We start from the raw sequence: 72,089 nt of genomic DNA on the forward strand, positions 1-72,089 counted from the left end.
GACTGCCCCTAGCTTTGCACTATAGCTCTTAGTGATCAGCTTGGTTGCTGAGATGATTATCCTTGCAGCAAGGGCAGAAGGGTTGTAAAACTACAAGCAACTAATTAGAAAAAGATGATTATCAATTAATTGTAACATAAACACCAACCTAAATGAATATAGGTAAGGGAGCTGCCGAAAGTTCATCATTCGTAAAAATTAACAGAAAAATCAACACCATATAAAATGCACCCTGAAATGTGTACTACTTTGTATTTTATCGGCCTGCTAGTCTCATCACATTCCCAACATATAGTATTTACTCGGTTCTGGTTGATATAGTATTTAGTTACTTTACTTTACAGTCATGTCCTTATCTATGTATATAAAGGTGAAAACCCTCACTGACTGACTCACTTACAGACTCGCCACTAATTCTCTAACTTCCCGCTGTCGTACAAACATGAAATTTGGCAGGAGCATTCTTTAGGTCCTAAATAGGAAAAGTAAAGGGGTCAGAACTCGAGAATTCAATGTTAAGTGCAAAAGTATTGGCACTAGAGATGAGCGAACGCAATCGAGCATCGCTTTTTTTCGAGTAACTGACTACTCAAGCGAAAAGATTTGGGGGGCTCCGGGGGGCGGTGTGGTGGAGCGGGGGGTAGCAGTGGGGAACAGGGGGGAGCTCTCTCTCTCCCCCCCCCCACTCCCCTCTGCAACCCCCAGCTCACCCCCCGGCGCCCCCCCGAATCTTTTCGCTCGAGTAGTCAGTTACTCGAAAAAAGCGATGCTCAATTGCGAAATTGCCCTAAACGAGTACGTTCGCTCATCTCTAATTGGCACCCCTGTTTAATGTACCAAATCTAATTTTCTAACTTTCCGATGTCGTACAAACATGAAATTTAGCAGGAGCATTCTTTAGGTCCTAAATAGGAAAAGTGAAGGGGTCACAATTCAATTATTCAATGCTAAGTGCAAAAGTATTGGCACCCCTATGTAATGTAACTTCCTGGTGTCGTACAAACATGAAATTTGGCACGACCATTGTTTAGGTCTTAAATAGGAAAAGTAAAGGGCTCACAACTTGATAATTCAATTGTAAGTGCAAAAGTATTGGCACCCCTAGGTAATGCACCTAATCTAATTCTCTTACTTCCCGGTTTCATACAAACATGAAATTTGGCATGACCATTCTTTTGGTCCTAAATAGGAAAATCAAAGGAGTCGCAACTCGATTATTCAATTCTAATAGCAAAAGTAAGTGCACCCCTATGTAATGTAACTTCTCTGTGTCATCCAAGGTGGAAATTTGGCACAAGCTTTCTTTAGGTCCTAAATGAGGAGAGTGGGAGGGGTGGCATATTCTGCAGTGGGACATCGGTACATGCAGCCTGAGGAGAATCTAAGGCTTCTCTATGTGTATACATATTGTATTCCTTGGTTACTCTAAAGTAACCTTGACTTCATAAAATTTTCTGCGCAAACAACACATAAACACCTGTATCAAATTAAATCGGGCAAAGCCGAGTATATCAGCTATTAATTTATAAGAATTAACTTCAATGTCCATTTTTGGTTGTAGATCCTCTTACAATATATTTAATTAGTCTTTTCTATTGTTGATACACTACAGAAAACTTTGAAGTTTAAGGTTGTTTATTATTGTAGCAGTAAATAGATATGGACATGACTTATGATTATGATTCCACTTTTATCTTTTCCCTTATAGTAAACATTTCTACGCACAGTGAAAAAAGTGCAAGTTATTGGTCATAAGACAACATATAACAACATAGTAGGTTAGCCTGAAAAAAGACAAGTGTTCATCCAGTTCAGCCTGTTTCCACCTCCCCTTGTTGATCCAGAGGAATACAAAAAAAAACAAACAAAATAATGAGGCAGAAGCCAATTTACCCCTTATTTTGGGGGGTTAAAATTCCTTCCCAACTCCATAATGGCAGTCAGAATGATCCCTGGATCAACATTTGAAAAGTTCCTACTTCACCCCAAGACAGTCAGTTAGAAGATACCCACGTCATCAACCCTTCTAGTTATGATATGTTTACAGGAAGTGTGCTTGTTGGATGTGCCATTTCAGCCTAAAATGAGGAAATACAGTAACAAGAGGTGTATCACAGAAAGGAAAATATAAAATCAAACAATCACTGTGAATGGCTAGATACTTACTGATACAAGAGGGCAGATAGCTGCATCCCCTCAACATGCAGGCAGCTAAACTGCCAAATGAGGTAGCCAATTACATCTGTGCTGGACACTGATGAAACAGCCACTTACACAGCCTCTTAATACAGAGGGGGGTTGCTGCTTGGTGTATACTCCTGCACAGAGTAGATACATGTAGTCCACCAGGCAGACCAGCAACCTATTAATGACGCCATAATAGTTTGGCAGGATGCTCTGCACCTCAAAAAGTGGACCACATTGGTACTGCCACCTTGGGCTCCCCTGGCATTTAAAAGCTGCACTGCATGTGAATAATTGATAATAAATGCAAGGTATTAGTTGGATTTTGGTCAAAAACCTTAGCTCACAAGCCGATCGTGTCTTGTGAGAAAGTCTGGCACTTTGTATCTTCTCTGTGCAGGAGTATACACCCAGCAGCCACCCCCCTCTACATCAAGAGGCTGTGTGAGTGGCTGTTTCATCGGTGTCCAGCACAGGTGTAATTGGCTCCCTCATTTGGCGATTTAGCCGCCTGCATGTTGATGCAGCTATCTGCCATCTTGTATCAGTAAGTATCTGGCCGTTCTCAGTGGTTGTTTGATTTTATGTTTTCCTTTCTGTGATACATTTATATTAGTGTAGGGACTCACAAGACGCGAGGAGCCTTGATGATCGGCTTGTGAGCTAAAGTTTTTGGCCAAAATCCAACTAATACCTCGCATTTATTATACATTATTCACATGCAGTGCGGCTTTCAAACTCCAGGGGGAGCCCAGAGTGGCTGTACCAATGTGGTCCACTTTTTACGATGCAGAGCAGCCCGCCGAACTATTATGGTGTCATTAATAGGTTGCTAGTCTGCATGGTGGACTACATGTGTCAGAAGGTCTGGTACTTTGTATCCACTCTCTGTGGGAGTATACACCAAGCAGCCACCCCCTCTATATAGGAGGTTGTGTGAGTGGCTGTCTCATCGGTGTCCAGCACAGGTGTATTCGGCTCCCTCATTTCGCAGTTTAGCCGCCTGCATGTTGAGGGGATGCAGCTATCTGCCCCCTTATATCAGAAAGTATCTGACCGTTGTCAGTGACAGTAACAAGAGGAGTTCAAAAAATTACCTGATGAGGCAACTAACACACCTATCAGAAAAGCTGAAGGTGTCACGGGAGTGAAGAAAACAAGTGACAACCTGCATTTTCCATGGATATATTACTTGGAGTGCACAAGGTGCTATATGACAGTTTGAAACTTGACAGGCTTACTCATTTGTTTTAATATTTGTAATCTTTTTTGCTCACTTTCTACCTTAGTGGGCTTATGGCATTTTTGAATCATTTGATGAACTTTTATGGACATTGGCCTATTAGGCTGCGTCAATATGAGCGCTTTTCATTTTCTGAAGTGTCAGATCTGGCACATGATGGGCACAAAGGGTGCCTTGTGGACCTCAATACTTATAAGTGAACATAGGATTAGTTGTTCAGCAGTATTTCTTTGTGTGGTCTATTACAGTCTTGGATCGTGAGATCTTGCAACTTATCACTAGATCTCACATTTTGAATAGGGGCTTATTCACACGAGCATATATCAGCCTCGTTTTCACGGCCAGGTGATATACGCGATCATCTGATGCATAGGAGCCAATGCATCAATTCGGATGGCTGATTTTCAGTTGCGAAAAACAGTCGGACGTTTTTACGACGGCCGGAAAAGATAGGTATGGAACTATCTTACAGCTTGGATACAGCAGCCAGTGAAATAGACTTCTGTGGGAGCCTATGGGAGGTGCCGAAAAAGGGGGTTGGAGGGAGTTTAGCAGAGGCTCTCCTAACTCCCCCCCCCCCCCCCCCGTCCGCCCCTTGCCGGCTGTTGGCAAAGTGAGGTGGTGGGATTGGGCAGGAGATTACCACGCTAGCTCCCGACCCATCCTGCCCCCTCCCTTTGCTCACAAGGGGCAGAGAGGGAGCAGGAAGGGGGAAGAGAGTCTAGCAGAGCTAAACTCTTTCTCTCTGCCCGATGGTATTCCGAGCTCACTGTATACTCGCCACACCTGGGCCATCTGAATGGGCATATAAACGGGAAATGCAGCCATGATTTGGTCATGGCGGCATCTCGCTTGTACGATTTTCTGCCACATTGTGGCCGCGCTGTGGTTAGATATCGCAGCACCTATGTGAAGGAGCCCCAAAACTGCATCATTTACTACAATAATAAAACAGTAATAAATCAATAAGCCTTAATTAATGCTTATGGAGTAATTACTTCTTCATTAAAAAAAAAAAATAGCACTTTTAATGAAATTGTGAGATGTCATGATAACTTCTGAGAGCTCACGATCCGAGATTCAAGATGAGGGGGAAAGTGCCTAATTGGACACGGGGCATACCGAGAGTCAAAAACTGGAAGTGCCAAGCCAACTTGACCAGGAAAGTCGGTGAAATTACAGGGCAGTATGTGTCCTTTTTCAAGGGGTCCCAATTAGTTTAAAGGTTATTCAGGGCAGAGCAGGTAAGTTTTAATATAAAACTATAGGTGGCTTTAGCTGAAAAGTCTTCTTTAATTTAGAATGTAATTAAAGCTAGATTTGTCCATGTACATGTTCTGTGGACCAAAATCCCACCATTCCGCCATTGGTTACATCCATGGCTGCAATTTATTTTTCTGTTTAGTGCAGTATGCAAAGTAATTCCAGACACTAGAGACCACACACAGCTGTTCTGCCAAGAACCTATACAAGCATGTAATCATTAGCTGCATACTCCTCACTAATTACATACGTGCAATAACTCAGAATGAAGACACAACGGTTGTAAAACACTTTATTCAGAGACCAAAGTAAGCAGAGACTGAAATGTACATGGGTCTTGGAACAACACAGTGCAGTTCAATAACCCCCATAGCAAGTGTCACAGCCAACAGCATAATGGTCAAGAGATATCACGTCCTTCATTTCCCTGAATATAGCACCAATATGAAGGAAATATTTTAACCCTTCATGTTCAGGGTGATTGTATCAGACTCGGAATTACATTTAAGACTGCACTGAGAACAAATGGGTTTCTGTAATTCCTTGTTAGGTAGAAATAAGACAATATGGCCCCTCTGACACTTGTTTTGCTCTGCTTACTTTTGCAAAAGTAAAATGAAGGAAACATTAAAATAATATCCGGGTTTATAGCAACAAAATTAAACTCATATTCCACTTTTTTTAAATCCCATCAATATATGAGTCTTATATGACTTTTGAGTTTCTTCTAACCCACAAATACCAATGGGATGAGTGTAGGAGTGTAACTATAGGGGGGGGAGTTGTATTTGCTGCCATACCAGGACAATGGTGCCTAAGATGGTCCACTGGCACCTCGGCCACTTAAAATGGCATCTGTACTATAAATGGGACATGATGGTTGGAGGTCCTATTAGAAATTCAGCATCAGGGCCAAAAATGTTAAGTTCGGTCTCTCGATGAGTGGGATTTTGAACAATGAAAGAGTTTCTGAACAGACTGCCAGATTGTGAAGAAGACAATTACACTCAGGAGTAAAGATTAAAGGGATGCAGTACATGAAATTAAATCTACACAATCTTCTTTGGTTTTATACAGAACTTAGTAAATAAAATATAATTTTTTTTGGGGGGGGGGCGGTTTGTAATTAATTGTCATTCTTTCTATTTTTTTTTATGTCAACTAACGTGCTTCCACTTTCACAAACTTTTATCTAGTGTTATTACAGTTCTTCATCTTCCATCTAACCATCTTACAAGCTAAATAGTCATTCTTTTAAAATTAATTATGGACATCTATACGCAGAGATGATCTTAGGAATTAAGCATTTAGGATCAGTATGGATTAGTCACATATGATCCCACAGACTGATTGGCTTACCAAACGGCCATATGCATAGGCGACAGATGCATTTTACAACAGTGTCACTTTCCTTTTAAGGCACTCTTTGTGACAAATCTTACAAATGACAGATTATAGTGGTCCTATCTATTTAAAGTAGTATTTGAATTTACAGTGTTTCCAATATCTTAAAGTGATTTTCTGGTTTTGGGACAAAATTCCGTGCTGGGACAGGAGGAGATGAGGGGTTTATTACCTGCAGTTGTTCTTCTCTGCTGCCCCTCCAAGTTGCTGGTTTGAGGCTCCCTTTTGGGCTGTCCAAGATGGCTGCAACAGTTTTTTAACTTAATGTGCACTGCTTTCTGATTGGCCAGTGCTGAGCATGTGTGTAATTCTGGCCAATCAGACAGCAGATACAGCACATTAGTAGTCTAACACTAGTAATGCATTGTGGGGATTAGGTATGCTGAAGATTGCATTGACCACTTTGAATGGCTGAGAATGGGACTTGATGCTAATGGATCAGAGGGATGGCAGAGAAGAATAACTGCAGGCGATATACACCCCACGCCCTCCAATACCGGGTTAGAACTTTGTCCCGAAATCGGAGGGTCACTTTAATTGGAATCTGTAATTTTTTTTCTGCAAGAATTTCAAGAAAAACTTGACTACATTGAAATACTAAAGAATTTAATCATATGGTGATTTTTTTAGGATTGGCATCAAATTCTGTATAGCCTAATCAGACGCTCATAATATAGCTGCATTTTAGCTTCCCTACAATGCAGCTGCAAAACCTAGAACATCTGTAGTTGTACTGAGCCATAGTTAGCTCACCATAGAACTCTACAGTCATGGAAATGTGTTCTGTAAAACCACGGGGATTCAAGTGTTGGAGCTGTAATATGGACGCTAAAATGCGGCCATATTGTGGTTGTGTGAACATATGAATTTACGGCTCATGAAGAGTGCAGACAAATTGCACACATAACCCTTGTTGCACAACTCTCATACCTTTTAAAAGATTGAAACATCAAAAACACCAATACTTTATTAGCATAATACCCTGTAAGCACCCAAGATTGCATTTCACTGGAGTGTTAAAATATATGGGTGCTTCATTCTCCATATCTACAGTGCAAGATGAATCTAAAATATTAAGCTCAAATTGAAAGTGGCATGACGTTTTTTTATTAAACTTTTCTATAAAAGGTATGAGAGCCTGTGATAGGATAGAATGTAAAGTTGTACCCATTCATTATTATCTTAGATCACAGTGCATATGGCCGAGTGGCAATTCAGGCCCATTGTGTCAGGAAGAGTTGGGCTGTAAATTTACTGGGGTTTCAGAGATACCCTGCGGCTCACGGTCTTGTAGAAGACACCTTTAAGTAGAGAGGAGTAATCAGGGATTCTGAACAGGCTTTTGTCACTGAAGACAACTTTAGAATCTGCAGGAGCACCAGTTAGAAGTATACGTAGATTATCCTCCTGGGGGCGACTTCCTATTGACAAAACAGAGATCTCAATTCCTGCAGCCCGGGCATCTTGTACAGCCTTTAGAAGAGAGTCCTCTGCTTGGGTATTGCCATCTGAGAACAACAGTAGCTTCTTGCTTGCTCCAGGTGCTGCATCTTCACGGAAAAGGTCTGTCACTGCACGCAACGCTGCTCCTACATCTGTGCCGCCATTGATGAACTTCATCTTATCTATCGCACTCACAACCTCTGTGTAGTTGGACAGGAACTGTACCTCAACCTGTTGTTCATTTTGGCCACTGTATTGCACCACTGAAAGACGCACAGAGTCGAATCCTGGACTCTGGGCTTGTAGGAAACGTTGTGCCACACGCCGTACAAAGCCTTTGCTCATCTCAAAATTTCGGCTTCCAACACTGGTAGAACTATCCACAAGCAAAGTGATGTCAGCAGGAACCTCAAATTTGACTAGAGAAAAAAGGAAGGAAATGAGTTATCAGGACTTGATCATGATACGGTCAAATGGCTAGAGTGATACGTATCATCTCTGGGAGCATAGTTTGATATTGCTTTCAACAGTAAAAAAGAGTAGACTGGATGAACGTAAAAATATGTCCGATTTTAACCAAAAAGTTTTAAATGAAATGATAAGATACTTACTGGCACAAGTGTAATCTGGACACTTCTTTTCTGTAAGAGGAATAAAGAAAATTGTAGCAAGTGGGTACATCTTCTATAAGCAATTTCTATTAAATGCTATGCAGTTTTAGATGTGTTTGTCTTACCTCTACATATATGAGCAGTTACATTCTGTAGGAAACCATCTTCCAACAGTTCTGTATAGCTTGTCCTTTGTAAAGACAGCCCCTTTGAATATGTTGCTCCACCACAAGCAATATCACCCAGTTGGTCAGGATTGGGAGGGGACTGGAAGATGTCTCCTACTCCAAGAGAAACCACCTGTTGAGTAAAGAAGATATAAGCCAAGTGCCAAGATACGGCATGGAAACTATAAAGAGCACAGATGCTTCCTTACCGGGGTAACCTCACACAGAGTATTGAGTGGTGTTTTGTCTCTCAGGATATCAGAGTGCCCATCCGTTAAAACTAGGGCCACTCTCTTATCAGATTCAAACCGTTTCAGTAGGTTATCTTTTGTAAAAGCAAGTGCCTCTCCTGTCCATGTGCCTCCTGCTATCCATCCCAAGTTCTTAATTGCCCTGGAGAGAAGAAAATGTCGCAAATATGAGATGTTTTTTGTAAAGCAAGAAGTCTTGCGTGTTTTTTGTTGCCATTGCAAGTAAAAAAAAACCCTGACATTTACTGTAATCAAGGTTATGATTAAATTTGTAATTAAATATGTATCCAAGTTAGAGATGAGCGAGCACGCTCGGATAAAGCAGTTACTCGGGCGAGCATCGCTCTTTGAGTAACTGCTTACTGGTCCGAGCAGGCTCCGGGGGGCGGCGGGTGGTAGCGGGGGAGAGAGATCTCTCTCACTCTCCCCCTACCCCCCGCTGCTCCCGCTCACCCCCGCCCCCCGTACCTGCTTGGACCAGTAAGCAGTTACTCGAGAAGAGCGATGCTCGCTTGAGTAACTGCTTTATCCGAGCGTGCTCGCTCATCTCTAATCCTAGTTTCATGGCTTTATACTGACTGTCTAGATTTTTTTATGCTAAGTGTCACTCACTCCTTCAACTGGCCGATGGTGTTGATATTGGGATCTCCCATGGCCACGGATTCCTGAGTATTCCCATGACTGTACTGTACCACTCCAACTCGAGATTTCCCAGTGTTAAACTGAAATCCGAAAAAAAAAAGAGAATATTGACACTGTCGGCTATGTAAACACTACACAATGAGCATATGAAATGTACAAAAAGTCTGTACATTAGGTAATAGTGAAAATATGGGAATTTTAATAGTCTAGTATATCTTAGTCAGAGCACGGAAAGACTAATTCTGTTAACTACACTGGTAGAAAAATAAGTAGACATGGAACATAAACTCTTTAACAGGGAGTTTTCCATAGTGATTCTAATTTTACTTTCCACAGGGATTCCAATTTGAAGGACCTCGAAAAAGCCACAAATGGAGTTTGAGGCAAATTTTATAAAGATGTCGTTGTGTTAAGTTGGATAGCTATGAAAAAAAAAGCAAAGCATCACCATTAACTTCCTGTATAGTCAATGTATATTGTAGTAAGTGTTTAACAAATAAGGCTTCCCTGAAGGCAAAGTTCTGTGTTTTCTAACCTGGACATGTTCATCTCTGCTCAGTCGATCGATGACCTTTATGATAAATTCTTTGGCTATCTGGAAGTTAGAGCTTCCAATACTCTCAGAACTGTCGACAACGAAGAGAACATCAATGGGACCACAGGTGCATTCTGCAGGAGACATTTGGACAACATTAACATTATCAAAACTGTAAAGTGTGATAAGTCAATGAATGATGGAAAGCTATCGACAGCTACAGGCACTTCCTATACTAGATGATGGGCATCAAGTGTAAAGTTGCTTAGGAGAAAGGATTGTCTCTCAACCAGAAATATCAAACACTGATAATGAAAAGTACAATGCCAATGCATAAGAGAAGAGCAGGGTAACATATCTAGCCAGAAGGATAGATCATGCATATGGAAAGTAATTTGAACTTTTAGATGTTAGTACTAGTTGCCCACATCTGGGAATATAGAAAGACAGATATGGTTGAGCTTAGAGGAAAAAATTAGATATAGATGCACAAACACAAATGTTAATGCATACTTACCACAGCAAGCTGAAAATGAAAAAAAGTTAGAAGGCAATGAGAATCAGCTTGTCAAAAACAACTTCAACATCAAAGATCCAGATGATAATAAACAGGCCCGCTATCACAGAGACATGAAGTAAGCACAGCTACATAAGGAGCTTGACTCTTTGCACTTTTGAAAGACAGTTTTTACTGAGAACACACAACATCAGAGGGAAAGAATAAACATCTGAGGAACATTATGTAAAGTCAAAGAACCCTAAACATGTCTTTTTCAACTCAATATGTCAAGTGTAATTTCGATGAGGACTTCTCTATTTTTCTGAAACATGCCATTAGTTTTTAGAGATTAGCAATATGCTTTCTGGATGCCTCTAGATAATGATAGGTTGCGTCTTTTATTTGGCATACTGACCTGTTGTCTACTTAAACCTTAGAGTGATCACTGGTTTTAGCAAACTCCTGATCAGTCACTCAACCCTATGGCCTGGAGATCTCAGAGTTAAAGGTCCAAGATGGGAATACTCTCCTATATGCTACAGCCAGGGTGGCCAGCACTTAAAGAAACAGCCAAGTCGGCTATCTTATGTGGTTTCCATAACTTCCATAGAAGTAAATGTGAGTTCCAGGAACAGCATAAAGCAGTAGACTATGCTGTTTTGATATTTTGAGAGTTACGGAAACAATGTAGCTCACTGTGCTATGTTGTTTCCAGAACTTCAATTTACTTCTATGGGAATTACAAAAAGGCATAAGACAACCCTGTGGGCTGTTTCTGCAACTCCCAACTATCCCCAGCCGCTGAATAAAGTCAGTCCACAAGTGGTTGGGCTTCATTTTTGAAATAGGTGAGCATTCCGAAGACGGGACCCACATCTCTTAACTTGTATGGCGTATCCTAAGCATATGCCATAAGACTCTATAGATAGGAATACCCTTTTAAAAGCCAAAGAAGCACAGTACTTGAGTGTATGTTGAGGACTTTTATTTTTGCAATTGGTTTGGCTGTCAACTCACTAATCTGCATCAAATGTCTGAAAACCAGAAGGTTACTATTGCTTGCTGTGCAGAATATTTTAGGGCATGACCAGTAAGCCATAAGTAAATAAGTGCACAAAGCAATACAAATACAGACCAAAAAACTATTAAATAAATAGCATATGCTATTTTATAACAAACTTAAGTCCTTCAAGACTAGTTTGTAAAGCCAATAGTAACTTTTTAAGATCTAGCAATTTAAAAAAGACTTTTCTATTTTTTTGGTTTATGGAAGTGTTTGGTGCTCAGATGGTTTCTATACCACAAATTAGGCATACAGCAACCCTAGCCAGAGATGTGTACTTGGTGGAGTTGGCATTTGCAGCTTTTATAGCCAACCATGGGCTAAGTAAGCAGCTGAAATAATCATGTCATTGATTAAATAGCCACACATGTCAAGTAGAGCCAGGACTCTTTTCAAGCTGCCAGGTCTAGTGTGCATGGGAAGCAACTGGTTTATATCAAAAAACGTGTGCATTAGATTTTTTTTTCTTTTATAGGAGATGTATAAAGTCCTCACAAAAAGACCTTCAGTATTAGTGTTGAGTGAGCCAAACCAGGAGAACCCTGTTTCAAGTTGAACTTTGCTAAAAGTTCAGTTTGGCCCTACTCCAAACCAAGCTTTTAGCAAAGTTCTACCCAAAACAGGGGTCTACTGGTTCAGTTTGCTCAATGCTAGTCCTCAACACTGGTGTATAAGAGCCATAAGAGCCCGATATAACAATCTGTGTTAGGCAGTGTTATACACCAGTTTTAGGTGTTTCGGTGAACTTCAGGTTTGGTTTGAACTAATTTGGACTGAATCCGCGAATCGGCTAAACCAAACTTTTCAAAAGTTTACTCATCACTGCTAAGCTAAATAACTTTTATTAACGAGTGCAGTACTTTTTCTACTGCTTTTAGAACACTATGCTTTATTCCATTTGAAGCAACATGACAGCTCCACTCATATATTCAATTTCTGAATAGCAGACGGCCTACAATAAGCACACACTATAGATTTGGGAGACATAACTCCCATGCTTGTTGAATTACAATTTTATGGCTTCATCAGAGCCATAGTTTTGTAAAAATAGTAATTAATACATTTTTAACTCTGAATTTCACATTAGAGCGTGTAGTTGAAAAACAATTAATACTTACAACACATTTTCATGATAATATCCAGAATTTCACACTCCTGTGGACAGAACAATAAAATGTACTTTCAACTGTAAGTACAGTAAATGGATAAAGCAGGCATCCAATAAAAATCTCTAACTATGGATACCTTCCAGTCTCCAAATTTAGATGCTGTATGAGTCACTTGGAATATATGTTTCATATGTCTTACCATTTTTATGGAATCTCCTAATGCCAGCAACGGGCAAACTACAGTATTTATGCCAAGCCAGAGTTTTTGATGCAAGTTACTGGAAGTTTGGTTACCACAGCCAGTAGTCACAGAATCTGTCTTTACTGGTTAGATCACTGACTAGAAAATGTAGATAAAAGATATAGTGGCAAGGCTGAAAAGTAGGTCATGACTTACATCTGGGCCTGGTGGTCCTGAAGGTCCAGGAGGTCCCTACAAGTGAAGAAAGTTGAAAATATGGAAAACTGAAGAAAAAGCAAACTTATAAAAAGATTTAATATTGTCAATGGGAGCTCAACAACATTAAAAAACTGTGATAAAAAATATTTACGCTAATCTATGTAACTTACCTGTGATCCTTCTGGGCCTCTGTAGCCTTTTGCTCCTTTGGGCCCCAACACCCCAGGTACATTATTCTGAAATTAGAAAATAAATACCATTTTCATAGTGTTCCTCCTAATTACTTTTCCTTAATTATACAATTTAGCAGTTACTGTAAAGGAATTCATCAGATTGAGCCCAGAAAACTGTTCCTTTCCCGCTAAATGGGATGTTTACTATGGATAGAATGGGGAGGGAACACCGGGAAGTAAAAGAAAAGAAGTGGGACAAACATGGTGCAGAAAAGGGAATGGAAAACTTCCAGAACAAAATCAGGATGCCAGTACCAGGTGGTGGCAGTGACCACTAGACTTTTATCTTCACAGCTAGGAGACTTGCTGTTACAGTTTATAGTCAGAATAGTCATTACTACAGTAATTAACTTCTCTACATAAGGAATAAAGGAAATATGTTCTTTTACTGCATACATTTAAGTTCAAGATAACATTCCTTCTAGCAAAATTCTAAGCAGACACCATTTCAGTTATACATTCTTATGTTGTTGTACTCACATCCACACCAGGCTCGCCAGGATCTCCCTCATCTCCTTTAGGTCCAGGATACCCTTTTGTTCCCTACAGAAAATTTAATTACAAATTTGGGTATTAAAAGTTTAAATTTGTGGTATAATCGATAAGGATAAAATAATAAAATCTCAGAGTGACCACTATACCCATTAGCTTACATTTCCGCCACGATCTCCTCGAGCTCCGGGATATCCCTGGAAAAGATAACCTATTATTAACAAAACGATCTATTTCTTATCATTTCATACATTTATAATTCCTTTATGAAAATAAATGTCTTCTTAAAGTTCTTATTTGAAAATTGATTCATAAAGTGTCCAAAGTTTTGCCTAAAGATGAACATAAACTTTAAAAGCGACTCTCCGGTTTCAGGACAAAATTCTGGTGCAGGAGCAGAGGTGAAGGGGGGTATATTACCCGCAGTGGTTTTTTTCCACCATCCTTGTTTTGGGTCATGTTTTTGACCAGCAAAGATTGACAATGCAATCTAATCCCCCTCAGTGCACTGGTAGTGTTAGATTACCTATGCACTTTACTGCTCTCTGACTGGCCAGAGTTGCTCATATGTTCAACACTAGCCAATCAGAGAGTAGTACACAGTGTGTATTAGGTAGTTAGAAAATTGTTGCAACCATCTTCGATGGCTGAAAACAAAGCCCAGAATTGGTGGAACGGAAGGGTGGTAGAGAAGAACTACAGACAATATATCTCTCATCACCTTCTGTCCTAAGACAGAATTTTGTCCCAAAACTGGAGGGTCACTTTAATAGCTGTTTGGCTCACAGGTATTCATCCTTATCTCCCCAAACACATGTATACTTGATTTGGCTGAGGGGAGTAAGCAGCTATCAGACACCTCTGGTAGTGACTCATCTACCTTGAGAGCAAAAGGATCAATCAAGTGGTTTTGATTTTTCTTCTGATATTGGCCAAACAAACCTCAGCCAAACATTCCTGTATACATCATGTGGTTGGCTGGTCCTGTCAAAGTCAGCAGGTTTGGCTAACCCTAGTTTAATGTGTATGGCCACCTTAAGACTAATTAATTTCTAAGTACTCTTGTTGGTGACCTAGCTAGAGAATTCAATCAGTCATCCAAAGATATTGAAGCTCACTGCGAAAACTTACTTGAAAACCAGGAAACCCATCTGTTCCATTTCCTGGGAGGCCATCTTCACCCTATGGACAAAATCTATTAGTGTATGATATATAAATGAATACAATTTAAACCTAAGATGTAGACAATGGATATGACTTTTCCCCTAGCGTTATTTACCTGATATGGTTCGACTCTGGTATGAGGTTCTAGCAATGCTATGATAACACTTGTACCCCAAATGTACAATAATATCTGCATTAACCAGGTGGGTGTCCTTTCTTGGGAAGTAATGCCTTTAGATTTCCAAATTCTCCAGTTCAGTGAACATGGCTATGTGCTTATACACTGAAGGAACGCTGCATTTGGAACAAATAGCGCATGAGATCTTGTGGTTGGTAACGCAGTACCACGTGATGGTTGTGTGAGGATGTGTTCTCAGATAATGTGCTGACCTCTCCCCAGCACGGCAGAAGGCAACATTTGGCAACCATGGGTAAATATGGTGATCTGAGTGGCTTTGACCTCAGACTGATTGTTGGTGCCCAGAGATGTGGTGCCAGTATTTCTGAAACAGTCGCATTTGTTCACGGTTTGCAAACTACGGTATCAAGAGCATACCAAAGCTGGTTGAACCATGGATAGACATCTGACAGATGATCACACAGAGCGTTGGGTGGTATGTCTGGTATTTCAGGAACCATGTGCCCCGATGGACCAACTGACTCAGCAGTACAACAGTGGGGAAGTCAGACATATTTTCACAATGGCCATGCAACGTACCTTGCATCAACTGGGGTTCAAGAGCTGCAGGCTGACAAACGTGCTAATAATGACTTCACATCATCGCCAGCAATACCTTACATAAGCCCAGGAAAGACATCAATGGACCTTCGACACATGGCAGAAGGTTGTCTGGAGTGACGAGTCCCATTGCGTGCTGAACCATAGGGATGACCGAGTCTACATCTGGCATAAAAAGTCTGAAGCTATATCTCATGTGTGCACTACTGGGGTTCATCTGGTCATCAGACCACAATCCTTGAATGGTGAACACTACAGGTTCCTGTAAGCTGATAATCTGCACACAAATCTTCAAAAAGTCTTTAGCAACCACAATCCCATTTCAACAGGATGATGCACCAGATCATCAAGTTCGAATCACTAGGGAGTGGTTGGAGGAATACAACAATGAATTCTCCACACTCTCTTGACCTCCAAAGTTACTGGACTGTAAACCCATTGAACATGTTTGGGATATGCTGGAAAGGGCTGTTAAATCTGCACTCACGTAACCACAAAATATGCACCAACTGACAGAAATACTGCAGCGGGCATGGGATGAGTTGCGTATGGAGGATGTTTGCCACCTTGCAGAATCTGTTCCCCAATGTTTGAAAGCCATGATCACCCCAAAAATGGACCATCCTGTTATTGAGTAGGTGTTCCTAATGCAGTGATCGTTCAGTGTATATGTGATAATTATACTGTACATAGCTAATTACAGAACATAAAGCCTTTATTTTCAAATTTACTTTTTCAATTTCACTTTTCTAAAGGTTACGATTCTCATTCCCTTTTCCGTTTGTTCCGCTGGCCTCAGCCGGCCATGGAGACATTCTTGGAATCTCGCATGCCAAGACTAATGTGCAATCCATAGGCTGCTCAGCCTTGTACTGACAGATGGAAACCATCCGCAACATTCTAGCTTCAATTCCTGGCTGAATGCATTGATCGTTATTTATACATAGATCCCTCTGCTCTTAGATATATACTGCCTTCATGTTTCATGACCGAATAGGAATTAACACAATACGTAAATCGAAACAATCAAGTGATGGTAGACGCACCATCTCTATTATGCAAAGCTGGGGAACCCAACAATGTAAAACCCTCTACAAACATGGACATACTTACACGAAAACTAATACAATTATGATGTATCAAACAAGTCTCTACATTATCTACTTTGTTGCTTAATAGCAACTTAATTACACTCATATACTGCAGAACGAACTCTTTCTTCTTTACAATGACACGCTTACCCTCTCGCCTGCCACTCCTTGCTCTCCGGGTAATCCTTTAGCCCCTCTTGGTCCTTTAGGCCCCTGAAGCAATAAATTCATAAAGCCAAAAATAAGAAGAAATGAAAGGAAAAAGCAGGATTTATTGTTAATGGGAAACAGAGGAGACACAGGAAACAGCTGCAAATGATTGCCGTTTAATACATATGCTGGATAGTCCAGCGGGAATCAAAAGCAGCTCATCAAGTCTCATTCTGGACATTTGTCCCTAAAATCTTGGCTCTGATCGGAAATCACCACTCAGCACAATATGGGAAGACAAAACACGAGCTGCAGAGCTACATATGGCATCAAGAGTTCTTTTTTTTACACCACGGAATCTAGTTGCCTCTTTTACTCAGCAAAATGCAATATAGAAACCATGGGTTTCCAATACTTCCTTTATAGGGTAGACCGTGCCACATGGCAGACACTTGGCGGATGGAGAAAGTGTTCAAAGCAATGCAGACTGTGAAGTCACTAGACACCGGTCACAGCATAACTTTGCTTTGTAGGACTTGCCCTATCTTTCTTGCGCATAGTATTTCTACATGCGAGAAAGATAAGGCAGGACCTATCTAATACGCTCCATAGCAGCGAGCATTTTAGCGCATGCGCCCATTTGCTTAAGCCCTTAAAGGGATTTTCTGAGAATAGACATTGATGGCATATTACAAGACTACTAGGTGGAGATTGCTGAACCTTGGGGCTTCATACACGTGGCTGTATTATGGCTCCACTTTGTACGGGGCAATAATAGTAACTTAGAAGTTCTAATAGGAACTGCTAAGGTGGCACTTGAAGTAAAAGGCAGATGTGAAGAAAATGTCCTTTACACTGAATGCACACCAACTCTACAGCCAGATGTTATTTTAAAATTTATAGTCAAATATAAAATGTATTACAGAAAAGCGTTTTGGCTTGTGGCATTTATGGTGCTTTTTTTTCAAAACGTAGCATGCTCTGGGTATGGTGTTTTTTCTGGACTTTTTCCCATTCACCGCTTTATAGAATGTCAATAGCAGTGCTTTAAAAAAAAAAAAAGTGTCATAAAAAAAGTTTTGTAAGCATTTAAAAATACTGCAAAAATAATGTGTATGAAGGAGAGCTTACAATTCCATGTACTTGAATTAGTAGCCCAATTTATTTAGTACATCATTCATATTATTAAGGGAAAATTAGAGTGACTCTTATCATTTACATAGTAAAACCTAGTAACATAGTTCGTAAGGCTGAATGAAGACAATGTCCATCTAGTCCAGCCTGTTTATCCTCCTATGTTGTTGATCCAGAGGAAGGCAAAAACCCCAAAAGGCAGGAGCCAATTAGCCCTTTTGAGGGAAAATTCCTTCCCGACTCCCTAATGGCAATCAGACTAATCCCTGGATCAACCCCTAATAGTTCCTACCTGCCTGTATACCCGGATTAACAATTAACCTAATATTTATATCCTGTAATATCCTTCCACTCTAGAAAGACATGGATTTTGCCATCAGCACAACTTCAGGCAGAGAGTTACAGTCTCACTGCTCTTACAGTAAAGAACCCTATTCTGTGTTGGCAATGAAACCTGCTTTCTTCTAGACGTAGAGGATGTCCTCTTGTTACAGCTGCAGTCCTGGGTATAAACAGATCATGGGAGAGATCCTTGTATCGTCCCCTCATGTATTTATACATAGTTATGGAGCATATTTTTGTAGTTTTGCTTTTTCGTATATATATTTAACATTTATCTAGTATATATATTCAAAGGATAAAGGTCAGCTGGTGGGGGTCTCACTGCTGAGACTTCCATTGATCCTGAGAATAGGGGTTCCTAGACCCTCTCATCCCATCACTATGGGCACGCTGCACCCATCTGCAGTGAAGTTAGACTGAACGGAGCAGATGTCGCACACTGCACACTGCGGTGCCACTCCATTTATTTCAATGGGGTTGACGGAAATACAGTATCTGTCCCATTGAAAATGAATGGTGTGGTGCATGAGCAACCGCCGCTCCAGTCAATCACCTCCTTACTGCGGGGGAGTGCAGTGAACGCACAGTGAAGAGGAGAGGATGACACAGGCCCACCGATCAGTGGCAAGACCCCCACCGATCAGACTTTTATAACCTATCCTACGGATGGCTGATTAAAGTTAATTCTATCACCACCCCTTTAAATCTGGAGATGTTGCGACTACCCAACTATGCTACACAAATGTAATGTCTATGTTAGACTCATGTTTCCACCATCACACTATAAATTTAATCAATTTTATTGTTACAAATGATGCTATTGTCTGATATAACATTGAATAGTATACACACCTCGGGTCCGCTTGGTCCTTCATCCCCTCTGTATCCTTTTGCTCCTTCTGGACCTGATTCACCCTACAAAGAAATAATGAATTATTAGATAAGACAGTATCATAAAACATAAACCTACAACTTAATAAGAAAGCCTGCAAGTACAAAAATGACTCTGAGAGAATGGAAACCACAAGTCAGGCTGATAAGGATAGGAACATTCTTCTGATTCTCTCAGCTTATCTAACATTTGACAGCACACTCTGAGTGCAGCACATATAGCCAAGAGGAGGAAAGAGCATGATTATACGGGCAAAGTTAGAGAAAGTGTCAAGTAAAAAAATATAACAGAGTCATTTAGAAAATGAACACCCTTGAAAGTCATGAAAGCCGATACAAATCTACATCTCTGGCCCAGATGTTACCTCTCTCCTATCCAGAATCCCAGAATGTCTAACAGCCATATCCTCTCCTTCTCCGAAAACTTCACATGGAAAAAACTGTACTCCTCATTTTTTTCCCACCTCAATCTACACTCCCACTAGACCTATGCATCACTATCAATGGCTTCATACTCTCACCAACTCCACAAGTCCACTGTCTTCCTGTTACATGTGACATTGCCCTCTCCTTTAAACCACACATGCAAGTCCTCGCCACCTCAATCTCAAAAACATCTCTCAAATACAATCTTTCCTCAACCCTGAGTCATCAAAAATGCTAGTGCATGCCCTGATCATCTCCTCTATAGACTACTGCAATATTCTCTTCTCGGGCCTCTCATAGGAACAATGACAGCTCAGCAGTATGTTCAAAACATCCTGCAGCCACCATGTGTTCCTCTCATGACAGGGCTTACAGGCATGGGCATATGTATAGGGGGTGCAGAGGGTGCGGTCACACCTGGGCCCAGCAGCCATAGGGGGCCCATAAAGTCTCTCTTCCCCATATTGCAAACCAATACTATTAATGAAGCTTTATAGTTGGGGGTCCAGTTCCAGATTTTGCACTGGTGACCAGCAGCTTCAAGTTACGCCTCTGCTTCCAGGAGGCATTTTCTGGCAGGATAATACTTGGCTGCACACATAAGGAGGTCACTGAAATGTCTCTACAACATTGTCACACTTCTACATTTATCATCAATAGAACATGTATAGGACCATCTGGGATACCAGCTTTGAAAGCCTACGCGTTTGGATGAACTAGAGGCTCAGTTACAGCAAATGTGTACCATACGGAACCTGTATGCCTCCATGCCCTTCCGTATCACATCTTGTATCCAAGCTAGAGGCAGTACAACAGGGCACTAGAGCCTCCATGCCTGCCTTATCACATCTTGTATCCAAGCTAGAGGCGGTATAACAGGGTACTAGAGCCTCCATGCCCACCCGTATCACATCTTCTATCCAAGCTAGAGGCAGTACAACAGGGTACTAGAGCCTCCATGCCCGCAACTATCACATCTTGTATCCAAGCTAGGAGCGGCCCAACAGGGTACTAGAGCCTCAATGTCCGCAAGTATCACATCTTGTATCCAAGCTAGAGGCGGCCCAACAGCGTACTTGAGCCTTCATGTCCCCCCCCCCCCCCCCGTATCATCACATCTTGTATCCAAGCTAGAGGCAGTACAACAGGGTACTAGAGCCTCCATGCCCGCCCGTATCACATCTTGTATCCAAGCTAGAGGCAGTACAAAAGGGTACTAGAGCCTCCATGCTCACCCGTATCACATCTTGTATCCAAGCTAGAGGTGGTACAACAGGATACTAGAGCCTCCATGCCTGCCCATATCATCTCTTGTATCCAAGCTAGAGGCGGTACAACAGGGTACTAGAGCCTCCATGCCGGGCCATATCACATCTTGTATCCAAGCTAGGGGCAGTACAACAGAGTACTAGAGCCTCACAATAAAGTGTTCAGTTTTCCACAATAAATTCTCCCTTTGCTCTGATATCGTAATCACTGACTTATATCAACATTACAATTGCACACAGAAAGTTTCATTCGATTCCAACAACTTCTTCAAGGGGCCTACAATGATCGTAACTTTGAAGAAAGGCAGAAAAACATCCTGACCTATTAGATCATCAGAGAGCTCTCTGTATTAACATTCAATATATTTATTCACAGTGATTAGGTCCCCTCAAGCTTCCTTTGTCCCATGCAAAAAGCACTGACTTTGATAATCTTTCTGGGAACTGCAGTCCATCCACTTGGACTTAACTATGGGGTTTCCCAAGGCTCAACCAATTCCAACTCTCCAATCTATTTTGTGTGCACTTGGGGCCAAAACTATACACAATTCTCCATAAGGGGTCTAATTTGTATAGAGGACAAACAACTTTCTCATCTGTGACCTTTGATGTGTACTATGATCTTATTTGCTTTAGCAGCAGATAGAAGGCACTGGTTGCTACAGTTAAGTTTACTATTCACTTATATTTCCTTTCCATGTTGGTTTTAACTACTGTATTCCCATTTAGTATGTAGTATAAACATTTGTTTTCTTATCCCATCTGCATAACCACTGTGTGGCATTCCAGAGTATATTTAGTACCTGTCATCAGTGCTTTAATCACCAATTTAATAAGTTTTTGCAGTAATTTTCGTGTCCGCACTTAATTCTCCACCTAGTTCATGATGTCCAGAGTAAAAAATAACTGCTTCACTCATTACTGATTCTAGAAAATGCCTTCCTCCTTGATCAGTGCTTTATAGTATCGCATATATACACTGCCCCTCCAAAAACATTTACAGAAATGTCTGTGAGTGATATAAGCCACACTTTTATACCCTGCCAAACTTGGCATGCAGTTATGCCTCAGGCGGATATGTAAATGACTACAGTTGTAGTCTGATTAGACACCGAGTCTTGCCACTAGAGGCTGTAAAACTGCTTCCCATGTTGCCCTATAAAAAAGCTTTCAGAGACTCCTTTTGTGTAGTGTACCTTTTGTTGAGAGGTCATTGACTGGTAGACATGTTTCTACGAGGCACTCCAAGACATTTTGCCCAGCTAACAGATTTTAAGAGGGGGCGCATCAATGGAATGAGGGCAGCTGGATGGTCATTGCAACGAATTGCTTGCCATCTTGGTTGTTCTGACCATACTTTTAGGAGGCATTGGGAGCAGTGCTTTCATGAGGGCACATACACAGAGAACAGGCTCTGGATGGCCCAGACAGATCACCAGTAGAGAGGATTGTTTAATCTACGATAAGCACTGGCAGATCCAACAGTTTCGTTGTCCACCATCCAGACACAGATGACACTCTGTCTCTGCCTGGAACATTTCCAGGTACTTAACAGAAAGAACTTTGGTGTCACTGCACCCATACATGTCCTCCTATTAACACCCCAAAACTATCGCCTTCATTTGGAATGGCATCATGAACGTGAACAAGAAACCTAGACTGCTATGGACTTCAACCATATCATCTTTAGCTGGGATTCCAGGTTCTGTTTGGGAGCCAATAATGGTTGTGTTGAAGTAAGGAATCCTTGTGGTGAGCGCTTCAATCCTGTCTTAGCTGTGGAGGGACACAGTGCCCCAACTACTGGTGTGATGATCTAGGGAGCCATAGCATAAAACAGTTACCCCTAGCATTGACCCCAATATACTAACAGCTCATTGATATATGATGGGATTCCTGCAGCCACACGTGTTGCCTCTCATGGCATGGCTTCAAACAGGCATTTTTTTCAGCAGGATAATGCTTGGCCACATACAGCAAGGGTTTCTCAGGAATGCCTCTACCAGGTTGCCACACTTCCTTGGCCTGCCTGGTTGGCAAATCTGGCGTCAATTGAGCATTTGTGGGACACGCTCGGATACCAGCATCAGCAGCCTACGAGTGTGCAGGATGTAGAGGCTCAGTTGCAACATCTGTGGGCAAATGTGCCGCAGGATAACATATGGAGTCTGCATACCTCTGTGCCCGACCATGTCTCATGTATCCAGGCTAGAGACGACCCAACTGTGTTGTTTTAGCGACTAAACTAGGTTTAAGTTCACACAGGACTGACTAGTTATCAGTCCCATTTTAATGCCCACATAAAAGTGTCAATAGTTGTCATAGTTTCCCATATAACAGTGCCAACCACTTCCCTCAACCATACAAAGTCTTCTTTGAAAATAGTACAGTTTCAATCCCGGTTGTTTAAAAAATGAAAACTTTGTTTCTGCTGCCCAAGGTTCCTCTCCACCACTTCTCATAATTTAGGTAACTTAATCTAAAAGCCCTGTTCCTCATGTCTCTGCTCATGGTTGGATCAAACACTTAATTCGCCTTATTCGTCCTAAACGCCTACAGTTTGTAAGTCCTTTCTCTAAGACCAGGACAAGAAAAAGGTTTGACATTGGCCAGAACCAGCAGACTAACTGGCCTTAAGCGGAATTACATTGAAATCGATACCAGTTTTTATTAAGACTAAGATCAGAATAATGCACAAACTGGAGAGTGGGAGTGCCATTTGGATAGAAACACATACCCGCTTTGTTATTAGAATGGAAACTCTCCAATTCTTTACTCAGAACACTCTGCAGCCACGTCTTACTTATTTTCTGCTTAATTTCTCCTCCATCTTTGCTACTACATTGTGTAACTGTGAGTGCAGAGATGTTTTGTGCCAATGTTTATGTAAAATGACCTTCACAGCAAAAAAAAAAAATCAAAAGAAGGAAATAATGTCATAGAAAAAGTATTCCTAAAGGCTTATCCACATTTTACAGTAGAGGCGCATAATACACAAGTAAAGAAGCGCCGGAATAGTAGCACGCAGGGCTATAGATGCAGGCAGCGCATGACAGGGTTAACGGGGAGGGTAAGGGTTAATAGAAGAGGAGGCTGCTGCGTAAGAAAAGGGGGAGTAAAGGGGGGGGGGGCTGAAGGAAAGTGTGGGAGTAGCAGGAGGAGGAGTCACTTCCAGTAACGGACGGTGAAGGAGCTGAAGGGAAGAAGACACAGGGCAGAGAGGAAATCCCACCCGCCCGCCTTTATTTATAGTAATCCGGGTTCACGGGTCTAGTTAGTGTGGGGGGCGGGGGGAGTTAGTGAGTTATATTGTCATAGCAGCGGTTTAAAGGGGGGGTCCTTGGAGTCAGCTGTAATGTGGGGTGAAGGCGGGAGCTGATAGCTACCTTCCCCCCCCCCCTTGTTCATAGAGTGTCTGGTGTAGTCTGTCACTTCTCGGCTCTGTCAGGCCGGAGTCCCTGCAGAGATGGTGGGTCTAGCCTCGGAACGGCAAGCGGGTCTCTGAGTCGGGAGGATGGCGACTAGGGGCAACCGGGTATTTTGCCTCCCGAGTCGGCGGTCTTGCGGCGGGGGGCGTTAGCGGGATAGAATTTTGGTCTCCCGAGTCGGATAGATGGAGTGCGGCGGGAGGCAGTACAAAAATTCTTCCCTGTTGGTGAGGCGACAGAGGTAGTTGAGGCTCCAGGGATTTCCCCCCCTTTTTCCTAACAGGGGTTGGTTGGACGGGTTGTTTATTTCATGATGTCTTCTTAAAAATTGTTAAAAATTTTTATAATAAATGGCTGCTGTGGCCAAATTATCCAAAGCTAGAAGTTGTAGCGTGTTTCATAGGTTGGGAAAAGGGGGATTGGGTCAGGTCACAGGGTCAGATCCGTTATACCCGCGTCATACTCTCTTAGAATATGCTAAAGGTTCAGTCTGCCTCACACCACTGGGAATGGAAGGAGCATAAAGGAGATTGAAAAACTGAGTTTCAGAAATGTTTAAATTTGTATTTTTGGAAAAGTAATATGCTACTTATTAAAGTCGAAGTTTAAAGAGACTCTGAGCATAGGGTAGTGCCTGTCACGCTGATTACAGTGATTGTCTGCTGTGTGGATCTGTGCAGTAGTTTTAGAGAACCTTGACTTTTATCAGTAGCAGCAAATGCATAGAAGACTACTAAAAGTAGTCTTGGATATTCATGAGCACCACCCACACTGCTCTCCAGCTACTGGTTGGTATCTGCTTATTACTGTGCATAGAGAAAGTGTTTCCAACCATTGGCTGAAGGACAGAGTGGTTGTGGCTAAGCCTTCAGCCCATGAATATCCACGACTAGTTCTGTGTCTGGCTGCTACTAGTTAAATACAAGTTCCTCCAAAACTACTGCACAGATCCACACAGCAGGCATATAACTGAAATGAGTGTGGCAGACACTAACGTATGTTGCTACCAGTGAGGGCTGCAAAAACATGGTGAGAAAGTCTCTTAAAAGTGAATCTCACACTGTGTCATTTCAGGTCCAACAGTCTGTGGTCATTTATTTCCCAATATGTCTTACACAGATTTGCAGCCGCCGCTTTCTGTCTCTTATCAAAGCTTTTCTTCTCTCTCTACTTTGCCCTGTTCCCTCATACCGACTTCTGTTAAATTGGACTCCAGGCACTTTAAATATGTCAAGTGGGCGGGATCCATCATTAATTGTCAATCAAATCTAATATCATCCATTGACAGTAAGAGGTGGAGACTTTCCACTTGACAGATTTAAAGTGTCGGGAGCCTAATGTAATGGGACCCAGTATGAGGGAACAAAGAGAAAAGAAAAGTTGTGATAGAGTAAATGGAGTTACAGCTGCAATGCTATGCAACCGGCTCTGTCAACCCAATACATGACAGACCCTCTTTCAGCTAAATGACTAAAAGGTGCATTTCATCTACGCAGCTAAATTAAACAAATCAAGACTGAACTACCTTCATAACAACCCGAAATAACTGATCCGACATTCACTCACAAATATTACAACAATGCACTTCTGCTGCATATTCTTTACTTTATGGGTCAACAATCAAGATATGCGCATCTTTACTAATTAGGAATAAACTGCCTCATGTTTAAGCTATTACTGAGAAATAAATATTTAGCATACTCTACAGTATGGACATGATATAAGGTAAAAGATATCCCAGAATACGTTTAATCAATCATATTATGATAAAATCATTGATTCTTACTGGATCACCAGATGGACCAACAGGTCCGTCTCGACCTTGGTCTCCCGCTTGGCCTGGATCTCCCTAGACACAGAATTGAAAAGAAATCACTAAGTGAATGAACACACATCAAAGAAAACAGCAATTTATTTAATGACTTTTCATTGTACTATTGACTTACTAAGGCTATGTTCACGCTAGTGTTTTTTATTTCTGTCTAGCTGTTGCGTTGTGGGTGCAGCTAAACAGAAATGAAAAATGGAAGCCAACAGCCTTCCATTTGCTTCTGTTTTTCATTGACAGCTATGTTAAAAAATCCGTTTTGGTTCAGTTTTTTAACTAGAAACAAAAACTCAGCAGTCTGCGCGTTTGCTTCAGTTTTAAAAACGGAATGGCAACGGAAAATTGACAAACGTATTGAAATTGAAGGTCCTCAGTTTCCATGCATGTCTATGGGCACACAAACTGACGCGTTTTCTTTCCATTTAGCTGCTCCCTTGATGGAACAGCTTGACGGGAACGTTTCTTATGTAGCCCCCCTAAAACCTCAAGTTTCCTCTTCCACCTCATGGCTGATTGAAACATCCAGCACTTCTTTAATAAACCTGCCATTTTTCGACTCCTCTTAGACACGCCCCTTCTTCGAGGCACAAAAATTGTCAGGGTAAGTATAAAGTATATAAAAGCCATAACACATTCGGCACATATCCATGTACTCCATAGTTTCGGCAAAGTTTGTGACAAGTTTCTGTTGTATATTGATCAAAAAGTCTTCCCTTATATATACCTTATCTCCTCTGGCTCCTCGTGCACCAGATACCCCAGGAGGACCACGCTCTCCTGGACCTCCCTAAAAATCAAGACAGCAAAAATAGTATGAATTATTATGCAACAATTATCATGCAAGAGAATCTTATAAAAGGCTCATAATAAAATATTAAAAGGGTTTTCCAGGATCATACTACTGATGGCCTATCCCCAGGATAGCTCATCAATAGCAGATTGGCACCATGGCCGATCAGCTGTTTTTCTGGGCTTCTGTGCTATTGCTAGGGGTTTTGTGCGCTGGAAGTAACACAACTCTGTACATTGTGCCATCGCCTAGAATGGAACTGCAAGCTCAGTCCCATTGACAGTGCTTGCAGTACCATTCCAGGCCACTGCTCAATGTACTGAGCTGTGCTAGTTATGGCACACATCAACTCCTACACTAACACAGCTGTTCTGGCAAACAGCCGATCAGCAGAGCTCTAGGTGCAAATTCATGGAATTTTAGGGTAAAGCCACGGCGTACCCCATATGTTACAGGTTTCTTCAGGATTTTTTCTGCAGATTTCATTCTTTATAATGCAAAGAATGAAAAACCTTTAAAAATATGCATCTTACACATGAACATAATCAAACAAATACTGTATGTGAGCTTTTCAATAATACCTTATAGATTTGTTTTACTTACCCGTTCACCTGCAGGCCCATCTGGTCCAGCATCACCCTTTAAAGATCAAATGAAAGTTAACTATCTATAGATCGAGTAAGAATTTATTTATTTTTTTAAATTTCGAAAATTATGATTGCAAGTCCTTTTGGTTACTTACCTCATCACCAGATTCGCCTTTCTCGCCAGGTGCGCCGTTTGTTCCAGGATCTCCCTGTAACATAAGTAATCAATATACTATAATCCAAAAGAGTAGGTAATGACCTTACTATAGATAGGTAATCAAGACAATACATTGTGGCTGTAAACCCAGGATGATAACATTTTCAGTATGTTTTAGGTTTATTTCATAATTTTAGTTTAGCTACATGAATATGTTTTCACTTTACAAATAGGATCACATATTTAAAATTAGTAAAGTTTTCACCCCAAATAGTTATGGCATAACAAAATTTAGCTTTAGGGTGCATTCAGACGACCGTATATCGGCTGGGTTTTCACGCCCAGACGATATACAGTGTCTCTCTCTGCAGGGGGAGGAGGCTGTTAGAGCCGGGTGCAGTGCTCTGAGCTCCCGCCCCCTCTCTGCCTCCTCTCCACCCCCTTTCCGCCACTCTGCACTATTTGCAAGGAGAGGAGGTGGGAGGGGGTGGGGCCAAGTTCCGGGAATTAGCTCTGCCCCCGTCCCGCCTCTCCTCATTAAAAATAGTGCGGGGGGGGGGGGTGGAGAGGAGGCAGAGAGGGGGCGGGAGCTCAGAGCACTGCTCCCGGCCCTTCCAGCCTCCTCCCCCTGCAGAGAGAGACGCCGTATATCGGCCGCGTGAAAACCCAGCCGATATACGGTCGTTTGAATGCAGCCTTATACTGTAGCAGTCAATAGTTTCAACCAGCATGGATTTGCCATAGGAAACCATAAATGTATCAGAATTGGACAATATGGATGTGTTCATCTAAGGAACTACCATAAGTGTCTATCATTAAAGGTTTCACATTGTCTAAATGGATACATTTTGCATTAAAAGTAGTCATTAAATCTTGATAAAATGCATGAATTTCTCATGGGCTTAATGCCAGGAATTTATTATTAGGCACATATAAAATATCTATTTGTCATGTGAGGTACAATGCTTTACTATATGGTGCGTTTAAGGGAATAACGAGACAAAATAATTGCAAATCAATTGCCTACAAAATACTCTTGAAAACATCACATGAATTACAGATGGCATCATATTTTTATTAATGGAAAACTTAGAAAATGCTTTAAAAACTTTCTAATATATAGGTCATGCCCCCTTTCTCAATAAGCCATGCCCCTTTTCTGTGATGCCACGTTCCCTCTTGCTGAGCAAGGTAAAGTGCTGTATCCTTTTTGTAGAATTTCCTTCATAAATTCTAAAATGTAATGTAATATTATGTGCCAGATTTTGGCACATTTATGATAAGGTATAGGGGCAATCCCATTGGTAAATAATTTTTTATCCAATGATTTTATGCACCATTATCACAATTCTGCAGGCGTCACTTCAGCTACTTCTGGTGTATACAGTATTACAAATCTTTTCTAAAGCATTTTTTTTTCAAAAATGGGCCCCATAAAAAAGATATTTTGTCATGCACAAGTCCCCGAGCCTTAGCTCATTGCATACTTCATATTTACCCTTTTTTCAATGTCCCAGCCCAACACTAAAAAGGGTCTTTCAAAATGTTACCTTATCTCCTATGTTACCAGCATTACCAGGTTTTCCCGCTGCACCAGCTCGTCCAGGTTCACCCTAGAAGGATAAATGAGATATTATGTGATTTGTGAATGCGACTTTTTATCCCTCCCTAGATCAAGTGGGACAGTCCCAGATAACAAGGGCTGTCTAGGGAGGTTGGTTATATCCCACTTTGTACATTGTACTGGCTCAGTGTAGAACTTGGTTTTCAGTGGGGACCAAGTGGCGCCGTGAAGAGAGGTGGGGCAGCTGCTAGCAGTCTACAGTAAGTGACTTTCGTCTCCTCCTCCCTCTCTTTCCTATGCTGGTTCTTTATTGGCTGGCAGTTTATTATGTCATGGGTTGTCAGCCAATGAAAGGCAGGAACATATGTAATATGGGATTGGTGGGTATTGCTTAAGGACAGGCACAGTGTGTGTGAGGCAATAAGGAGGCATTACCACTGTGAGTGGGGCACTAATAAGGCTCCATTACTCTGTGCAGACAGCATATTAATATGGGGCAGAAAGAAGGCACTATGAATGCATGTGGGGCGCAACAGAGACTGGATAGGATTGGGCATATATGGACAGGTACTGGGCAGGCTTAGGATTGTGGCTTACTGGGAAAAAAATGCTATGTGCTCTGCATCAGTTGTGCCCCTATCCAGTATTTGGAAATTGGGAAGTATGAACATGTCTTTCTTTCATGGAAGAAGAAACAGACTTACCTTTCCTCCTTTTGGTCCATAAGAGCCAGGATCTCCTTTGGGCCCAGGAGGTCCAAAGTCTCCCTATGATGACAATGCATATATATTATTTTAAAGGTAAATACGACCACATTGGATTTAATAGGCTGCAGTGACCTTTGCACCCACAGTAATTACTATTCATATATCTCCATTTATTAAATAAAAAATATGGTATCATGGAGTATTTGCAATCAAAAATCAACCAAATCCACCAAGTCAGGTGACTAGGAGGCTTATATTTATTAAAGGGGTTAGGTAAAAACCTTAGATGAACAGAAATGCTGTAATCTTTTTATTATTATTCTCAAACCACAAGGCACAAACTAAACTTATACATCAATTGTCTAAGAACATTTGTACTGAGTGCCAAATATAAACCTAAAAACTCCTTAAGATTTAAGGCGACTGCTATGAACTCAAAAATGATGTGTAACTCAGTGATTATAGGGGGTGCTTACCTATTATCTGTTTCTCTTATGTCTTGCTATTTGGCCACTTTTTAGCTCATCACCAGTAATCTGTGCCTACAGGGTGTCTGAGCTAGTCTGAGACACACCCCCTGACTCAGTATTGGTTCAGGTTACTGCTCTCTCTCCCGCCCCCTGCCTATTTTGATTGGCTACTGTCTATAAATGTAAGTCTTCTGGCTGACCATCGCATAAGAATTATATGTGAACCATCATTTGTGACTATTGATTGCTAAAATGTGATGTCAGATTGATTTTTTTTGGCTATGGACGACTAAAAATAAAGTACAAGCGTATAGCATGATTGCCTGAAATTGGCCAATTGTTTGCCACTTTGTACAAACCAACTCTTTTTTCTTTAGTGTGGCTTGTTGCTGCTGGGATCAGAGAATGATCCCATGAATGATGGATCAGCTGAATTCTGGACAATCAAAATCCTATGTGCAGCTTATCACAGATTCACCAGCAAATCAGTGAAGAGAGACCCGATTTCTATTACAGGAAGGGCAAAATGACTTTAAAGTGCAGATTTCTAAACCATAGTACAAGTAAGAACAAGAAGTCAATGAGGTAATAGCATTACAATAACTAAGGACAATGAGCCTCAGTAAGGGAAACCTGGAGGGTCGCTTTACGCCTAGAATGATGCAAAACAGATTCCATATTTTAGGACTTACCTCAAAACCAGGTGATCCTTTGCAACCAGGGAATCCATGCTCTCCATCATCTCCCTATTAGAAATAATGAAATAACAAATATATCACAAAAGCCTTTTTTTTGCCAAAAATTTCTGTAAAGGTCTTTTGGCTTTACTCAAAAAAAAACTAAGACCAAGAGATGATTTACTATGAAAAATAATGTGCTCCAATATATCCAGAATAATTTTGGCTGTAGGAGGCATTAGCTAGAAATAGTTGTTTTCCCAAGGTCACTATTACTAATCCATCTTGCTCTGTCTACTCAAGCACACTATCTGTGAACATGTTGCACCCATTGTAAAGTTATTGATGGAAGCAGTAATAAAACATTTCCTTGTGCAGTACAGATTTAGCAGTCATTAGGATGACTGACACATCGTGATAACTCGCTTTACAGCATTGCAGTAAAGCTATCATAATGCATTAAATGTCAAGTTAACATTTGCTGCATCTGTAGATCTCTTATTAATGATTTATGCAATTTGTAAGATTCATTACAGTAAAAAGGATTTGTCTTGGTAAGAAAACCCCTTTAATAGTTTTACCTGCTTTATCTGTTAAGTACTGTATTTTCAAGGTTAGGTATTCACATAAAGGACTCTGTATTGGTGCTTTGAATATAATGCTGATTTCTAAATATATGAAGTCATTGCTACTCACCTTTTGTCCATCAATTCCATCGGTTCCTCTTTTGCCTTTTTCACCCTGTAAAATAAAAGACATATTTATAAGCACACATAGATTTAAGCACAGAACAGAAAGCACAGGTGGATTGAGAAAAATCCTTAAAGGGGTTGTCTGGTTTAAAAAAACCCTTTCAGGGATATCTGAGTTAATATAGTTGATTTCTTATTCAAGGCCTCCATCAAATTTTAAGAATGGTAAGCACCTAGAAGGAGCATCTCTATTGCTGAAGGACCAAGCCTGTCCATGCATTAAATGGGTAGCCCATTGATATCAATGGGGCCTATGTAATTCCTTATTTCCCCTGTGGCGGCACTGTTGAGCAACTGAATACTTGCTGATTGCTGGGATTTTTAGTTGCAGGACAACTAGGGATTAGCTTATGATTGGGGAATTCAAAAAAAAAAGATTTTTCAAAGTAGACCCCTCCTTTAAGAGTTATTAGATATAGGTTGTGCAATGAATAAAAGTAAGACTAGGTAAAAGGGGGGCTTATTTGACACGAAGTCAGTATTGTTAATTACAGGTAAGTTATTTTTATCACAGCTAGACACTAAAATAGGTATTTCTTATTGTAGACTGAACATATGGTTCTAGAATTGATGATGAAGATATAGAAGAATTAACGAAGGTCCACAAACCCTAAATATTGGAGATTAATGGGCAGTGTCTCTGTGTTGGGCGCAGTCATATGCTACGTATACTTCATAAAGAGGTAATATGTGTCACCATAAATGGAACAGCTTCATCACTCCCAGTAAGTAGCATGAATAAGAGGCTGATGTCATTGCTGTTTATAGATATCATAATAATTATGGTTTATGTGGATTGAGAATACACAGATCCAGTTATGGGAGGATATAATGAAAAGTCTGTTTCAGATATTTAATAGGAAGTTCTTAAACTAGACTGTCGTAAAACTGCAAAATACTTACTTTTGCCCCCTTTGCTCCTCTTCCACCCTGCAATACAAAATCAGAGAGTTGTAGCAATATAGTTTATAATGAAAATTACAGTAGGTCACTGATTTGGTCTCCACAGTCCTTCTTTTACAACTACCAATGATTCTCAATAAACCAAGGGTGCATGTACCTTAGACACAGCCCATGGAGTTGCTTTGGGACCATTAGAGATAGAAGCCCATTTCAGGTTGGTTTCATCCCCACTTTAATATATGGCAAGAGCTTGCATAGGATTGCAGGCTCATACTGGCCCAGAAGTGAACAGATGGGTCCCCCGATGGGCTCCGAGCCATGAGTGGGCCCCCCAGTCCCTCAACCCCACATAAGCGGTATAGTATCTGCAGTATATACAGATAGGTATCCAGTCTATACATCCATATAATAAAATGGCTAGATTATCTATTTATATAGATGTATAGACTGCTTGAAATGATATCTAGGTGCATCAGGAGTCCGCCCGCTTTCACCGCCTTTGTTAACTATACAGTGGACGCTAGGATGAATTTTTCTGGTGGGCCCTTTGCACCCCAGTCCAACACTGCTGGGGTGTTATCTCCACAGGTATTGGAGTTTTAGCAAACAAGGAAGTGGAAACTATACTTCAGTCATGATAAAAGTATGGACCCCTGAAGAATTTTTCTACTTACCTTTTCTCCTTTGGAACCTAGGTCACCCTATTGTGGAAAACAAGAGAAGACAATTTAGGATCAAGAAGATCATTGTGAACATCAGGCAGCTGAGTGATAATAGGTAACATGCTAATTTAATTTAACTTGCCTTCATTCCCTGATATCCTACAGGTCCAATGTCACCAGGAGGACCCTGCAAAATTTAGACATTATTAGAAATGAACACATGGAAAACTAAGACAATGTGCCAAAAATGTATACAAATTATAATGAAAAATGAATAACTGGTAAGTCGATTTCCAGAAGTGGAGTTTATATATGGCATTTAGGCTTCAAGTATCTAAGAACTTAATCTAATATTTGAGGCATTGCTGTAAATAACCATCTGTGGGCATTAAAAATTGCTGTAAATAAATAACCATCTGTGGGCAAATGCTCCTGTATCACTAAGGTCATGTGATCATCCAGTACCAATAAACTGAAATATAACTCGATAATATGGTAGTATGAGCATAATTTAAATATTTTTTTTTGGACAATTTTGTGTTTCCAACTGCAGTAAAAAACTCACTAATGCTTGCAGAACCCAGGAACTGAAAAGTATGATGAGCGTTTTACAAGATAGAAAGTTTATAAGAAGTGGAAAGCACTTTCCTGTAAACCTCTGACAGACCGCCAAGATGAAAACCTCATGGAATAAGTGAGGAGCAGGATATAATGTCACAGTGCTTCCATGACATGAATGTACAGGCAAGTATGAGCAAACCCTAGTGTTATAGGTAAGTTAGTCATTTAGGTCTAATAGGTTTAGCGGAGTAGTTGAGTGTGGTTTCCACCTGCACATGCCTTATGTTAATATGAAGGCTACCTACAACTGTGGAAGAAATTATCTGGTGAGTCAACTCATATGCAAAAGGAAAAAGTTGGCAAAACCATCTTAGGAAAATGTTGATTCATTTATAAGAACTACGTAAACCAAAATTGTTGTTGATTTTCAATTTTTTGCATGTTTCATAGTGGATTGCTGTATTTGGGAATACATTTCCGTGTCTTCAGCTTTTAACATGGGAGGCTATCTGGAGATAGGTCCATCCACATTCATGAATTCTAAATGTTTCAATAAATCCAACAGTGCCTGAAAATTAAGACTGGTTCATCCAGCTAGTGAGGAAAATGTTAAAAACCATGTGTATAGCCTTGTTTAGACACAACGATTATTGCTGACAAGATGTCTTTTGAGCGATAATCGTTATGTGCATTTACAGGGCAAGGTGATCGCAAAAACATTTAGTGATCACCTTGCACTCCGAGTGGGGTATGCAGAAGACAAGCGGGGCCATTTGTCTTCTGTCTTTAACTGTTCTCTGCTTGGAGCGCTCAGCTGGTATACAGCTGAGCGCTCCGAGTGGGGTATGCAGAACACAGTTGGACCGCTGTGTTCTTCATACTCCGGCTATTCACGGAGCACTCAGCTGGTATACAGCTGTGCGCTCCATGCAGAGTATGAAGAACACAGCTGGACCGCTGTCTTCTTTATACCCAGCCTGTGGTCAGGGAGCGGGATAGAGCTGAAACAATAGTTTTAGCTGTATCCTGCTGTGAACTCCTGATGAGGCGGATTGTTCTATTTCAGCATGCTAAAAGCGAACGATCAGCAATTCGTTAACGAAAACTGCAGGATGTCAGTGCATTTAGACCCAACGATTATCGCTCAAAAGACGGCTTTTGAGCAAACTTTGAGCGATAATCGTTGGGTCTAAAAGGGACTTTTCACAGTTTTCTTATCTTGTTCCTGAAACATCATTTTTGCACTAATTGTGTAATATTTTCTCTAAAAAGTGAAATATCTTTGTATATAGTTTTGTTTACAGATACATCCTTAGCAAAGCTAAGTTCTCAGAAAATTGTACAGTAAGCTAAGGTTACTGCACTTTGCCAATGTAGAACCCTTACAATAGTCGTACCAAAATGAACTTTTATCACCTATCCATAGGATAGGTGTCAAAAGTCTGATCAGTGGGGGTCTCAACACTGAGACCTACACCAATCCTGAGAAGGGGATGACATGTCGCTATCTCCTCACTGCGGGTTTACTGCACCCCCACAGTAGTCGCATATGCGTGGAGTTGCTTCTTTTACTTTCAATGGGACTGCTGCAGATAGCCAACCACAAAAACTCAGCTATTTCCATCAGCCCCACTGACATGAATGGAGCAGTGGCCATGCATGTGCACTAGAGATGAGCGAGCATGCTCGGATACAGCAGTTACTTGAGCGAGCATCGCTCTTCTCGAGTAACTGCTTACTGGTCCAAGCGTGCTTGGTGGGGCGGCAGGGGTGAGCTAACAGGGTGCCCACCCCCACCCCCCTCTGCAGTCAGAGCTGAGGACACTACAGCTGTTTGTTTATGCAAAACAGCTATATTGTGCTATTAGCGGCCGGGACGGTGTCCCGCTCCGCTTGCATATTCTATAGTAGCTATTTAGCTACTATAAAGTATGCAACGATGATCGTTTGAGCAACTTTTGAGCGATCATCTATCAGTGTAAATGGGGCTTACTCTCACAGAATTATTTAGCAAAAATAATGCCATAAATAACTGAAGAAATCTGATATTCTCAACTATTTATAGGTGCGCTACGCTATATAGGCTGCTCTTTACAAGTTCTCTGCTACTTTACCTTTTTAATGTTTTGTTAGTATTTATTGTAATATTTATTGTTAAAGTTTAATAATGATTAAATTAGGGATGTTTCACATCTGTGTTGGGGATTCCACTTTCCTGCTCTGTTTAGGGAGTAGGAAAGGGGAATTTCCGCGGTTGAACAGTCCCGTCTCTGGACGGAACTGAACAGCACTGGACAGACCCCATTCACCATAATAGGGTCCGCCTGCTTTCCGGCCAGCTACCTGGCTCTTGGATGGAAGAAAAAGCACTGCGGGCAGCGCTTTTTCATGCAGTATTTTCAGGCGGATCTGCGACAGAATCTCCAGCCAGAGGTTCCAACGCAGAAGCGAAGCCGGCCTAAAATGTCCACCTTTTAACAGTGTTGTTTTTAGATCCCAAATTATATACTGATCAAAGCTGATATTCACCCTAATATAAATGCTATTCGCTGCCTCCACCTACGCTGTAAATGCGGCAGAATTTCCATAGTGGAATAATTTGCTGCGGAAATGCTGCAGCTTTTACAGCACCGGCCATGTGGAGTTCATTTAAAAAGTCTTCGAATGGAGTGAATAATTTCTGCACCAATGTGACGCATTTTTCAAAAATAATGCAGATTCTAAATCTGCAGCTTGCCTATTTATGATGAAGATTTCAACTCTTGAAATGCAAGGGTTAAAACTTACCGCTGATTTGCAAAAAAAAAGTGGCAAAATCCACACCTGAACCTCAACGTATTTGCTGGTGGTTTTCCACAGTGGGATGCCCGCAGCAGATACCCCAGGTGTAAAGCTACAGGTAATATTTAGATGTTTTGTTCATGGTGTTAAATTGTATATATTTCATACTGTACATTCTAGAAGTTTGTGTGAATCTTGAATTTACAAGTTTGGTTCATTGCGGCCACAGAAAATGTTTACTTACAGGGTCTCCTGGCGTTCCGCGATCTCCTGGAAGTCCAGTCTTACCCGCTTCTCCCTATGGGGACAAGAAAATTGTTAGAGAGGGTTTATTAAGTTTTGGAATTATTTTACTTACTTTGTAACACCCCTCACCTCATAACCAGGGGGACCAGCAGGACCTTGATGTCCACGGGAAGGCTAAGGAAAAGCAAGAACATATTAGTGTTTATAGAATTACCTGTTTTGCTAATATCCATGTATCTATTATTCACACCATTGACACTCCTTACCTGACACTCATAGGAGCAGCACTGCAACATTAAGGGAGGAGAAAGGACAAGTTATTAGTGATGTAATACAGTAGTAATGATAATGAATTATGCAGGTATAACAAGATATTTGGAATACTCACCCCGTGTTCCCCATTAGCTTTCTGAAACAAAAAAGAAAGAAGTTATGAGCCTGAGACCGCTGTAACAGCCCTCTGTTCATGGAATTACATCATATGACAATACAGTCTGTGAAGACATGTTTACCAATTTTGACAGAATTGATTTTACATATTAGCAAACACTATTAAGCGGACCTAAACTTTCAGATCACTTTTCAGAATAAGCTGCCATGTATGTGTACATGAGGAATAACACTACTTCTGACTATTAGGGGACTGCGTTTTAGAAGTTTCCCCTTTGAAGGCTCTATCTCTAACTCTCAGTTTTCCCTGAGCTGGTGGGAGTAGATTAGCTGTTATGTCTTCTATATACTGCACACAGAGAAGAGGAGATCCTGCTCTGCTTTTACCATTTCTCTGCAGCATACTCTTAGAAGCAACAGCAGCGTGGAAGACATTATAGAGAAGTGCTAAGCAGTGTAGATGTGATTCAATTCGCTGTGAGACAATAAAATACTCACTATTAGCTACAGCAGCTTGTATGTGTTTTTCTGTGCTTCCCTCTGCTTTACTCCTCCCTCCATTAACTCTCCATAGATTTCTATAGGCAGCATGTAATCTGATCTGTCAGTGAACTGTTAGTTCATCTTGTCTATCAAGATGAATTTTATGAGTTTTCCAGTGTTAACAGTTTAGGAGTGAGGAGTGGAATAAAGGAGCTTGATAAGTGGAGAAGGAGGAATATTTCATTGATTGTCAAGTTTCTGATATTTACTTATACTATTGATTTATGCAAAGTTTCTTGACAGCTCAGTGACTATTTAACTATATACATTGTATCAAAAGACCTATTTACTATACTACTATATGTCTGCAGATTCTTGATAATAAACTATAGATATGTCTTCTCATTTCAATGTTATGGTGAGATGCAGAACTATTCAACTATCTTAAAAAAAATTGAAATAATTGTAATAAGCAGCCCTTCACTTTTTTATTAGCAACAAAGCATGCCTAGAACAGTCTTCCAATGGGTCCCCCCCCCCTGTCCTTTTGCGTATGTGCCCATTAATTCTGCTGTAAAGCATCTCTAAATGCTATTTATGGCAGCAAGGACAAGATGGCTGCTCCATAGTCATACTCAGACAATAGGAAAAAAATTCTACAATCAGAAAATAAAAGATAAGACAAAAAATATGTTTCACTATCTGGTTTTAATTAGTGACAAAATTTGTAGTACATAGTATATTATCCTTAGTCATGTATCAGCAGTATGATTCAATTCAAAGGAGTTGTTAACTACCGATGACCTATCCTAAGGATAAATAATCAATTGTAGATTGGCAGGGGTCCATTATCCAAGCCCTGTGATGATCAGGTGCTCGCTGGGACGGTGTTCTCATGCACTGAGATGATTTCTGCAGGAAGCAGACAACTCCGTTCAAACTTCAGTGGCCAGGCTTGGTATTGCAGGTATTAAAATGAATTGGAATTTTGCCTGCAATACCATCAATATTTACAACTGGACAACCCCTCTAAGTACTTACTAAAGTGTATTTCTCATGAAGTAAATGCCACACCAGTCATGAGACAGTACAAACTAACGTAGTCCCTGAAGATGTTCAAGCTTAAAGGACATCCACTGTGACAAAGGCTCTGTTCGCACATGCATTAAAGTGATTGTACTACAATTGACATTTATCACAGGACATGTGAAAAATGTCTGATTGCTAGTGAAGTCTCCGCTACGAGTCCCACCAGATTGCTAGAACGGGTTCCTAGCCCTCCACTCCTCTTTACTGAATATCAACAGTGAAAAGGCATTTTGATGAAGCAGCATTCACATATGCTCCCTGATGCTCCATCCAATATCTATGGGACTGACAGAAACAGCCGAGTACAGCAGTTCTAGAAACGTACATATTTTTGTAATTACTTACAATGGTCTCAATAATGGTATCAATTGTGTTTTCTAACTCCTGCTCAGACAAGCCAGCAGCACTAGTGGCTGTGAAGTTCTTCCTGTAGCTTGGATCAGAGGCTATAACACTGAGACGTGGCTCCTGCATATAAGAAAAAAGAAAATTAGATTCAGATTGAGTCTTTCTCAGTTGCACATTATGGAAATCTAGAAGCATCTATTTATGTAGTAACTAGGTTGAAGCTCCATCTCTATCTTACCAGGTGGTTTGGTGAGATTGCAACTGAGAAGACTTTAATTCCAAGATGTCTGGCTTCATTTGCAGCATCTTCCAGTCCACCACATGGCTCCTTGTAGCCTTCCAAGGGATGACCATCTGTCACCACAACTAGATATTTGTTCTCCCTCTGGTGGGATCCTCTGTAGGGTTAAGCCAAGTCGCATGGTGATGGACAGATCAACATTAAGATAGACATACAGAAGATAGATAGATAGATAGATAGATAGATAGATAGATAGATAGATAGATAGATAGATAGATATGAGATAGATAGATGCAAATACTATAGATAATGTAGAATGCTAGCGATAAAATATGCTATTATACAAACCCAATCAAGATCTCTTCGATGCCTCTTTTGATAGCACAGTCAGTGTGAGTACCTTTGCCAATGTACTCAACTTTATCAACATTAGCCTTCAAGGCATCACGTTCTTTGGGAAGATTGACCAAATGGCTAATTAGGATGACTTCATCACTGTAGTGCAGAGCTCCTGCATTCCATACAAGGTTGCGATCACAGCGATAATACCTAAAATAAGAGAGATACTTAGGGCTAAAAGTCAACACAGCTTAGAAGAAAATAATTACTTGAATTTCTGCATTGATTGCTAATTACATGTGGGCTGATTGTTATCTAATACTCCTATTACACAAGCCGATTCTTGTTTGAACGAATGCACGAGTGAGTGACATCACCGCTAACTTGTGCACAATCATTTGCGCTCATGTAACATGTTTAGACAGGCAGATTATCGTTGAGAATCGTTTACTTCTCGTTTAGTGATTCCGCCATCCAATAGGTGGAGCCGCAGGGGTATTGTTCCATCTTCCTTATTTGCATATTACCCAGAGGAACATGCATGGCCTTATAAGTCTCCTCACTCAACTTCTCGCTGCTCTCCCTAAGGAGAGCTGTTACCCCTCCTGACCCACATTCAATGTGAAACACTGACTTGGGAGTGTTTAAATGTAACAAGACGTAAACGAGCCAATAGTGAATTTTATGCTGGCTGAAACTGAGCGACAATCGAAAAGTGCGCGATGACTTGTGTTTAGATGTAACGATTAGAGAGCATTATAACAAATTCAATATAATCAGTACATTTAAATGGGCTTTGAGATACAATGATAACAAACACAATCTAATAAAACTAATGGGCCATTTACATGGGACAACTATCGCTCAAAATTAGTTCAAACGAATGAATTTGAGTGATAATCATACAATGTAAATGCAAAAAGAAGTTCTCACTTTTCGTTCACAGATTGTTAAACTGACTTTGTCAGTTTAAGAACCATTGCTGGATCGTCAGCGTGTCGTTCAGTGTAAGCATAGAAGGTGACATACTGAGCGAGAAGCCGACGAGAAGTCCACGATCCAGCGGCAAATCTTTCTGTGTAAATGCTCTGCACAAGCGCTGAAGACCTTAGCGATGATGCCAGCGCTCGAGCTGACAGCCCGTATAAAAAGGCCATTAGGACACACAAACAGTTCTGCTGTTGATGTCTTTTATTGAGCACACTGACTAAACAATCATAGTGCAGAGATAGAAAGTTAAGATACTTTTACACAGGCCAACTATCAGCTGAAAGATCACTCAAATGAGTGATTTTGACCAATAGTTGTCCCGTGTAAAAGCAGGACTTGACAGTGTACTAAGTGATCTACTACTGAGACCCCACTGATCAGCTGTAATCTGTAGAGAAATTTCACAATAATGCTGGTTTCACATGGGCGATAAAATTGGGCGATATTTATGCGTTGCGAAATGCACAACTATGAACACCATTCATTTGAAGCAATGGGAGAACTCTGTGATCCTCCATGACAGCCATGGCAGGGGAATTCCTTCATCCCCCACGGGGAATCCCTTCAGTGCTGTCACAGAGGATCGCAGAGTTCTCCTGTTGCTTTCATTGGGGCCAGCAATTGGATGAAGGGATTTCCCATAATAATGCAAGGCTGTTTTAACATGAAAATGCCTCGCATCAACGGGGCTTTCACATGGTGAAAAGTGCAATATCGCCCTCACCCATGTGAAACTAGCCTAAGTGTTCACTTTTTCTGCAGCATCACCAGTGGCATAGATATAGGGATCACAGTGGTCACATTTGTGACCAGGCCCCTGAGCCAGGGGAATCCACAGACTCCTATTGCCACAGTAGCAGGACTACCACTGTTTTCTGCTCCAGCCGACCTCTACTTATAAATATTGGACCTCTAGGCCACCACAAACCATGCACTTTCTAACTAACTGGGGAAAATGTACTAACATCGTCATTTTCAACGCTGGTCTTATTAGAATTTCTCCCAGCACATACCGGTACCGTCAGTCCGACCTGGCATACATTTCTGGTATAATTTATGCCAGTTTATTAGGTAAATTATATGTAAATCTGTTTCTTCAAGTTGAACATGTGGATAGAACAGGATCGGGTGAATATGGAGGGTGAGGCAAGGGTGTAATGCCATTTTTTGTCAAAAATTAACTCAGCCCTAGTGCTTTCAGCAGTGAGAGAGGAAACAAAATTGCACCGCTGTACATTGTTCGTATGACTAAACCATCATAAAAAAGGTGAATAAGTGAAAAACTTGTTGAAAAAAAATCACTGGAGCCGAACACAACCTTCCCCAACATCGGCTGGCGTACCGCTTCAGAAGGGATCTGCAGACACCCATCTAGCAACAGAAGCCTGTACTAGTAATACCCCAACGACCCGAAGAAGTGTCCTGTTTCTTTTGGGTACCGCTTTGTATGTGCATTTTCTTTTAGTGTAGTATACAAATAATTACATGAAGAAGTAGATGTTACCTTGCGTTGAGTTTATCTATAAACATTTTTGTAAACTCTTTTACTTGAGTCACAAGAGTCTTGAATGGTTTCACACGAAGAGCAACACTCTCTGATGTGTCCAGCACAAAGAAGATATCCACAGGACAATCTGAAAATGAGTCAAATGACATGCAAACATTAAAATAACCATATTATATAGCTTAATATACTAGATCTTGCATCAGACATATAGTTAGTTAAGAATGACTCTACCATTCCATAAATTGGTCACACTACAAGTAACAAACTATGTTACTATGTATGTTACTATGAGAAAGCATAAGTACCTTGAAGAAAAGTGAACCAATGTATGGAAAACACACCCATTGCCAAAAAATCAAGCACTTAGAAGTAGTTGTCAGAAATAAATGAAACTTTCTCTGTGTGATTGTGATGTTGATACAAGTGATTACAATATCAGAGCAAAAGGAGAATTTATTGCAGAAAACTGAAACCTTGAAGGGAAACTCTAGTACCCTGTTGTACCGCCTCTAGCTTGGATTCAACATGTGATATGGGCAGGCATGGAGATTCTAGTACCCTGTTGTACTAGCTCTAGCTTGAAAACAAGATGTGATACGGGCGGGCATGGAGGCATATAGTTTCCATATGGTATTCTGTGGCATATCGGTCCACTTTTGCCATAACTGAGCCTCGAGATCATGGAAACTCGTAGACTGTCAGAGTTGGTGTTCCAGATGGTCCCATATATGTTCCATCTGGAAACAGGGCAGATCACAGAAGTATGACAATGTTGTGAAGGTATTCCTGTAACACCCTTGTTGTGTGCGGACCAGCATTATCCTGCTGGAAAATGCCTCTTGGAAGCCGCCATGAGAGAAACACATGCGACTGCAGGATGTCCTGAACATATCGCTAAGCTGCCATTGTCCCTCATACCCTTACTAGGAGTGGCTGACGTTCCCCAAACCATCACACCAGCAGTTAGGGCAGTGTGGTCTCCACAGTAAAGGCAGGATTGAGGTGCTCAACTCTAGGTCTCTGGGCACAAACAAGGCCATTATCAGTGCCTAAACTAAACCTAGATTCATTGCTAAAGACAACTTTGTAGCAGTCTAGTTTTGTCGCTAACTACACCGCTGCAAATCGACACAACAGTGGGTGGATGTCAAAGGCAGTACATGTAATGGGTGTGGTGAGACCAAATGTCCTTCATCCAAGCACCTGGAAATGGTTCTTACAGACACCGGGGTCTGTAATAATGGTACCATCTGTCCCTGGATGGCAGATAAAGAAACAGTTGGACCTGTTCGTGCTTGTCAGACCATCAGATGATCCTCTTTACTGGTGGTCTGTCGAGGGCATCCTGAGCCCAGTCATGTTGTGTGCATTCCTTCATGTATCCACTGGTCCCAATACTTCTTAATAGTCTGGTCAGAACAGTTAAGGTGGCGGACAATTCACTGATATGACCATCCAGCTTTTCAGATGCCAATAATGCACCCCTCTCAAACTCTGTTAATCAGGCGAAATCTCTTTGATCGTAGAGGCGCCTAGTGTTTAACAAACTCTACACAAGCACAAAAAAGTCCATTACACACACATAGCCTCTGAGAACCTTTTTATAGGCCATAAGTGGAACCACTTTTAGGGCCTAAGGTGTCAAGACCATTCATCTAATCATGCCACAACTGTAATCATTTGCATATCAGCCTGAGATGTAACCATTTATGGTAAAAAAAAAATACTAGCTAATTAAGAATGGCCATTGGGTCGTTAAGATGGTTTCTACAAAAGCATTTTACTATGAATGCTTACTGGATAAAAATGGATGAGCACTACACCACTAGAACTCAATGGATGGCTACTGTGTCATCAGGGACGGGTACTGAACCACTGGAAAATCTGACCAGTAACAATCAATGGGTCACCAGTAATTAAAAATAAACTCCCAGATCTCTATGCATGAGCTTTACTCAAACTAGTGGATCACCAGGTATTGACGCTGAATCATCATTAATGACCAATGGCTCACCAAGAATTTACATAATAATAATTCTAAAATGCCAGTGTTGTAGGAGAAACTGAGCTCTAAACTACCAGGAATGAACACAAAATATCTACTGTTGGTCACTAGATAAGAACGCTATACACTGGCTTTTGTGCCTTTTCAATGGTATTAAACACGGTTTACTCAACACTACTCAATAGTGTAAGTTCTGGGTTGGGTTGTGGACAAGTGCAGAGTAGATCGGGGACTGGGCTCCTTTTTGGTTGAATTATTTGCAGCACTGAATTAATACACACTGTGACTTTCAAAGGGCAGGGATAAGGTGAATTTCCAGTGTGGCTGTTACTGATTATGAGGTACTGTGGAAGTGTGTGCAAACACACTTGGAGACATCACCAATCTACAAGGAGCGGAGATTGGACAATTTTTTTGAGGCTTTCATTGTTTAAGTGGCTCCACCACATCATGTCCCATTGACTGATCAGTCAATTTTCAGCATTATTTTGTATGCCAAGGTTAAATAAATATATAAATATATATATATGGAATTTTCTTCACATTTGTTAGCTTTTTAGCCCTACAAAGGGACTTAACCATACAAATTCTTAATGAATAGTACAATACACTGCATTAGCACTACATTCCAGTGTATTATGCCTGTACTGCCATCCTATTAAACAGAGGCATAACTTGAAGCTCCTGGGCCTTAATGCAAAACCTGTAACAGGGCCCCCAACTATAATGCTTTATTCATAGTACTGGGCTCCCAATATGAAGAAAAGAGGCCTTATGGGCTCCCTAAGGCTCCTGGGCCCGGGGGCAACCGCATCCCCTATAGTTATGCCAGTGCTATTAAGATTAAAGCAACCGTCCAGTCCACTTTTCTGACTATCTGATGCACACTATGTATTAGTATGCATCTCAAGTCTAAGCCACTAGATGTTGCTTTGATTGGCCAGGGCTGTCCATATGAGCAGTGCTGGCCAGTCAGAGGAGCATGTAGTGTCTTAGGCTACCAATGCATACTAATTCACAGCGTACATCAGGTAGTCAGAGAAACAATTCAGCCATCTTTATTTGCCCAGGAGAGGAGGCTTGCTTTAATAGGAATATTAAGATGACAGGCCTTCACTAGGCCCCTGATTGCCATAACACACACTATGGCACTATGTGATTGCTCAGCAGAGACCAATCCAGTTGTGCATGCAAATCTGCAGCAGGACTCTCAGGCCCAGCCTTGAAATTTTGACACAAATTTTCAGGTCCTCTGCAGAAAAAAAATTAAGTATGTAGAAGTTGTTGCCTTTTTGCTGTAAAACTCATCATGCAATTACAGTAGCTATAAAAGTCCACACACCCCTATTAAAATGCCATGTTTTTGTCATGTTAAAAAATCCAAAAAAATGAATCGTTTCATATTTATTTCTACCTTCAATGTGACCCATTATCTGTACAAATGCATTGAAAAACAAGCTGAAATCATTCAAACATAAAAAAAAAAAAAAAATTAACCAAACTAAAATAATGTGGTTGCAGCTCTCTAATATTTGGGGATGCAGTTGTGTTCTGAAGTAGCCAATCACATTTAACTCAAGTTAAATAGTGGTCAGTACCCAGCGGCCATTATTTACAGTGATTTGAAAAGGATTTTCAAGGATGCATACAATGGAATGCAGTAAAGACAGTCATCAAGAAGTGGACATTACTATGAACTGGATGTCCCTCAAATATTAAGACCAGAAGAAAATTGGGCTGGGAGGCTGCCAAGAGGCCTACAGTAACATTAAAGGAGCTGCAAGAATTCCTGGCAAGTACTGGTTGTGTAGTGCATGTGGCAACCATCTCCCGTATTCTTCATATGTCTGGGCTGTGGGGTAGGCTGGCAAGGCAGAAGCCTTTTCTAACAAACAAAAACATCCAAGCCCAACTATGTTTTGCCAAAACATACATTAAGTCTGCCAAGAGTATGTGGGAGATGGTGCTATGGTTTGATGAGACCAAGGTAGAATTTTTTGGCCATAATTCCAAAGGGTATGTTTGGCGCAAAGACAACACTGCACATCACCAAATGAACTCAATACCCGCAGTGACGATGGTGGAGGCAGCATTACGCTTTGGGGCTGTTTTTCTGCTGCTGGAACTGGGGCTTTAGTCAAGGTGAAGGGAATTATGAACAGTTCCAAATATCAGTCAATTTTAGCACAAAACCTTCAGGCCTCTGCTAAAAAGTTGAAGATAAAGAAGAATTTCACCTTTCGCAAAACAACGACCCAAAGCATATCTCTAAATCAACAAAGGAATGCCTTTGCCAGAAAAAGTTCAAAGTTTTGGAATGGCCCAGCTAAAGCCCAGACCTGAATCCCATTGAAGATGTGTGGGTGACCTGAATAGGGCGCTACACATAAGATGCCCTCGTAATCTGACAGATTTGGAAAGCTTTTTCAAGGAAGAGTCGGCAAAGATTGCCAAGTCAAGATGTGCCATGCTGATAGACACCTTTTATATCCACATCTTAGCCAGCTAGGCAAATGTTTACAGTTGTGGAGTGATTAGATGAACGGTCTTGCCACCTGAGTGCCCTATAAGTGGTGTCCCCTTGGCCTTTAAAAAGGACTCAGAGGCAACTTGTGTGAAGTGTAACTCTTTTTTTTTGCTTGTGTGGAGCTTGTTGACTGCTAGACACCTCTATGATGCAATCAAAGACATTTTGCCCAGTTAGAGTTTGGGAGGTGGCGCATTATTGGAATGTGAGAATCTGGATGGTCGTATCAACAAATTGCTCACCACTTGGGTTGTTCTGGCCACACTGTTAGGAGTTTTTGGCATCAGTGGATTCATGAGGACACGCAAACAACATGACTGGGCTCAGGACACCCTCGACGGACCGCTAGTAAAGAGGATTGTGTGCTCATCCAACAAGCATGGTTAGCTCCAACTGTTTAGTTGTCCGCCGTTCAGAGAGAGGTGGCACCATCGCTACCGGCCCCTCCGTCTGTCAGAACCATTTCAAATCACTTGGCTGAAGGAGAATCCAGGTTTAGTTTGGGTACTAATGATGGCCGTGTCCATGTCTGGAGACCTTAGGTTGAGCGCCTTAATCCAGCCTTTGCTGTGAAGCGGCACATTGCCTTGACTGCTGGTGTGATGGTCTGGGAGGCCATCGTATAAGACAGCCAGTCACTACTAGTAGTGGTACCAGGGACAATGACAGTTCAGCGATATGTTCAGGACATCCTAGAATCATGAAATGGTAGAGTTGGAAGTGACCTCCATGGTTATCGGGTCCAACTCTCTTCTCAATGCAGGATTCACTAAATCATCCAAGACAGATGTATGTCCAGCGTCTGTTTGAGGGTGATCAACATCCTGCAGCCACATGTGTTGCATCTCATGGCAGGGCTTCCTAGAGGCATTTTCCCGCAGGATTATGCTGGCCTGCAAACAGCGAGGGTGTCACAGGAATGCCCCTACAACATTTCCACACTTCCGTGGCTGCCCAGTCACCAGATTTATAACCAATAAAATATGTATAGGACCATCTGGGTCCCAAGTTCGACAGCCTATGCGTTTGCCTGATCTAGAGGCTCAGTTACAGCAAATGTGAGCTGATATTCTGCAGGATACCATATGGAACTTGTATGCCTCCATGTCTGCCCGTATCACATCTTGCATTCAAGCTAGAGGTGGCCCAACATAGTGCTAGAGCCTCCCTTCAATGCATGGGCGTAACTATAGGGGATGCAGGGGATGCCTTACGGGGCCCATAAGGCCTCTCTTCTCCATATAGGGAACCCAGTACTATGAGTAAAGCATTATAGTTGGGGGCCCTGTTACAACTTTTGCATCAGGGCCCAGGAGCTTTAAGGTACGCCTCTGCTTCAAGGGTTCAGTTTTCCACAATAAATTATCTTTTTGCTCTGATATTGTAAGAATACAAATTATTTATAAGTTGGATAGCTATAGTGAGAACAGGGTTAGTAGTCACACATGGGCCATATTGCCTGAGGGGCCCAAAGAGCACACCAGAATTAAAATGGCACATGATAGGCGGGGCCTTCTTGCAGATTTTGAATTGTGCCCCTGGAACTTCAAGTTAAACTGTCTATTTATATTATATAGACATTAGGAAATTGCATTGTACTCCATATAATGACCATTTAATTGTACAAACGAAGGCCGACATGAAACAAAATGGCTACCCATGAAGATCAGTGACTTCAAAGTGGCCAATAAGGATACAGTGCGACAGAAGGCTAATAAGAATCAGCTGTTCACCAGGCCAATGTGCTATTGTAGGGGGCTGCAGTGCTCCCGGAAATGCACAGCTCCATCTGCATTGTTGTGGCCTGGGTTGGTATTGCAGGAAAAGCTCCCACTGAATTTAAAGCTATAATTCTTTCACATACTACAAACTATTCTGCTGACAGATCTCCAGGGCAACTGTAGGAAACGATACTAAGAAATTGCTATATACTCAGTCGCCTAATATATTGCTGTAGGGTTACTTTTGAGTTTAAAGAAGATATGTCTACTCTCCTGACGTATTAGTAAATATTTGTATCCTGCGTGATATAATAATTCTGAAACATATTTTCTTTGAACGCTATACTGTGCTATTCCTCTGTTATTCCTCCTGGAAATGTATAAACATATTGAGAAATTGAGAACTGTATGTTGCCACACCCCTTCCCAATAGGGTGTGTCCTTACACAGCCTGACACGCTCAGCACTGATTGGACAGAGTCAAGCTGTGTAGGAACTTTTCCCTTCCCTCCATTGGTAAGGAGGATGGCACCGCCCAATTGTCAATTTTTTTTATGAAAAGATGCTCCAAAACTGTTATGTTATGGGATTAAGCGTATTTTCTAAATCAGATATGTCAGGAAAGCCGGTTGGTCCTTTCTAGAGCTGATGTATATCACATATTTCTATGGCAGCCAACGATTATTTTGCAATCTGTAGCTTTAGTAATGTCGAATTGGAGGTGACTGCGCAGTGAGACATGCTTTCACGTAAAAGAAAAAAACATCAATTAATGCAAAAAGACGCCAAATGTTCTATGACAGCAACAATACTTCCTGCTGGTGAAATGTAAGGTAACGGATCATTGTAGTTACTTTATTGTATTTACAAATCCAAATAAGTTGACTAGGCTATTGATAGATTAGAGTTAGATTCATAAGAAGTAAAACTTTTTGTCTATAGAGATATATTTTGGTCTAATGTCCGATGCGATACAGATGAGAAGCAGTATGGACTATGTCCCAAATCTAATTTAATCCATACTGTCAACATATAGGCAGAGTTCAATGACTGCCTACATCACTTAAAAGTACATGAAATAATAAAAAAAAAATACATAAAGTACATACAGTAAATGTAAGAACACAAGCGTTCACTTCTACATCTAAAGACCCCATAAGTCATTGGGACCGGCAGACTATCTTATAAGTATGGGGATCTTCTGACTCTCCTAATGGAGAAATAGTAATCAGGGATGTTGAATTTCAACACCCGAGTTTTGTCTTCCCTCTAGAGATAATCCACCATTGAAAACACATGCACATTTAGCCAAGCCCAGTGTGCATGTGTATGGAGGAACTCGGGTGAAATTAGTATCGGACGCTAATGATTGTGTATGGGCACCTTAAAAATTACAGTCAACTATTCCAATGGCTTGATATAGCATGCCGCTCTATCAAATTATCATTATATACAATTATTTATTTCTATATATAGCTAGTATTTGCCCCACTGTATCTTTAGTGGTGACTCCTCCCACTCTTCCAACAAAACTCCGCCCAATCTTATCTTTCGTCTCCAAAGTGCCGCTTTGCATATGCGGGTGGATATATTACCTATGCATGATAGCTATAACTAGGGAATTGTGTGCTGTGACATTATATAAGGTCATCTGTTGCACCAAGTAACCTAGACTCCTGTAAAGTTGTGATAAAAGTAAAAGAAAAGTACATTTGATGGAATTATGTTATAAGACAAAGTTCTAATGCAAATGATATATTACAATGTCATGCAAATCCTCTATTATTAACGAACCGTGCTTTGATTGTTATAGGCAGAGACAAAAGTGGTCTATATAAGAAGCCAGACCCTTCCACGCTGTGAATTCCAGCACACCCTACTAGCCCGTAATGAGTTGGATTCCCCAAAAATGTAACAATTGTTGCTAACAGTCAGGAAAGAACTGTTACTTAGATGCAATGCAAGTGCTAAACCCTTAAATAAAGAGTAGAAGGAGTTTGGATTAAAAAGAATGATTGCAAGCAAATTCAGATGTTCACCAACCATCACATAATGTTACCTTGGTAGGAAAATGTTCTTTCTGGTGGGATGATCATGATCTCGGTACCAGGTCCAATGCCAGGCAAACTCGGAATCTTAATGGGACCCTGGCCTTGTCCCTGCTGCCCTTGTCCCTGCTGGCTCATACCACCTCCCATTAGAAGGTAAAGGTGCAGCAGGGTGAGAGGGAAGTTTCCCCTCAGCATCTTCATGGTACCCCCTTATCCCAGGCAGGAGGGGAGCTGGAAGTTCAGCTAGTGCCTGACAACTTTGCTGAGTGCTGCGCTGCTGGGAATGAGCAGCTCAGGCACAAACTACACAGAGAGGGGCAGTGCTGACATTTACAGGGAGGGGAGAAGCATTGGGAGAGGATGGTCCTTGGAAAAAGGAGGGTCGGTCTGGCAAGTTTTCATTGTGACACTGACAGGGGAATTGTACAATGTATCTCCATGAGGGGGGCTGCTCCTGTGAGAGGGGTGTACAGAACTTTTCGGAGGAATTAGAGAGAAGACGCAGGAGGATTGTAGAACTGTTACCCGGCTGGACTACATTTGGGAGTAGCAAAGTGATAATCATAAGTATAATAACAAGACACATTAATGCAACGGAATTCTATAATTAAATGTATCTACATTATTATTACTATCAGATATATAGACAGGAAGCTTCTGGACTTCACATAAACATCTGTTTGGCTGCAGCTAGAATGGAATTGTGTTTCACCCTTTTTCGTTCCAGTTGTGTTTGCGTGCTTTTCATGTATTTTCATGGACTGCGGTATATGCTGTAACCGTAGCTTTACAAATATACAGCTTAATGAAGAGGATAAACTTTCAGGCCCCCGTCATGAGCGTACGCATGTTTACACATCTGGACGCTGCATATTTGCAGAAGGAACGATGCTTTGTTGCGTTTTTTACTTTACTTTTTGCCGCTGAAAGGCTATTATTTGTACGCAGCAAAGATACATCGATGGAAATGGTTATTAGCCTAAGGAATTCCAGATGTGTTCTTTTTTTCTGCGCAATTACGCAGTGTTGCACGCATCTCCTAGTGTATTTTGCGTGCATTTGCACATCCCCGCTGACTTTTATAGGGACTAGAGATGAGCGAGCATACTCGTTAAGGGACACTATTCGAGCGAGTATTATGCTTTTCGAGTACCTGCCTGCTTGTCAGAAAATATTTGGGTACCAGCGGGGGGCGGGCAGCGGGGAAGAGTGGGTGGGAATAAGGGGGATCTCTCTCTCTCTCTCCCCGCTGCCCCCTGCTCACTCCTGCAACCCACTGCTCACCCCCGCCGGCACCCAAATCTTTTCTGACGAGCAGGAAGGTACTTGAAAAGGACGATACTCGCTCGAGTATTGTCCCTTAACGAGTATGCTCGCTCATCTCTAATAGGGACATTAGGTGCTCAAAGGCGCAGGGAAAAAAAGCATGCTGTATGTTTTTTTTTGCGCAACCAAAATGCACCGGAAAACACGCGCACGTGAACAAACCCAGTGAAATCAATGGGTTCTATTTTCTGTGTATAGCGTCATATATACAAAGACAAATACACTCGTATGAAGGGGGCCTTAGGGTGCGTTCACACATTGCTGATTTTTGCAGATTTGAAGATTTGGGTGCAGATCTGCAGCAGATTTCAATTCCTTCCATTTAATTCAAATTTAACCCTTTTCAATCCACTGTCTGACGTCTGAAGACTTTCTGATTGAAGGCTGTACAGCTCCGATGTCGGAAGACGTCCGGCAGGGTATCTTTGCTGTATATTACTGGCTGCTGTGTTGACGAGGGCCTCTCCAGCATGTCCCATACCGCAGTACTGGCTCTAACCAGCAAATGGCGCCATTGTATAATGGCAGAAAGAGAAAGCCCCCTAGGAAACCTTGAATCCAAAATTGGATTGCAAAGGGTTAAAAAGTGAAACTGCTGCAGATCTGCACCAAAATCCACAACAAACTCTGCAGCAATTCATGTGAACACACCCGTAGGACTCTTTCGCATATGCATTTTGCGGTTGCCCACATGCGCCATTAAATTGCGTATATGAAGAAATGAAGTGATCAAATCCTGAGCTTAATTAGCGTTTTCTCGTCCATTCACACAGCCAGATGTGCCGTATAAGTGAAAAAATACACCACAACCCAGAAATCCATCGCTTGATATAAATTCTCGAAATAACTTCAAATGCCTAAATAGAGGCACCTGTGAGCTTTACCCTGCATTGGACGCTGCAAAACTGTCCCCCCCTCCCTTTTTTTTCAGCTCCTATAGGACTCTATGGGAGCGTCTGGCGTATTCTGACCACAAGATAGAACCAGAACTATTTTTTCCGGCCGCGCATAAAAGCCCCCGCCAAAATCGGCAGTGTACGTGCTATTTTCTTCACCGGTCGGTTGTTTGCAGTGCCAAATCGCCCATGTGAAGGAGTGCATTGGAATCCAGTGCCTCAAATGTTCGCGATATTCATCTGGGCATGAAAACGCGGCCACAAAACCACATAAAAACACTTGTGTGAATAAAGCCGTAGTCCAGAAGGTAACAATCGATAACTGAAATACATGGCTAGTTTTAGGTTAGATGGTGCCCCAGGCTGTGCCTTCTGTCCTGGCCCTATATTGTTATATGGTGAACAAGTAAGAACTTTATATGGTGCAGAAGGACACTGAGTGACAGTAAACTGGGCAATGAGCCACATCTGCACTTACTGTTCTGTAGGTTCACAACCCCAGTGTAGGATAATGAGTGCAATATTCTGGGTGGCCGGGCAACGAGGCACAGAAGCAGCCCCTTCAGTGGGGCGATGTGCCATGTGCTACACAGTTTGCCCACCCCTAAGACCAGCGATGATAACGCATCTGAATGAAGTCAGTGCTTGCGTATTATATTGGTAATAACCACAGTAAACATCATGTTTACACAGGTATGAGAATAATCTGACCATATTAATAAGACCGGTCTCCCACGACTGGATTTGAATTGCGTATTTCGCGTGTGGAAGAAAAATCGCAGCATGCTCTATTGTACCGTGAAATCCACGCCGACTGCCTCCATTGATGTCAATGGAGGCGTCCAAACCGCAGCCCATCCGCAATTAACATTGTGTATGGGCTGCAGGTACCCGTGTCATCGCTAAGTGACAGCGCAGGTAATACCAGCAAACAAAAACAACTGTACTGCACGTTCATACACAATACAGATAAGTGCCGTGATGAAGCCAAGCCATTGATTTCAATGGATTTGTTCTCGTTTCTCCCAAACAAATTCTGCGTGCAAGAAAAGACTGGCCTTAAATTGCCATTCTATTCCACAGATGGAGTAGCACGTGCGCGTGTAAACTGCCATTTTGAGCGCAAAAATTACAGCAGTATGCGCTGGCACGTGCGTATCAGCCTGTTTAGGGCCATCTCCAAGCCTTGTTCATGTGCAAATGCACTCCGTCGCAGCGAACGTATTTAGCCATACGTTCATCTCCTTAAGCCCTAAAGGACATAAAATTAGCAATGTGACTGCCGCCAAGAATCGCTTGTCTGTGAGTAAATACGGGCGGTATAGCTAGAGCTTGGAGATTCTGTACTTTTCTACAAAGAAGGCAAAAAGTTGCAAAGAACATAAGTATTGGTCATCTTGGGGCATTCTATATAAAATAGGAGCAGGATAACAATCATACATCGGCATTTTGTTACTAAGGGCTTCTTCAGCACGTTTTTGTCGTGTTTTGTGAAAACTAAACCGTTACTAGCAGGATTCTTGCGCATTAATACTACGTGCAAGAAAAATAAGACAAGACCCACCTTCCTGCTTTTTTTTTTACCGGTGCGCAATAGCATGAAATTCGAACAGTGAAAAAAAGTTTTACCTGGCTCATGCGCTAGCGGCGAGTGTATTTGCGTATGCGCCAGTCTGCTTTAGCCCAATAATGAAATGGAAAAATGGGCTTAGATTGGTTGCAAACTTTCCTTTAAGGCCGAATGCACACAGCCGGGTCAGATTCCGCATGCGGGATTCTTCAGCAGAATTCGACCCTGTGCCCGGCCAGGGACCCCTGTGTATCTGTCCGGATCCTTCATGATCTGTATTGCGGATGTGCCAGCAGGCGCACCGGCGCATATGTGCAGTACAGACTATGTTGCACCTTCGCTAGGTGATGACACAGAGTCCGCGGCCCGTCCACAGTGCCAGCTGCGAAAGGGCTGCGAATTGGATGGCTTCCATTGATTCAACGAAAGCCGTCCGCGCAAAATCTCTGCTGAAATAGAACATGCTGCGATTTTCCCTCCACGAGCGAAAAATTGCAATTGATTTCCACTCATGAACATAGAAAAGTGATTTTCAATAGCATGCTATGGGCAGTATTTGCTGTGGAATCAGGAGGTGGACGGCCACTCCGGATTCTGCAATGTAAATCCGTGTGCATTGGGTCTTACGTGTATGTATATTTATATATACTTACACACATATATATATATATAATAAATTGACAGTCCATGATGTAAGTGTTTGTTAGATAACTATACAGTATGTGATCAGCTGATTCCCAGTGTCACTGTCAGGCCTAGTTCACATGAGCGTCATTTTAATGCTCTAATAGCCGCGCTAAAAAAAAAATCACAGCTTTCGGAGCAGTAAATCGGATGAACGAAGAATAGCCACGACTGACGCTGCAGCCCCGAAATCCCGCAGCCGGCAGAACAATATAAAATTACATGGAATGCCTCAGTAGAGGCACATGTTATTGTTTAGTAGCGCTTCCTGCTGCTAAACTCACACCCCATCCCTTTGCTGGGCGGCTCCCATAGACTCCCATAGGAGTCCTGCATTGGTCCGTCATAAGATAGGACATGTCCTACCTTTTGACGCGATAGAAATATCAGAGTTAAATGATACAACTGTGTTCTGTTTTTTGACATGTGTCAAAAAATCATTCATCTAAAGGAACCCATAGGAAACCACTGGTTTTTTTAGACACACTTTTTTGACGTTCCACTTCCTACATTACGTCAAAATGGCGCCCATGTGAACGAAGCCTCGGTGTGGACAGCTCTGGAAAGAGAAACAACTGCATTTGCACTGTATATTACGCATGCAAAATTTGTGGACGCAATAAACACTGAAAAGAGCCCACGGATTTCATTTTTCGTGCACATTTCTGTCCCACAAAAAATAGAAACTCGGTATGTCCTATTTTCATGCGTATTACACACGAAAATAACACATATTAAACTTAACTGCCCATTGAGATCACTGCGAGCATGCTTGCGTGTTTTTTGCACACGCAAATGTGGAGGGTATCAGTGCGCAAGTATACAGTAAAATACACACTTGTGCACAGAAACAATATACACAGCGCTCTTACCTAAATAGAGAAACATAATAGAATGAACGGATCTACCAACACCAGCTTAAGGCTTCTTTCACACGAGCGTTTGGTCACGGCTATTTTGCCGTGATAAAACGCCGGACGGAAATCGCTTGTAATGCATTTGTTCAGATAGGCGATTTTTTTTTTTTTGGTGCGTAAAATCGACTGTCCGGAAAAGATAGTGCACACGGTGTGCATTCTGGCCGGCCGCTTTTACACACGACTGAAAAAAGATAGGACGTGCACTATCTTTTGCAGGAATACGCCGGCCGTTCCCACAAATTCCTATGGGAGTCTTTGAGAGCCATCATGAAAGGGAGGGGCGAGGGAGTTTAGCAGCGGCTAAGTCCCGCTCACTACCCTTGCCGGCAGCTTCCATAGGCTGGGGTGGAGAGGCAGTTTAGCTCTGTAAGCTCTAGTTCTGCTAAGCTCCCGTCCCTCCCTTTTACCGGCAGCCAGCAAGTGGCGGGAGCTGGGGGAGTTTAGCAGAGTTGAATTCTCTGCTCCAGGCCATCGGTATTCGAGGCTGTGGCGTATATATGCTGCAGCCTGAGCCGTTTGGATGTGCGAGAAAATGGGAGATGCAGTCGCGACTTGGTCCTACGCTCTGGAGCGAAGTTTGAAATGCCGACGAAGTGGAAGAATTTTCCTTCATTCAGGCGCCACCACACTCCATACCAGTGAGCATATTTGTGCCTATGATCGTCTAGAGCCGCCCTGATGTTGGTTTTCAAGTAGCTGTTTCAAAACCCATCAGTAAAATGCTGTTTATGGATCCGACATGATTACTACGTGCCTTTATTTAGTACAGGCTTTTGATTATACAGTGAACACACATACATAGCTACTGATTGTGCGGCACATGGACAGACACACAAATATTTTTTTATTCTTGCATGTTTCTATGTTTAAAGGGCGGCTTCAGACGGATGTATTTGCACGCATTCTTGCAAAAATACACGGGCAATACGCAGAGGATAGAACCTATAGAAGTCAATGGATTCTTTCACATAACCACATTAGATTAAATAGCCTTTTAAATCAGGGTGCGGTGGAGGGGTGTCACTTACATATACATGAAGATGCCCCGTGTGCTCAAAAAAGTACCATTCTATGTGCAGAAACGCTCGCAAATCAACTTCATTCACTGCGCAAATATGTTGCGCTGAGGCGAGTGTATTTGCGCATGCACTAATCTGAAGCAACCCTAGGCCTCCTTCACAGGACCATATGTGTTTTTCCGCTCACCTGTAAGCATCGTATATTAGCATGAATGAACATGTGCCGCAATCGAGTCCTGATCTTTATTCGCATTTTTCATGTCATCCACACGGGGCACTACTGCGTAAATACTAAATAATACGCTAAAGCAATGGAAACCACCAATTGGCAGAAATCCTCGGAATGATCAATCATGCCTAAATCGGGCCAGCTGTCTTCTTTTCCCAGCGTTGTACGCAGGGTGACTCCCTCCTGCTCCCTTTTCTCCTGCTGCCATAGAAGTTTATGGGAGCTTCCAGCGTATCATGTCAAGAGATACTTGAAGAGGTAGTAATGGCAGATACCATGTCAGCATGTAAAAAAGGACCAGATGTTTATCTAATAATAAACTACATTGAGGCCTCATTCACACGAGCGTATATATACGAAACTATTGGAGCTGCGTTGAAAAATCACGACCTTGTGAAGCATAGGATTCCAATGCATTCATTCACATGAGCGAATTAAAAAAAGCGCACTGTCACAAAGAGAACTTTGGCGACTGTTTTTGGTTGCTGATTTTCACGTTGCGTACAAAGATATGTCTTGATCTATCTTTTGCTGAAAAATTCTGAAAGCTCCCATAAACTCCTATAGGAGCTGAAAAGGGAGGGGGAGGGAGTTTACTTTTGTCCGGCACTCGGAAAATAAGACAGCTGCAGCTATTTAAGTATTAGAAGTCATTACGAGGATTTCTGCTGACCAAAGGAATTCCGCGCTGTTGAATATTTTTTCTGCGATACGCCAGTGTGAATGGATGAGAAAACTCTAATTAAGCTCGGGACTCGATCGCGGCTATTCTTCATTAATGCAATTTTACGGCATGTGGTGGCAGATGGAAAAAAAATGCCTACACTCATGTGAATGAGACCTGAGGGCGTATTTACATGAACGTATATCGACGGCATTTTTCAGGCCCGGCTGATCTACGCTTCCATCTGAGCAGTCCCCCATTTCCCTCCCCCTCTCTGCCTCTCTCCTCCAGTCTGGCGTTTGCAATGGGAGGAGTCAAGATGGGGGCAGGGCTAAGCTCTGCTCTGTCCCGCCCACTCGCATTGCTAGCTATGGACAAGGGGCGGGGCGGGGGGATTAGCTCTGCCCCTGTCCGACTTCTCCCATTGCAAACGCCGGAGTGGAGGAGAGAGGCAGAGAGACAGTGAGTGAGTGGGGGGGAAATGCTTAGATGGAAGCGTATATTGGCCAGCCGTGAAGACGCCGGCCGATATACGCTCGTGTAAATACACCCTGGGGCTGAGGTTGGTTTCACACAGCCGTGAAAATCGCGTGAGATGTATGTGTTGCAGGATGCACAAATTTCACACAACTATTAACCCCGTTCTTTTGAATGGGGTCATATATATGAGTGATTTTTTTGTTGTTGTTTTTTTCCCCCTCCCCGTATCGCGATGTGGGTAAAAATCGCAGCATGTCCTATTTTTGGTCATTCCCTCAGAATGACTCACCCATTGTTTTTAATGGGGCCGGAAAATACATTGCATGGCGAGCGATGTGCCTGTGAGGGCGATGCGAAGTGAGGTTTCCCATTGAAACAACGGGAAACACTAGCTGAAAGCTGCCCCGGTGGATCACAACTGTACTGAAGTACTGGGAGGCGGTTTAAACAGAAAAACGCCTCACATCCTTGGGTAAATCGCACGTTGGAAACTGTGATATCAATACGAGAGTCACAGCCCAACATGGCGCTCGCCAGTGTGTTGGAAGCCTAAAGATTGTATTTATGTGGGTGAGTGCAGTGTGTCTGAAAATGCGACCTACCTCCCACTAATTTACCAGCGATTTTAATGTCATTTACGATGCATTTGGGAGTTAAAAATGTACAAGTTTTTTACGCACGTGAAAAAAAATTGCGCGTGGTTTCAATACTTAAGGAATTCAACAGGCGAGCGATTGTATTTTGCGTGTGTGCCTGCACAGATACTGTCTGTATTTGCGTAGGCACTGCTCATTTACATGGGCGGGGGAATTACCCTGCAATTATTTAAGTGGCTAATTAGCCTAAAGAGTTGCTGGTGATCGCGGGTATTAACAGCATTTAGTGCATACGCACAGTTGCAGATGAGCGTGTTTGCGCACCTCCCATAGACCTCTATGGGGCTCTTTGGTGCGCACATACACAAAAATAGACCTGATCCTACTTTTTTGCACCTGTGAAAACAGGGAGCACAAAAAAAAAAACAAGAAGTGAGAACGAACCCATTGAAATCAGTGGGTCCTATTCTCTGTGTTCTGTGGGCAGCATTCTTCTGCATGCAAAAATAAAAAAACACTCATCTAGATATGAGCGAACGTACTCGTTTAGGGCGATTTCGCAATCGAGCACCGCTTTTTTCGAGTAAATGACTACTCGGGCGAAAAGATTCGAGGGGCGGTGTGGTGGAGTGGGGGGTAGCAGTGGGGAACAGGGGGGAGCTCTCTCCCCCCCTCCACTCCACTCTGCAACCCGCCACTCACCCCCGGTGTCCCCCAAATTTTTTCGCCCGAGTAATCAGTTACTCGAAAAAAGCGGTGCTCGATTGCGAAATCACCCTAAACGAGTACGTTCGCTCATCTCTACTCTCATCTGTTGAACCCCTAAAATGGTGAAAAATGCAACATGCAAATCACCTGACATGCGAGAGCAATGCATTTTTTTTTTCACTGCCATCAAAAATCATGGGCCATTCTTGAAGAAGAGTCCCCCCAAAATAAGACGTGCAGCGCTTTTTGAAACTCAGACATTCAGTCCAAGTATAAAATGGCTCATGTGGATTAACCCATCTAAATTAATAGGTTCTGGGTCTAAGTTCCGGGAATTAGCTCCGCCCCCGTCCCACCTCTCCTCATTGAAAATAGTGCAGGGGGGTGGAGAGGAGGCAGAGATGGGGCGGGAGCTCAGAGCACTGCTCTCGGCTCTTCCAGCCTCCTCCCCCTGCAGAGAGAGACGCCGTATATTGGCTGGGCGTGAAAACCCAGCCGATATACGGTCGTCTGAATGCACCCTAACAGAACCAACTGTTTCCTGTGGGAACCTTCAGATGGACAATTTGTAGCTGCGTCAAAAAATCTTACTGTAGTGGCCTGGATTGGTATTGCAGGCCATAATCCCAATAAAGTGAAAGGCCTGTATTACAAAGTCTGACCACTGCAGTGAGAATGGAGTTGTCTGCTTCCTGGTGAAATCAACTACTGCTGATTGGTCAGGCTCCCAGGTGACAGACCACTACTAATCTACTAGTGATGAAGTTTAGAGCTGGACAATCACAACGATGTGTAATTGATCGAAAAAGGTTGAACTTCATGGAATTGTGTCTTTTTCAACTAATGTATGTAATTATAATGCTGTGAGCTCTAAAAAATCATAATTTCCCCCAAATGTCTCCACTATCTTATATCCTGAAAAGAACTGATATATTGTGCTTTATGACTAAGACCAGGGGTATATCTATATTGTGCTTGATGACTATGATCAGGGGCATAGCTATAGCGTGCAGTAGTCACACCTAGGTTATGCTGCCTGAGGGTGCCCAAAAGCCATTCTGCCACATCATTATTATAAGTGACACATGATAGCTGGGGAGGTCCATAAACTTCAAGTTATGATTCAGACTACTACGATCAATGATCTTTTTTGCAGCTTATGGAGCCAAGCTATTTTTGATTTTCCTACTTATTTATATTACATTCACACTTTCTGGGTTCATGCAGAAATTTCTGTGAATGGAAAATCCTACATCTTAATGTTTTTTTCTGAAGTGCGTGCGTTGATTTCTGCAAGCCACCTTCAGATGAAATGGACATTATTTTTGCAACAAATCTGCTACATGTGAAATCTGCCCTAAGAAGTGAAATCAAAAGTGGCTGAGCAAACTGGTAATTGCAATTCTTCAATGGTCATGACTGAAGCACACAAGAGTGGAAGGGTAATACAAGCTGTAGCATCAGTGATAGCGGCGATGCCTCCACCATAATGTTTGAAACTCCTATAACCAATCCCAACAATCATGCATTATCCGGCTTCCCAGTGTACATATATGGGTGTATTTCCTGCATATGCCTTGTCCAGTATAGGATTATATCCGCCCAGGTCATAGATTTACTTCTGTACTGAACAAACGGACACCTAGCAGAATATATTGTGTATATATCATATGTGGAAGACTTTTTTTCCTTGCACAAATGGAACTTCTGAACAGAACTCTCTGCACCTCACATTTTTACTTTGAAGAATCAACTGCTGCAATAACTCCATGAAAGAGCAACTGACACAGGCAACGTCTGCAGTCACTCTCGCTCCATATATGGCTGTTCTGCCACATCTGGGAATGATCAGAGACACATACAGTACATTTTAGCTGCCAAACACATCTGTGCCAAAATCTTTGCACATTTACCTAATGAGTAATACAAAGAGACAGAACCACACTGCCACCTGGTGTACAAGTCTGGAATTGCATCCCTTCTGAGACTTCAGTTGACTGCTCACTCCACTAAAAAAGACAATAAACCCCCATTATCCACTATAGACCCCCCCTCCTCCTCACTGAAGTATTCTTCCTCCTCCTTAATTGTGCATGTTTCCAACCCTACCTACACTTTACAGCATTTGGCAGGACAAAGTTTACACACCCATCCCCTGTATATCCCCGCAGCAGCCCCTTTCCTCTCCTTCATCCTCTGTAAACTGTAGCAGCTGTTAAGAACTGAAGGTATAAACATATATACGGCTCATATTTCACACGCGTATAACAGAGCAAAAGTTATTTGGGAAGCGTTAAAACTTTTTTGTTACCAGTTTGACATCCCTGATGAAAAATAGTTAATAAGTAGTAGAAACTTAATATGTGGCATTGAAAGAGTGTATGTTCCTTTCTTACTGTTGCTATGCACATCTGCTTACAATATTTCTTTAATAACTGAGGCCGTGGGATACATCTGGCCATCGTTCTTAAAAAGGAGGGGGTAAAGAGGACAGATGACAGCATACATTGGAGTGGGATGGGAGAGAAGGGAGATGAGCCGCAGCAAGAATGCTAGCACTGGATACTTGGGTAGAGGACTCTTGTGATACACAGACAGGGAGGGGATGGTGGGCTTTTAGCATCTGGCTCCCAGAAGCCGTAACCACAAAACATCTGTATGAAATATACAAAAAAGAGAAATATTATACTAATGGTCTAAAGAGAAAATGACGCAGTAATTAGAGATCAGACATGGGATTAATCCGCATTGTTGCATTGCCAGTGAGGTCTGATCAGGTCCAATTGAAGTACATTATTCTGTGGTTAATATGGAGATCTTCAAATGTTATTGTCAGTGGAAAGGCCCTTCAGCCGGACTAATTGTACTTTTATATACACTACCGTTCAAAAGTTTGGGGTCACATTGAAATGTCCTTATTTTTTAAGGAAAAGCACTGTACTTTTCAATGAAGATAACTTTAAACTAGTCCTAACTTTAAACAAATGCACTCTATACATTGCTAATGTGGTAAATGACTATTCTAGCTGCAAATGCCTGTTTTTTTGTGCAATATCTACAAAGGTGAATAGAGGCCCATTTCCAGCAACTATCACTCCAGTGTTCTAATGGTACAATGTGTTTGCTCATTGGCTCAGAAGGCTAATTGATGATTAGAAAACCCTTGTGCAATCATGTTCACACATCTGAAAACAGTCTAGCTCGTTACAGAAGCTACAAAACTGACCTTCCTGTGAGCAGATTGAGTTTCTGGAGCATCACATTTGTGGGGTCAATTAAACGCTCAAAATGGCCAGAAAAAGAGAACTTTCATCTGAAACTCGACAGTCTATTCTTGTTCTTAGAAATGAAGGCTATTCCATGCGAGAAATTGCTAGGAAATTGAAGATTTCCTACAACGGTGTGTACTACTCCCTTCAGAGGACAGCACAAACAGGCTCTAACCAGAGTAGAAAAAGAAGTGGGAGGCCGTGTTGCACAACTAAGCAAGAAGATAAGCACATTAGAGTCTCTAGTTTGAGAAACAGACGCCTCACAGGTACCCAACTGGCATCTTCATTAAATAGTACCCGCAAAACACCAGTGTCAACATCTACAGTGAAGAGGCGGCTGCGGGATTTTGGGCTTCAGGGCAGAGTGGCAAAGAAAAAGCCATATCTGAGACTGGCCAATAAAAGAAAAAGATTAAGATGGGCAAAAGAACACAGACATTGGACAGAGGAAGACTGGAAAAAAGTGTTGTGGACGGATGAATCCAAGTTTGAGGTGTTTGGATCACAATGAAGAACGTTTGTGAGACGCAGAACAAATGGAAAGATGCTGGAAGAATGCCTGACACCATCTGTTAAGCATGGTGGAGGTAATGTGATGGACTGGGGTTGCTTTGGTGCTGGTAAGGTGAGAGATTTGTACAGGGTAAAAGGGATTCTGAATAAGGAAGGCTATCACTCCATTTTGCAACGCCATGCCATACCCAGTGGACAGCGCTTGATTGGAACCAATTTCATCCTACAACAGGACAATGACCCTAAACACACCTCCAAATTGTGCAAGAACTATTTACAGCAGAAGCAGGCAGCTGGTATTCTATCGGTAATGGAGTGGCCAGCGCAGTCACCAGATCTGAACCCCATTGAGCTGTTGTGGGAGCAGCTTGACCGTATGGTACGCCAGAAGTGCCCATCCAACCAATCCAACTTGTGGGAGATGCTTCTAGAAGCGTGGGGTGCAATTTCACAAGCTTACCTCAACAAATTAACAGCTAGAAAGTCAAAGGTGTGCAATGCTGTAATTGCTGCAAAAGGAGGATTCTTTGACGAAAGCAAAGTTTGATGTAAAAACAATGTTATTTCAAATACAAATCATTATTTCTAACCTTGTCAATGTCTTGACTCTATTTTCTATTCATTTCACAACGCATGGTGGTGAATAAGTGTGACTTTTCATGGAAAACACAAAATTGTTTGGGTGACCCCAAACTTTTGAACGGTAGTGTATGTTAGGTTCTGAATCTTTTGCTCCGACAGGAAGAGTTCATAGAATCATAGAATGGCAGAGTTGGAAGGGACCTCCAGGGTCATCGGGTCCAACGCCCTGCTCAGTGCAGGATCACTAAATCATCCCAGACAGATGTCTGTCCAGCCTTTGTCTGAACACTTCCATTGAAGGAGAACTCGCCACCTCCTATGGTAACCTGTTCCACTCATTGATCACCCTCACTGTTTAATATCTAATCTGTGTCTCCTCCCTTTCAGTTTCATCCCATTGCTTCTAGTCTTTCCTTGTGCAAATGAGAATAGGGCTGATCCCTCTGCACTGTGACAGCCCTTCAGATATTTGTAGACAGCTATTAAGTCTCCTCTCAGCCTTCTTTTTTGCAAGCTAAACATTCCCAGATCCTTTAACCGTTCCTCATAGGACATGATTTGCAGACTGCTCACCATCTTGGTAACTCTTCTCTAAACTTGCTCCAGTTTGTCTATGTCTTTTTTAAAGTGGGGTGTCCAGAACTGGACACAGTACTCCAGATGAGGTCTGACTAAGGAAGAGTAAAGGGGGATAATGACCTCACGTGATCTAGACTCTATGCTTCTCTTAATACATCCCAGAATTGTGTTTGCCTTTTTGGCTGCTGCATCACATTATTGACTCATGTTCAGTCTATGATCTATTAGTATACCCAAGTCTTTTTCACATGTGCTGCTGCTTAGCTCAATTCCTCCCATTCTGTATGTGTTATTTTCATTTTTCTTGTCCAGAAGTAGGACTTTGCATTTTTCTTTGTTAAATACCATTCTGTTAGTCGCTGCACCCTCTGTGCAAGGTTTTTTTTTTAGATCTTTTTAAATACTCTCTTCTCCCTAGTGTTAGCTAATGCTCCTAGCTTTGTGTCATCAGCAAGTTATCTGGTTTTAAAATATATATTCCTCCCATTGCAGAGTTATGGAATGGGACTTGTTCTTAAAGTGACCCTCCAAAAGTTTGTCCAATGCCAAGAGGGACAGGAGGGAGGTGTATTACCTGCAGCTTTTTTCTCTTCTCCAATTCGTCAGTTGCTGGTTCAGTTTATGGCCGTCAAAGATGGCTGCAACAATTTTTTAAGTAATGAACACTGCGCACTACTCTCCGATTAGCCAGTGCTGATCACGAGCAGGTATAATGCATTAATAGTCTAAAGGGTCATTTACAAGGGATGATTATTACGCAAAATGCATTAAACAAACAAATTTGTGCGATAATTGTTGTGTCTAAATGTACAGCCATCATGCATTGTTCGTTTGAAGTTTGCTGCCTGTTCACTTTCAACCAGCATGAAAATCATTGCTGGATCAGTGGCTTCTCGCTGAGTGTAAACACTCCCTGCTCACATTCTATATGAAGCGCTGAACAGGAAGCGAATGAGAACCCAGTGAGGATCTGCCTGTCCAGCGGTGACATCAGCACTTGTACAGTTGTTTTGCCAACTGTTGTCCCGTCTAAATGGGACAAAACACTACCAATGCACTGTGGGGATTAGATAGTCTGAAGATTGTGTTGGCCATCCGAAAACAGGATCTGGAATCGGAGGATCAGCAGAGAAGAAATGCAGTAGATTGGCAAGTTGGTCAGGGAAATGCGGTGGATATAGTATATCTTGATTTAGTAAAGCACTTGACAAAGTATCTCATACTATACTTATTGAAAAAATGACCAAATATGGGATTAACAAGGCAACTGACAGGTGGATTCACAACTGGCTGAGTGATCGTACTCAAAGAGTGGTCATAAATGGCTCCTCATTCAAGTGGAAGAATGTATCAAGTGGGGTACCACAAGCCTCTGTCCTGGGCCCAGTGTTCAACATTTCTATAAATGATCTGGAGGAGGGAATTGATGGGAAACTGATCAGGTTTGCTGACGACACAAAGCTAGGAGGGATAGTTAACACTAGGGGAGAGAGAGAGTATTCAAAAAGATCTAGAAAAGCTTGAACAGTGGGCAGCGACTAACAGAATGGCTTTTAACAAAGAGAAATGCAAAGTACTAAATCTGGGCAAGAAAAATGAAAAAAAGTACCTACAGAATGGGAGGAATTGGGCTAAGCAGCAGTACATCTGAAAAAGACTTGGGTATACTAATAGATCATAGACTGAACATGAGTCAACAATGTGATGCAGCAGCCAAAAAGGAAAACACAATTCTGGGATATATTAAGAGAAGCATAGAGTCTAGATCATGTGAGGTAATTAGCCCCCGCTACTCTTCGTTAGGCAGACCTCATCTGGAATACTGTGTCCAGTTCTGGGCACCCCACTTAAAAAAAACATCGATAAACTGGAGCAAGTTTAGAGAAGAATTACCAATATGGTGAGTGGTCTGCAAATTATGTCCTATGAGGAACGGTTAAAGGATCTGGGAATGTTTAGCTTGTAAAAAAAGAAGGCTGAGACTTAATAGCTGTCTACAAATATCTGAAGGGCTGTCACAGTGCAGAGGGATCAGCTCTATTCTCATTTGCACAAGGAAAGACTAGAAGCAATGGGATGAAGCCGAAATGGAGGAGACACAAATTAGATATTACAAAACCTTTCTGACAGTGAAGGTGATCAATGAGTGGAACAGGTTACCACAGGAGGTGGTGAGTTCTCCTTCAATGGAAGTGTTCAAACAGAGACTGGACAAACATCTGTCTGGGATGATTTAGTGATCATGCACTGAGGAGGGGGTTTGGACCAGATGACCCTGGAGGTCCCTTCCAACTCTACCATTCTATGATTCTAAGAACAACTGTTGGTAATGTAGTTATACAATATAACATAACACATCTCTGCCATACTTAGCTATACACAATGACCACAAACATGGGGAGACAGGGAAATCAGGGAAGACACAAGAAGGATTGGGGGGGGGGTGAATCCAGGTGTGGCCCTCTGATTGTCCATCTCTATGTGGTGCTTAATCCCACTACTCACATGTGCCATCTTGTAGCCATCTGGTGAAAATAGGGGTATTCCGGATATCTGACCACACTGCCCACGTATGGTAGAAACCCTCGACACCTTCCTCGGAGACCTCCGATCTGAGCCTTTCTAGGTGTTTGATCTCATCTATCGCCTCCACCCATGCACTTCTAGGAACTTCTGTAGCCTGCTTCCAAGATCTAGGTATCACCCATCTGGGGTCATTTGTGGGGGGTATCTATCATTCTGAGGGCTTATTTATACGAGCATATATCTGAGCTGTCTACCCCTTCCCCAGAGGCGTAACTTGAAGCTTCTGGGCCCCGATGCAAAACTTGTAACAGGGCACCCAACTATAATGCTTTAATCATAGTACTGGGTTCCCTATATGAAGAAGAGAGGCCTTATGAGCCCTCTAAGGCTCCTGGGCCCCGGTGCAACCGCATCCCCTGCATCCTCTATAGTTACGCCCCTGCCCTTCCCTCCCCCTCGCCGGCTCTCTGCCCTCTCCTCTCCTCCAGGTGTTTGCAATGCGAGGGGGCAGCTTAGCTCTGCCCCGTCCCTCCCCCTCCCATTGCTGGCTGAGGACAAGGCGTGGGGATGGAGCTTAACTCCGCCCCATGCCTATCCCATTGCAAACAGCCAGAGGGAAGGAGAGAGTGAGTGAGTCGGTGAGGGGGAGGGAAGGGGGAAGACAGCTCAGACGGTAGCGTATATCGTCCGGTCATGAAAACAGCGACCGATATATGCTCCTGTGAATAAGCTCTCACACCTATGAGCCTTGGCTTCGTGTAGGAAAACAAAGTGTTCCTCAAAATGTTGATAATCAAAGTTAAATTTGTACTTCTGCTAAAAGTTTTTCAAATGTGCGTCCAGAATAAAGTAAACAGATGGAAATTTGTACAGTATGTTTGCACATATTTGAGATATTGCAATTGAAAATGTGAAAAAATGACAATTTTTTTTTTTAAATTTTCCTAATTTTGGCGCTTTTAAAAAATATACACAAAAATCTATCAGACTATTTTTACCATGTGCAGTACAGATTTTTTTTTTTAAATCTCCCGTTCTTCCCACAGAATGTGTGGCCCATCCGCAATATCAATTGTGGATGGTCTGTGGGTCGGACGGAACTGTAGTAAAATGGAGCATGCTGAGATTTTTCTACCGCAAGTGGAAAAACTGCAATTGGTTTCCGCTTGGGTGCATGAAGAATCGTTTTTTCCATAGCATGCTATGGAGAGTTAACCCTTTCCAATCCAATTTCTATCCTGGTTTTCCTAGGGGGCTTACACTTTTTCTGCTGTTATACAACGGCGCTATATGCTGGCTAAAGTCAGTACTGCATGAGGTGACATGTTGAATAGGCTCCGACAGCAGAGAGGCTGGCTATGTGCAGTAAGAGAACCCTGATGGATGTCTTCCAACATTGGAGCTGTATAGCCTTAAATCATAATGTCTTCAGAGGTCAGACAGTGGATTGGAAAGGGTTAATGCTGCAGAATCTGGAACGGAACGCCCACCCCAGATTCCGCAGCAAAAATCCACCCGTGGACATGGGGCCTTAAACCTCTCTTGTCTCTGCGGACGTCCATCAGACCCTCGTGCTCCCCTAATGTTTTACTCTCTGCTGTTCCGCCATTATGTTTATGCGTTTGATTAGAGCAGATTCTATCCAGAGACTAATGAATTAGGGATCTTCCTTTGCTCGTTTCCAACAAGCGTTATGTTTTTCTGTTAATTAATCACGCTGTACGGGATCGCTGACATCAGCAGGGATCATTGAGTGCATGAGATGGAGATAATGATTTGGGAATAATGTTTATTTCAACATCTGCTCATTCCGGAAATAGGGGATGCTTTCTCATTCTGGCCCCATTTCCAAAACCCAGGGATGACTGTACGTCTTGAGATCCTTGAGAACTCACAGTTTCTTCTTGTCAACCCACAGACAAATCAGGTCAAGAATCCTAGCATAGACAATGTGTTCTGTGTACGGCTTCACGGGATCCGCTGTGATGTCATGGTCATAATTAAAGAAAGATAAACTCTGAGCTGGCAGGAAGAGAACTTCGGTTTAACTTGCTGTATGCAAGGACATTTTTAGCTACAGAATCGGCAAGAGCGTACCGCTAGCATGGGTGATGTAAAAGCCACAAAACCTGCGGATGGACCGGCCTCACTTACAGTTATTGGTCGGCTAGTCAGATGCCTAGAAATTGCTGTAAGGCCTCCTTCACACTAGCGAGAAAATTGTGCGTTTTTTGAGCGAGGCGAGAGTGAGTGAGAACGTAGAATTATGAAACCAATGATTTTCAATGGTATGCTTCACATTTGCAATGTTTCCACTCATGCGATGTTGCAGGGCGAAAAAAATTAGCAATATGTCCTATGTTTCTGCCTTTTGCTGTTTTTTTCCCTATGGAGCCTCCTTTTTATCGAATTGCAAAGCACGAACTTGCAATTTTCGTGCAATGCGTTTTTAGCATTAGAAAGTCCTGTTGACTTTCGGGCTAAAAAATCACGACAAAATCGTGCAAAAAAAAAACCCATCACAGCCACTTGCGAACATCGAAAGCGGCTGTGATGTTTTTGTGAGAAAAAGCAGTGCTAATGCTCAAAAATAGAAATAAAAAAGTCACGATTTTGCCACGATTTAGAATCTGCAACGTTTTTCAAAAATACTGCGGATTCATTTTTTTGGTATTTCTTTTTTTGCATGTTTTTGAACCATAACAAAAAAAGCATCAAATGTGACCATGTGTGTTTTTGAAAAACAGCATGCATTTTTTAAACATGCATACATGATTGAAAAACGCATGTGGTTTCTAAAAAAACGCATGCAACTTTTGAAAAACGTTTGAAGTTTTTTTAATGTATTTTTTTGCTGTAGTTCAGCAACAATTAACACTAAACTGCTGAAAAACACAAAGTTTGAACGCAGCCTTGTTTCTGGATCTAAATGGCCCCTTGAATCCCCCCTCAATCTGGGAGAGATGAATCATCACTGCTCTGTTTTCCACAAAGACTTTGGAAGACGTTGGATTTTCCCGAGTTTCTGCTCTATATTTACTATAACTTTAACAACAGGCTGTGTTTCTCATAAAGGCAAAGCCAGGTTGTCAAACTATCCAGGGATCACAGCTGACAAAGGGAAAATTGGTCTCCAGACTGAGGGCTTAGGCCACTCAGACACGGCCAAGAAAATCGTGTGAGATTTGGGCATTGAGAGATGCGCAAATCTTGCACGAATATGAACCCCAATCTTTTGAATGGGGTCATATACATGAGCAACTTTTTTCCTTTATTGCGGTGCAGTAAAAAAAGTGGATGTCCTATCTTTGGGCGTTCCATCACATTGCATCACCCATTGTTTCAATGGGGCCAGCAAAGCATACACGCGAGTGCGATGTAATGTTTCCCATTGAAAACAATAGGAAACACTCCGTGATCCTCTGCCGCGGAGACCTCGCACATTGGCAGGCGCAATATCGGGTCGTGTTTCACGGCCCACTATCGCACTCACAAGTGTGAAATTAGTCTTAGGCTACATACATGCAGTGAAAACGCCTTCCATCACTTCTGTGAAGTAGTGATCCTCCGACAGGGCTTCAGGCGCATTAGAGGATCGGCAAGTGTTTTTAGTGGGAAACCCTGCATTGCACTTGCAGGCACATCACACGGCGTGAAAAGTGTTTTACTGTCACACTGAAAACAATCCCTCCTGTATAGGATTCTATTTAAAAGAATAGGGGTTCATATTTGCGCTGGTTTTGTAAGTCTCGCAATGCACCAAACTTGTGTAAAATTCCAGCCCGTGTGAAGCCGCTCTCAGGGCTCTTTCACATGGGCTTTGTTTTAGCACAGTGTAGGCGCACAAAAAAATCATGGCTAAACTGTTCTAAAAATCGCATGAACGGGCAAAAATCACGCATTCACTGGAGCAGAGTGCTGTTTAAAAAAAGTGCAGCTGTTCCAGGTGGAGAGAGAGATGAGGCCCTGCAGGGCGAGGGAGAGCGAGCAGGGCTATGGAAATTCCCCATAGTGCAGAGAGAGGGACGGGTGGAGCTAGAAAGAAGGCTGGCTTCTCACAGGAATTCCCCATAGCAAGGAGAGAGGGGTGGGACTACAGGGCAGATCTCTTTAGCCCGACCCTCTCCCCCCACACACTCAAGGAAGCCCTCTAACTCTGCCCCCTCTTTCTCCCAGCTTTGGGGAAATCCCTCGGGGAACCCACTGCTGGGGAGAGAGGTGGAAGGAGTCCCCAGCTGCTGAGGAATGTCCCAGCAGTGGGGCTGGTGGAATTCCCCGCTGCTTACTGTGGGACATTTAAAACTTGCTGCCCAGAAGCACATTTTAAATGTCCCGCTGTAAACTCCTGTTAGTCCCCATTGGGATTAAAGGAACCCCCAAAGAGATGAACAGAACCCTCGGGGCTTCCCTTCATCCCCACGAGGACTAACAGGAGTTTACAGCGGGACATTTAAAATGTGCTTCTGGGTGTTGCGGCACTGCTGCTGTTTGCCAGAAATCCTCCTAATGACTTGTAATCTTCTTTTCGGGGCGTCGGACACAGCTAAACCGCTGCTCCCATAGGAGTCTATGGAGACTCCTGCGCAACACGCACCGAAGATAGGTCAGGTCTAGAGATGAGTGAGCACCAAAATGCTCGGGTGCTCGTTACTCGGGACGAAATTTTCGCGATGCTCTAGGGTTCGTTTTGAGTAACGAACCCCATTGAAGTCAATGGGCGACCCGAGCATTTTTGTATATCGCCGATGCTCGCTAAGGTTTCCATTTGTGAAAATCTAGGCAATTCAAGAAAGTGATGGGAACAACACAGCAACGTATAGGGCAGGCGAGGGGCTACATGTTGGGCTGCATCTCAAGTTCCCAGGTCCCACTATTAAGCCACAATAGCGGCAAGAGTGGGCCCCCCCCCCTAACAACTTTTACTTCTGAAAAGCCCTCATTAGCAATGCATACCTTAGCTAAGCACCACACTACCTC

General features: G+C 42.1%; 1 protein-coding gene across 1 annotated transcript; it reads right to left on the minus strand.

Annotated features, from left to right (window-relative positions):
- Positions 1 to 4,968: 4,968 nt before the first annotated feature.
- COL6A1 (collagen type VI alpha 1 chain) lies at positions 4,969 to 50,847 on the minus strand. Its single transcript, XM_066575735.1, has 35 exons — positions 50,557 to 50,847; positions 42,242 to 42,371; positions 39,757 to 39,957; positions 39,406 to 39,565; positions 39,165 to 39,287; positions 37,246 to 37,266; positions 37,124 to 37,144; positions 36,987 to 37,031; positions 36,856 to 36,909; positions 33,412 to 33,456; positions 33,282 to 33,308; positions 32,608 to 32,634; positions 31,649 to 31,693; positions 30,968 to 31,021; positions 29,803 to 29,865; positions 29,085 to 29,147; positions 27,533 to 27,586; positions 27,394 to 27,429; positions 26,725 to 26,787; positions 25,959 to 26,021; positions 19,012 to 19,074; positions 16,684 to 16,746; positions 14,671 to 14,721; positions 13,701 to 13,736; positions 13,528 to 13,590; positions 12,985 to 13,050; positions 12,812 to 12,847; positions 12,424 to 12,460; positions 10,261 to 10,269; positions 9,744 to 9,877; positions 9,179 to 9,288; positions 8,525 to 8,708; positions 8,274 to 8,448; positions 8,149 to 8,178; positions 4,969 to 7,956 (listed from the first exon to the last, which is right to left on the minus strand). The coding sequence occupies exons 1-35, from the start codon at positions 50,747 to 50,749 to the stop codon at positions 7,346 to 7,348; spliced, it is 3,156 nt and encodes a 1,051-aa protein (XP_066431832.1). The 5' UTR covers positions 50,750 to 50,847; the 3' UTR covers positions 4,969 to 7,345.
- Between the last annotated feature and the right edge of the window lie 21,242 nt (positions 50,848 to 72,089).

This window comes from Eleutherodactylus coqui, chromosome 8, assembly GCF_035609145.1.
Source record: "Eleutherodactylus coqui strain aEleCoq1 chromosome 8, aEleCoq1.hap1, whole genome shotgun sequence".
NCBI lineage: Eukaryota > Metazoa > Chordata > Amphibia > Anura > Eleutherodactylidae > Eleutherodactylus > Eleutherodactylus coqui.

What these genes read in the sequence shown, in the direction of transcription:
- COL6A1 (XM_066575735.1), bottom strand. Translation starts at nt 50,749, where the DNA reads ATGAAGATGCTGAGGGGAAACTTCCCTCTCACCCTGCTGCACCTTTAC. An exon ending in ATGGAATTGATGGACAAAAG is followed by an intron (nt 31,022 to 31,648) that starts GTGAGTAGCAAT and finishes TATTTCTAATAG; the next exon opens with GGAGATGATGGAGAGCATGG. An exon ending in GCAGAGATGAACATGTCCAG is followed by an intron (nt 9,289 to 9,743) that starts GTTAGAAAACAC and finishes TTCGGATTTCAG; the next exon opens with TTTAACACTGGGAAATCTCG.